Source organism: Falco rusticolus, chromosome 13 (genome assembly GCF_015220075.1).
Source record: "Falco rusticolus isolate bFalRus1 chromosome 13, bFalRus1.pri, whole genome shotgun sequence".
Lineage (NCBI taxonomy): Eukaryota > Metazoa > Chordata > Aves > Falconiformes > Falconidae > Falco > Falco rusticolus.
This window is the reverse complement of record NC_051199.1, coordinates 28,217,416-28,275,792: the sequence shown is the minus strand read 5'-3', so window position 1 is coordinate 28,275,792 and position 58,377 is coordinate 28,217,416. Positions and strand designations below refer to the sequence as shown.

Below are 58,377 nucleotides of genomic sequence, written 5' to 3'. Positions count from 1 at the left end.
TCTAGGGCAGGTGAAAATGTGATCCCACAATTTCATGACACAATTCCCTTTTGACAGATCTGTTAAAGACACATATCAATTGAAAAGTAAGCATTTTATGCCCAAGAGTAGTTTACAGCAGATGCACTACACGGATGCAATACCAGTGTGTTTTGAAAACTTGTTTTGGCTTTCTTGAATGGTTACTGATCAAAGTAATGACAGAGTAGCTGGAAAGTGGGCATCTTGGTTCACAGCACATCAGGTAAAATGCAATGCTTTTCTTTTTGTCATCCTGAAAAGGTAAATAAATCCTTTGGCTTAAACAACAAGTATTTCTGCCCTCATTAAGAGCATATTTTGATCAAAAAGCACCATATGTCACTTGATGATGTGCACAAAGGATTCAGGTTACGTATTTTGGTGTAAAAAGATGAAATTTGACAGAAGGCTGGACCTTTTCCCTGTGAATAAGTAGTTTTTTGAAGGGTTTGTCTAATATTGGAAGACCTTTTTGGACCAAATAACTCAAGTAAAATGAGTTTAATATCCAAAAGGAGGATAATGGAGACATTTTACAAGCTTTTGCATTTCCCCATATGTTTATTACAGGCTTATTGCAGTCTACCCCTTAAGCTTTCCTTTTTTTTTTTTTTTTCTTTTTCCAGTTTGCTACTTGTTATGAGAGATTTATTCCTCTTGAATGTGTCAAGCAAAATAGTAATATAAAACCCCAAAGCTTAGCTGGGTGAGGAGGAAGTCTGGCAAAGCTGTGGAGGAGGCCACCAGGGCCGAAGTGCTGGCTGCGGTTGCTCCTTGTTCCTTTATCAGAACAGGCTGCCCAGGGAGGTGGTGGAATCACCATCCCTGGTGGTGTTTAAAAAACACATAAATGTGGTGCTTAGGAACATGTTTTAGTGATGGGCTTGGCAGTGCTGGATTAATAGTTGGACTTACAATCTCAAAGATCTTTTCCAACCTAAACAATTCTATGACTATGATTCTTGACAGACAGGGAGCATGTGGCCAGGGCAAACCTGCCTGCAGGAAAACCAAAAGTACCTCCTGAGCTTTATGTTTCCAATCAACTGGAGGCCAGAGAGTCACCCTTCCTCCAAGGACCTCACTTGCTTTTTGACCACGACAGGCCTGCCTTTAAGACCCTTTTAATAGAAAAGGAGGCTATAGGTGCTAAAAGCTGAAGTGAGGTCCTGCCAGCCACGTGCCTACACACAGTTCTGTCACTGCAGGGCATGCTTGGTGTAGCTAATGCCCTCCCCATCCCGTTGTCTGAACTCCTGAACTACCAAGCTCTGATTTAGTCTTTAGCTGTATGTTAAACAAATCTGTGTACAAAGTTTAGTTCAAGCTGACTCACTAAAATTGTTTAAAGTGATGAATTAAAGGATTTCTAACCACGGGAGTCAGCCTTGGGAAGGATTGGAAACAAAGAACAGATGATGAAAAGAATGCAGGTATCGAAGTTATGCAGAAAGAGGCCTCCAGGTGAGGAAGCTCTGGCCGCAGGAGGAGGCAAGCTGATAAGGTGTTGCTGTCTACGGAAAATTAGTTGAAAGTAGGACAAGAGTAATTGTGGCAGTGGGAGATTGTGACCTCTGACTCAAATAGCCCCCTCACCCACCCTGAGAGAGAGCAAACCCCGCGGGGGAGCACGTGGAGTTAGTAAAGACCTTCAGTGGTGCTATCTGAGGATGACGTGCAAGTGCTTGGCTCGTGTAACGTGTACCATGGAGCAACCCGGTGTGCACGTCAGGCGGAGCGATCCCCCACGTATCCAGCACTGTAGATAGCCTGGCAGGAGGTCAGTTTGTCACTGAAATCGGGAATAAGAAAACTCCTGAACACCAGTGTGGCCTGAAGGAGCAGGCATTCCGTTATGGCAGCGCTGGATGCGTGGGGGTTGCTCTGCCTAACGTGCCTGCCGTTATGACATCCGTGCAGGGTTATACAGATCATACCTACGTTTGTGCAATACATTCCTCACAAAAAAGCATACATATTCATTTAATAGGTGGTACTGTATTAATTAAGCATCGTGTATGCTCCTTACAGGTGTTTTAGAAAACTTCTGGGAGTCCCAAACAAGTCGACCCTGTCTGTAGTCACAGCTGGTGTAGAACCGAGCCTGTTACTGCCCCAGCGCGGGCCTGTCTCGGCCACGGTTGTTTGGCAGGTTTGGGTTCAGATCCGGCCTGGCAGGGAGATCCTTTGGTTTAGTTCCTTCTTGGAATTACTGGTTACCCTCCCCTTACAATGCCGTGTTGCACAACCACCGTTCGATGGCAATCACCCACAGCGATTACACTGTCGCGAACAGCCCGTAGGAATGATACTGAAATGCCGCGGTACACAAGGTCTGGGGTATTTGAGGGCGCTTTTGCCGCTGCTACATCGCTGGTTTCGCTGGGCTGGCGGCTAGCGGCAGCGCGCTCCGCTGCGCCCCGCACGGGCCCTGCCCGGGAGCCCCTGGGCCCGGCCCGGCCCGACCCGCCGCCACGGCGCCCAGCCGCGCGCTGCCATGGCAACCGGGCGCGGCCGCGCGCGGCGCGATGACGTCCTGCCCTGCGCTGCCGCGGCCGCCATGGCGGAGGAGGAGCGGGCGCTGCTGGGCCCCGCCGGCCGCCAGGAAGATGGCGGTGGCTCGGCGGCAGCCCCCAGCGTCCTGCCCGCCGCCTGCGACCCGCGGCGCTTGGCGCACCGCCTGCTCGTCCTCTCGCTCATGTGCTTCCTGGGCTTCGGTGGGTGGCGGCGGGCGGGCGCGCTGGGCTGCCGGGGCGGCGGGCAGCGCGCTGAGGCGGCCCCTTCTCCTTGCAGGCAGCTACTTCTGCTACGACAACCCGGCGGCGCTGCAGACGCAGGTGCAGCGGGTGAGTGGCGGCCGGGCCGGGCTGGGTGGGCCGGGGGCGCTGCCTGCCGCCCCCCTGGCCCTGCCGCCCCGCGCGGTGCCAGGCCCTGGCAATGCCGCCGGCCTCCGGCGCGGCGAGGCGCCCGGTGCGCTGACCGGTGCTGTGCGTGGTTTTGAAGCCCAGCGCTTCGTCAAGCACCGGTAAGTTCTGTGCTCAGGCGAGGGCAGCCCGCCACAGGATGGACGAGCTGACTGGAAGGTCACCACAGGTAGCACCAGCTAGTGGGGAGGTAATTCCGACGGGGAGACGGGGAGAAGGCAGCTACCCACTCAGGAACCCCCCTGGCCCAAAGAGAAGTAGAGGCTGAGTGTGTGGACGGACTAACATAAGCGAGAGAATTGCTTAACACATAGGAAAGCACCAAATATTAAGGGGAGCACGTATCTCGTCACTGGCAAAGGCCGATGTCTTGCTGCACCATACAACTGGCGTAGTTCCGGTGGGGGAGGTGGCGAGGTGGTGGTGGTGGTGGTGACCACCTCGCTCCCTGCCTTGTGCAAACTCAAATAAAGGAACAGAAATGCCTCCATTCTGTGTGCGAATCGGCCCCACACACAGGACAATGTGAGGAGTAATTACATTTTTTAATTCCCCCCTTCTTTGTGTAGGACATGAAGGTGAACACAGCTCAGTTCATGGCACTCTATGCTTGGTATTCCTGGCCCAACGTGGTGCTTTGCTTCTTCGGAGGTTTTCTGATAGACAGAGTTTTTGGAATACGGTAAGTGTGGCCTTAGTGTCACTCACATTCAGCAGATGGCAGATGTAAAGTACGTGTGAATTATAGGCTTTATAATATAAAGTTTTTTCAAATTCTGATAGTCTTTTTCACTTTTTTCATTTCTCCACGTGATCTAGAAATTTCCACTGGTATAAGTGACCTTCCTTCCCTTATAACTTAAATAAAGTGGCTTCAAAAGTGCCGGTCTGTACTACTTTTTTTTTTTTAAGGAAGCTGTCAAGTTGTAGCATTTATTACAGTGACCTTTTATTGCAATCAGCCTCCCCTTCTTTCCTTGCTGTAGGCCTAATATAGTACTTTATAGGAAAAAAGATTCTAGCTATGCATTAAGTGATTTTATTTTTCTTACAGGTTGGGCACTATAATATTTAGTATCTTTGTTTGTGTTGGGCAGGTAAGTGCAAATGAGAGGATGAAGGATGATATCTGTCCAAAGCTGCTCTGCTGGGGCTGGGGAAAAAACCCAAGTGGCTTCTTGTGTAGTAGTGTGTATTTCAGGTGTTGAAGAGAACTGAAATGGGAGAACCCTGAATTTTACTGGGAACAGGTGAAGTAGCTGGGAGTAGAGGACCTTGAAAGATGAGTGAAATAAGAATGTGAAGGAACCAAATGTTATAGCAATTTGATGTGAAACTGTTATGTAGGTGCATTTGCGTAGAGTGTGGTGGTAAAAGTGAAGTGTGACTTGAGCCTCAAGAGGTGTTTTCTGAGTGTGTTTTCAGGGTGGGCCAGGTTGGATATTGTGTAGCCAGCAGGATGATGAATAAGGCAGAGGGAGGCAAAAAGCTACGAGTAGGAAGTGGGTGGGAAGTATTTCTGCCCATCTGGGAAGGGAAAAGCTTTTTTGTTTCTGCTCCCAAATGGCTCTGGTTTGTTCCATATTTCAAATATAAAATCATCGTTTTTCCTTAAATGTTTATTTGGCAGGTAATTTTTGCTTTGGGAGCAATACTTAATACTTTCTGGCTGATGGATGTGGGCAGATTCATATTTGGGTAAGTCTAGAAGAGTATAGTATGTGCTCCCTGAGGTAAGGACCGTTTTCCTGTGTCCTAGAAAACCGCTACCATGTTTACACACACAACAAATTGTTGGATGTTGAGGCATGTTAAGATCTTCAGTCGCATTCCCAGTCTAACTTAAAGTTAGAAAAGAGCAATAGGACTTTGAAGGTCTTACTGAATTCAGAAGTTACGAAGCTACCCAAATAAAGATGTTCAGTAAGCTGATTAAGAACTGTGCTAGTCCTCCTTTTCTATTAATCCTTACTTTCCTGAGTAAAAAGAATGCTTAGCAACAACAAATACAACAGGGCTCCTACAGGGGCAAAAAAAGGAGTAAATGTCAGAGGAAATACCTGCAGGCTGTGAATGTGCCATAGCATAATAAAAATGTTAGAAGATCTGACCAGTGGTGTTGTGGGGTGGGCAGATGACTCCATTAAATTCTGATTCCAGGTAAGATGCTTGCTTTTGGTTTCATTTGGGCCAGGATCTATACCACATGGTTCTTCAATGCAGAAGAGAAGTGAGAAGCTGCTGCCCAGTGATTTAATTTCTGTAAATGACCAAAGGCAAATATAATCGCTCCTAGACTACTTAATTTTTCACACTCTTAATTAAGACTCTGCAATTCTGCTTTTGAACTGTCTTTAAGACTTCTGTTGCCTTGTATGTTATCTTGCCATATGGCTTAGATCTACACAGGTAAATTTCTGCAGAAATACTGTCATCCTGGTATTGCCAGCAACTGGTGGACTACTTCCTTGTTGCTGTGCCTTTGCTATTAACATGTTTTCTTTTTTTACTTACCTTCTTTTTTTAGAATAGGTGGAGAGTCCTTAGCAGTGGCACAGAACACCTATGCGGTCAGTTGGTTTAAAGGCAAGGAGTTAAATCTTGTGTTTGGATTACAGCTAAGCATGGCCAGAATTGTAAGTGTAAAACTGTATAGCTTTAATTTGTAGGCGCTGAGGTGTGGGGCTTGTCTTGGCAGCAGAAAACAGCATTTCTGATGCTCCCTAGGGAGTTCTAGTTAAAAATGGATGTAAAATTTTTAACACTTTTAATTTAAATTTGTAGTAAATAGACAAAGGGTAGAAGTGGGTTAATATGATTTCTTAGAACCTGTCAGGCTTCTAAAGAAACCTGGTGGTGTTACTAGGGTAGGTTACTGTGTGGGACAGTCACAGTGCTGCAGTTCATCAGACTAATTGATTCTTGGCTTAACTGAGTGTAGCTTGTGGCTCAGGGACTAAGTGCAGGCTCTGATAAATGAGTTGGGATGACTGCTTTCAGAAGCTCCTATCCTTACCTGTTGTTGTAAGAGTTTTGGGTTTTTTTTGTTTGTTTTGCTGGTTCTGATGGGAACTGTGTGACTGCACCTCAGCTGTGTCCTTTTGGTTTGGTGCAATCACTTCAACTGCTGCTAGAGGTGGTTTTATGCTAATATACCAGTCTGTGAATGAAGAATAGAGACAGGCCTCTTCTGTTAGAGGTCCTTTTCAGCAGCTGTAGGTATTTACCTCTGTAAAAGAAAGTTAGCTGCTCACAGCTGGGTTGGGGTTGACGGTTCAGGCTGTTGCTGGTTAGCAATTGCCTCATGTCATCTGAACTGTATTTAACTGTCTGTTGTTAGCCTTGGGATTGCAGCCATGGATCCCTTTTTAAGGGGCAGAAGTGGGTGAGGGAAAAAAAAGTGCTTCTTCCTGGTGCCTGTCAGGTGGGAATCCTCTTAGCTTTAACACGTGGCATTAAATTCAGCTCTGTTTATGGGGCAATGCAGCGTATGATGTGGATTTCATGGCACTTATAATGTCTCTGTTGAAACACTGTCAAGAGTTGTAGAAAATTTCAGTTTGTGATGGTATGTTATTGTTACGAACACTGGCCAAACCAACAGGGAATAATTTTATCATGTTTGCTGCTGGTGGTTTATGTTTCCTCTGTAGCGTTTTACCCGTTTGCTTTAAACACTGTTCAATAAGCAGTCTGCCTAATGTTCCTTTTGAATTCGTATCATTGTGAAATACATTATTCTTCACATGAGTCTGTTCTACCTAGGGGAGCACAGTGAACATGAATATCATGGGATGGATATACTCAAGAGTTCAAGATCTTCTGGGGTATACTGGTCCCAGTACTCTTGGGTTAACTCTCATGATAGGTCAGTAACATTTTGAATTGATGTCACCTGCTATTTTAGGCTTCTGAATTTGAACAGTATGTGTACATGTTAATGATTTCTTGCTAACTTGAAAGTAGGGCAAGGGATTTGAGACTAGGAAGGGCAATTCAAATAGTATTTGTATCAATGGCTAATAGTCTTATGTGGAGCGTATGATTACTGTGTCTGATAAAATGCTGTGTGGTTTTTATGGTTGCCAGATTCAGATTTGTATCTCGTGGAGATGAAACATTAAACCTGCTTGGAGTAACGGAGAGAGTGCAAAAATTTTTTGAAGGGTATCATGTCAAAGCTTGTGTGGAGTTGTCTGATGTGTAAAAGTGTAATTGCAGCTACCTTTGGATCTGTGTTCCTTTCCTTCAAGGCCATGGGTATTAAGGCCCTGATATTGGTAACGAGGCCCAGGCCTTGTTCCTGTTGTTATGAGGTACAGATAAGGCGGTGCTGTGTGGGAGTGGAGGTAATCTTTTAAATAAAATAAACATAGCTACATGTTTGTACTCCAGTTCAAGGCAGATGTGTCTCATGTGGCAGGCTTCAAGAAGCTAGGTTTAGATTAGATACAAGGAAGAAATTCTGTGCTGTGGGGGTGGGAGGCGCTGGCCCAGGCTGCCCAGAGCAGCTGTGGGTGCCCCGTCCCTGGCAGGGCTCAAGGCCAGGCTGGACGGGGCTCTGGGCAACCTGGGCTGGGGGGAGGTGGCCCTGCCCGGGGCAGGGGGCTGGAGCTAGGTGGGCTTTAAGGGCCCTGCCAACCCAAACCGTTCTGTGATTCACACCTTATTCTTTCACTTGTACAGCTATTGAGCCTTATACATAAGACAAGCTGGTGTTAAACTTAGCTTTTATTAGACATGTAAAGGTACACTATGTTAGTTGTGCTTAAAAGCCAAATTGCTACTTGAGTCAACAACTAAACATGTTACATTGCCTTCTTGCAGGTGGTGTAACATGTCTCTTCTCACTGACCTGTGCGCTAATCCTTGCTTACCTGGACAAGAGAGCAGAGAAGCTCCGTTGTAAAGAGCAAGGGAAAACGGGTGAGTGTGTGGGTGCTGTGTCTGAACCCACCTTGGGCTTCATTCTTTTAGTCTGGAACAGACCTTTCCAGTTACTGTGTGCAGGTTTGAATTGTAGGTAGTTCAGTGGTTGCTGCTTAACATCATCTTCACAGTTACAGCTTTAATCATAATTTCTAGTTCATATTTGTATCAGTCGGAAGTTTTACAGTTTTAAACACCAGTTTGCAGGCAGATGCACTGTCATCTGCTTTGTAAGTGCCCCGTGGTGGGAGCGTTGGAACTGGATGATCTTTAAGGTCCTTTCCAACCCAAAGCATTCTGCGTTTCATGTGGAGAGCCTTCCAGTTCACACCACTGTGACCTGTGCCATTGCCACTGGTACTTTGTTTTGTTGGAGTTGGTCTTACTTCCTTTAATAGGTCTGGCGAAATGTGCATCTCGTCTCCTTCAGTGTATGTGGTTTGAGTTTTCCTTGTGGGAGAATTTAGGCCAATTAAAAATTAACTAAATTTGACATCCAAGTAAGAGCATGTAACAGGAGGCTTCAGACATGAATTTTGCTAGTTGATTAAACATTTCCTTGAAAAAGTGGTTTGTATTTAATTCTGCTGCAGAAGACTTTCAGAAGCTTTAGAGAACTTGTTCATCCTGCTTAATGTGGGAGAGACAATTTGTTCTTGACTTTGGCACTGTTGATTTAGCGCTTGTATGTTCTTAACTGACTCTCACCGTGTAAACTTTCAACAAGAGAGCAGAAAGTGGTGGGAATATATGCTTTAGTAGTGACTTGTGATCACCTTAATGTTTATTCAGTGGGGATGAATATCAGATATGCTTATGCTGACTGAAACAATATTGTCTCTTGCCCCACTCCAGGTGAAGTGATTAAACTAACAGACGTGAAGGACTTCTCTTTGTCCTTGTGGCTTATATTTGTAATCTGTGTCTGTTACTATGCAGCAGTTTTTCCTTTCATTGGACTTGGAAAGTAAGTGTCTCTTGCTTCTGTAGCTATTCCCCCTGAGTCTGGCTAGTGTTTTAACTGGTAACTTGAGAGGCACGGCTGGTGCTTAAGAATCCCAGATGGCTACAGAACCACTGGTCTTCCAGCAAGTCTGTGCTGTGGTTTGTCAGTTCTTCTGTGGCATTGTTTGCTATTCTTGCGATACAAATAAACACAACTCTTATGGTTTCCTTATCTGCTGAGCTTTGTAGGGAATACTGCTGCTTTATGGCTGAGTTGTCAGAACTCAAAAGCATAATGCATGTTCCGTTTCCTGATTAAAACTTGATACAGTTTTAAAGCATGGCATGAGTTTTGGTGTGGAAAGCTGTGGGCAGCTGTCATGTAAAATTCCTTCCACACTCATGAGCTATTGACTTGAGTACGAGGTGGGGTTTAAATGTAGTTACAACTTTGGACTGAAGTTCTCTTTGCTGTGCTGGCTTCGGTATATATATGTCAAGTTGAAACTTGAAGCATTCATATGTAGGTTTCCCTTTTGCACTGTATGACTTGATCTAATAGCTCAAATGGGTTTTGAATATGCTTATGATTAGAAACGTGTCCTTTTAGCTCAGTGAATGCTTTATGCTGAGTGAGGTGGAAAAATCGGAGATGATCTGGAGACGCCTTACAGTCAGCAGTGTAGATGGCTATTCTTTGCTTGTGGATTCTCACTTTGGTCTCTTACAGTATGCTCATTGCTAGTGTCCCGTTATTGGGTTACATATTGGTTATGCACTTTGGACAGTCCTTAGACAAAAATTTGTGGGGTCTGCTAATAAGCTCCTAAAAGGCATTATAAATGAGGATCTGTGATGGATGTTTATGTCAAAGCTATATAGCTATATTTAAAGCTTTCCTGTCAACTAGACTCTTGTGTCTTTACTTTGTCTAGCTTAATTTTTCCTTCATGTCTTACAAGTGCGCATTTTTCTAAATCTAGTTTTTCTTTTTATTTAGGGTTTTCTTTATTGAGAAATTCAAATTCTCGTCCCAAGAAGCAAGTGCAATTAACAGGTATATTGTGGTTGATTTAACAAGTAAATGTGCTGCTGCCATGTTCCAGGGGTGTATGTATCTTTGGGCTCTGACCATGTGGGAGGAGGTTTGGGATCTACTGTTGCAGCTGGTGACTTGCATTTAAGTAGGTAGATAGATTTTTGCATGGCACAAGGAATAATTGGAAGGTATGGGTATTTTTTTTTTTTAGAATAAAAATGTCTTAGATGCTCACATTGAGGAATCTGAAAGAAAAGACTCTATCTGAAGGGTATTATTTTGGTATTCAGTGATTCTCTTCGGAGTGATAGAAGCAGGTTAATAGCAACACTAAACAGACTCAATTTTCCTAGTCTGAAGATGAATTTGTGATGTGGCAAAAACCCAAACAATTAAAACCCCAACAAGAAAATGCTTGCTAGTATATGATTTCTGAGCTCTGACTATGTCACTGTTCCCTGGGATGTTGAGTATTTTCATGTCCTCAGACCTTTTGGGAACTTTGAGTTCTGGAGTCTGTTATTCAGGGTGGGGGAATGGTGTGTGTTTGTGTGTGTTTTTTCTTACAGCCTCACAGGTAACAAGGGAATATGGTTTTGTTTGGTGTGTTTCTTGTTGTTTTTTTTTTTTTTAATCTGCAGACACTTGTATTGTGTAATACCTAAAATTATCCATGGCTAGATAGTGTTCAGTTCTCTTTATTTTTATTGTTTTGTAGTATTGTGTATATCATATCAGCACCCATGTCCCCAGTCTTTGGACTCCTGGTGGATAAACTTGGAAAGAATATCATCTGGGTTCTATGTGCTGTAGTGACTACACTTGCCTCTCATATTATGTTGGCTTTTACCTTCTGGAACCCCTGGATAGCAATGGTAACTAGTTCTCTGAGACTTATAGCTAAATATGATAAAATAAGAAATGGAGTTGATGCTGAACTATTCTGCGTAAGTTGCCACTGTTTTCTGACTATTCAGGTAGTCCTCAAAACCTACTTTGATATCCCTGACTTTAAGAAGGATATACTATGTGAAACTGAGTTTAAAACTAAAGTGGTGAAAAAGCAAAGAATGCTTAAGACAGGCAAAACTAACATGAACTAACTCAGGAAGAGTTACGAAGTCATAAAAACTAACATGAAGGCAACATTTCAGGTTTTGGTATTTTGTGGAGGAAGGCAGTAGTTCTTCTTATGTGTTTTGAGGTGGAAAAGTCTGGCTGCTGCTGTCTGTAGCAGTAATTCGATAGTTTAGTGCAAAAGGGTGTTCAGCTTCTTGGGAAGGCTGGGGTTAGACCGAAGGGCTGTATGGAGTGGCAATTACTAGTCCCTTCAGAAAATGCTCAGTTTGTCACAGCGTCCGTGGTTCAGTGGTGCTGTGTTGCAGAGGTCTGCTGTTGTGCTTCATGGACACCCCTTACACTAGCTGTTACTAGATTACTGTGCTAAGTGCTTGCTTCTTTCCTAAAACTTGTTCTTTTGGTGTAGTGCTGAAGCTTATTACTTAAACTGTCTCTAACGTGCTGTATTGGATAGTGGTAAACCTCAGTAAGAGTCTTCATTACTGATTTCCTGGGGCAGATTCCCTGAGAAATTGCTTTTGAGTTAAGGTTTGTAAACCTTAAATTTTTTTTCATAGAATTTTTCCTAAATTGTTTGGTTTGGAAGGGCCCTTAAAGCCCACCTAGCTCCAGCCCCCTGCCCCGGGCAGGGCCACCTCCCCCCAGCCCAGGTTGCCCAGAGCCCCGTCCAGCCTGGCCTTGAGCCCTGCCAGGGACGGGGCACCCACAGCTGCTCTGGGCAGCCTGGGCCAGTACCTTCACCCTCACAGGAAATAATTTCTTCCTTGTATCTACTCTAAATTAAATACGATTTTCTCCAGTGTATTGTGGTTTAAAAATAGGGTTCTTTTTTTCAGATATTTTTCTAGTGAGTTGCAGCATTGATCTTTTCCTCTGAGTTATCCTAGTGAGGCTCTTAATTAGGTAGGGTTTAGTTTGTGGGTCGCTCCTGGAAAAAAGTTTGCTCTCCTAAACGTGAATATTTATTTTGGACGCTATTGCAAAAAGTGCTGCTTTAGCTCTTTTTTCCTCTTTTGGGAGAAGGGGAAAAGCAGTATCTAAATTTACTAGAACTTCACAGCAAAAGAGCATCTCATCTAACATCTGTTTGCTTGTTCTTATTTTACTAGTGTTTGCTAGGATTGGCCTACTCATTGCTTGCCTGTGCCCTGTGGCCCATGGTGGCCTTTGTGGTTCCAGAACACCAGCTGGGAACTGCTTATGGCTTGTAAGTACTTAAATCTGTCTGTGCTGCTGTACAGTGCCCGTGTCCTGATGCTACTGAGCCACTGAATATCAAGTGGTTCTGCCATGTTAATGGTTACTGGTTCCTCCAAGTTCAGCCGAGCAGGAAGTCTCGTCTAGTTTTGGGATGTCTGTGTGTGGTAGATGCACGGAAACTTCTGCAAAAATGTGGAGTCATGACTCTGTCGTATGCTGTAACAAATGGGGAGAAGTTAATAATCTCATTGTTTGTTCAGTGGCAGTAATGATATTTTCTTTAAAAATAAATTTCTGCACAGTGGTAATCCTTTGTTAATGTGTTAGTATGCAGTCTATCCAGAATCTCGGTCTGGCAATTATTGCTATAGCTGCTGGGATGATTTTGGACACAAGAGGTTACTTGTTTCTTGAAGTCTTCTTCAGTGCTTGTGTTTGCTGTAAGTATTAAAAACATGGAAAATGGATTCTGTACATTCAGGAAGCTTTCTTAGGCTTTTTTCTTACTCTTCCCTGTAAAACAGTGGTAACTCCTTTCTTACAGTTAGAGGTTTCAACTGGGCAATGTTGAAAGTAGCTCAGACCTAGTGAAGAGTTTTGTGGTTTTCTTGAAGTGATTTTGTGTAAGTAGTTTCAGTGTTTTGAACAAAATGAAGAGTGAGTACAAGGGTAGGTGAATGATACTCTTAAAGGCTATGTTTATGAGGGCTGTTAATAGAGCTAAAACTAAAATAACCTTTTCTGAGTTACTGTGCTACTTATCAGCATAGTGGAATTTTCAAAAGCAATTACAATTATCATGAATTGGTTACAATTATCATGAAAAATCTCGGTTGTTCCTTGGTTGTATGTTAAAGCTGTTCCTCTGTCCTTGTAAATTTATTGTCAGCTAAAATGGCTTTTTTTTTTTTTTTTTAGTGTCACTAATAGCTGTAGTCATGCTGTATTTTGTGAATCACCTCACAGGTAAGTGTTTTCAGCTTCTCTTGATACTTGTTTTTATCATAATTCTTGGAAGTTATCAAGCTGAACTGCTTACAGGTGGTATTGTATGGTCCTGTGTCAGGTGCTATAGCTCATGGCTTTGGTACCAGGAGCATCTCTTGATGAGGCCAGTCCTTGTAGCATCGTCTTCCTAGGTGCTGTAGTGTGTAATTCCCTGAACCTTGCTGTGATGTTAAGTCTCATCAGCAGGGCAGCGGTACCTATCCCCCTGACTTGAACAAATATGTAGGATATTCTGCAGCTCTTTCTAAACTGTGTATCAAACTTGGCTGTATATGTATCTGCAAATACAAAAAAGTTAATTCTGTAGACTTTCCCTCAGATAGCAGTGTTCCTTCTCAGCTGTTCTTTTTGAAGCAGTGAACTAGTGAAAGATCTGGAAGGGATATTAATTTGTTTCTTTCAAAGTTGCTTCTGTTTTCTTTAGTTTTATGGGGTATTGCGAGTTGTAGAGAAACTTCATTGCTACTCAACAGAAAACGGGGTCAAGCGTGAGAGCTTAGTTTGTGTCCTGACTTTGCTTGTTCAGATGATTATGAACATGCTGCTCTTTACCTTAGTTTTTACTTTTGTAAAATTACTCTGCTGACTACTTTTGTCAAGTGCTCTGAGAACTTCTGTAGTGAGGTATGGTATCAAAGATATGATACAAAAAGACCAGTTTTAAAAGCTTGAAAATATATTATTATTTCTGTTGCAGGTGGTGATCTCAACTGGTCTGCAAAGAAACGTGAAAAACTGCAGAAAGCAGCTGAAACTGAGTAAGTATAAAGCAGGGGTCCTTCAAACTGCGGCCCCCCAGGGTCCTCAATCCAGCCCCCAGTATTTACAGACACCCCCACCCCCCACCGGGGGTTGGGGGGGGAAACCAAGCAGCCACAGATGACTGCCTGCCACTTCATCCGCATGCTGGCCCCCTGGTTAAAACGTTTGAGGACCCCTGGCATAAAGAATAATAAAGAACAATGTTGCTATGAAATGTTTAACCTGAAGATTACTGTCTGAAGTCGATTTCTTTTGTAGGTGTATATATATATAAAATAGCATTTGTATTAAATGCTGTTTTCCTTCTTACCAGTTAGTAGTAGGATTTCATATTCCTGTCTCCTGTGAATGAATAATTAGAGGAAGTGGCAGTTAACAAGGTGCCCTTCCCTGGCACTCTTCCTTTTTATTTTTCTTTCAGTGGCCTTCCAACTAAGTGGAGCTGATGTGTGTTTAAAAAAAATGTTGTATTGCTTTTTTAATAATGTGCTTCATTTATATGGTGCATCCCTGACCCAGTCAGCAGCAAACACTACCTGGGTTTAAATGTCGGGTAATGCATGGACCATTTTTTTTTTTAAGTGTCCTTAAAAGCTTAATCTCTCTTCAGAAGAAACTACACTCCAGTCACTTCCCCTTCAGTTTCAGCTTGCTGTGCTTGCTATTTTATTTAGAAATCTTAATTCTGCTTATCTCAAAAAACTGTGGCTTGAGTCTAAATTGCAGCACTAATGTGAAACTCAGTTTGTGGTCTGATCTGTCTCATAAATGTTACTGAGTACAGTGAAAAGTTTCCATTTTTAGAAAGAAAATGAGGCAGGGGTATTTTATTAAAGTGGAATCCACTTCCTTTAAAAGGAAATGGAGCGCTTGAGGTAGGCTTAGGGCAGAAATTGTCACAAGCAAATTTTGAGAGCTTATCCAATTAAGCAAGTTTTATTCTGGGGGGACTTGTATGTCCTCCTTTCCTTTCTACAGAAAATAAGGACAGTGATGCTTTTCAGAATAGTGACTTAAAAAATTCGCTTCCTTGGTCTTGACAAGAAAATTGGTGACATGTTAAGGGTCCATTGCTGTGCTGGAATCGGGTACTATTGTTTAAGATCGTTGCTTGATCAAACATGAAGGTACTAGTCATCTGCTGTTGGGATATCCTGTGAGTTCTAGGGCACTGGATTTATTCCCTCTGCACAGTAGAAAGTTTACTGCTTTTTTGTTTGCTGCCTGAGAACACTAAATGAGGGGTAAGGCTCGCAGTGGATGCGCAGTGCTGTACAAGGGGTTCAAACACTGGGTTAGTCTTAAACTTCCAAAATAATTGCCTTGTATTGGGGGAGGAGGAGAGAAAAAACATTGTATGGCAAAGTCCATTAAGAGATGTCACCTTAAAGGCAAGACAAAAGACCATTCCACTCCAGCTTCTCTGTTACCTACTTAACTGTCTAGAAAATTTGCTTTTTTTAGTGGTAATGTAAGGTCTGCCCATCAGACTGAGCCTGTGCAGCTTAGTTTATGCTGATGATCTTGCTGAAGATGCTTCATCTAGTAGTGTCTCAGTACCCAAAAATTGTGTTATCTTTTCCTAGTTCTGACTAGTGCTGGGAGGATTAAAAATGTGTGCATTGGAGAATGTAATGTCAATGGCATGAAACCTTGGTTAATTTCTGGATTTTTTTTTTTTTAAATATATTTAAAGGAAATGTTTAATTTGGCTTATGGGTAGAACAAGCCTAAGAAATCTGAGGTTCTGCTCCTCCAATCTGAACTTGTTTTGCTGAGATTGTGATTGAGAACTGTAGAATTCAAGCTGCTTATATATGAACAACACAGAACTTATCTTTTGAAATGTTCTCTGTTCTGACTGAATTCAGCTCAGTGAGTCTCTTAAGATCTTGAAGTTCGTTTGCCTGTAATGTTGTTGGAATTCTTTACTTTTTAATAGGTAACTGCATTTCACCTGCAGATATTATGTCTCACAGCTTATATAGAAGTTTGTTCCAGATAAATACTTTGCTAACAAGGCATCTCTTATAAATGGACTTCATTGACTTATCTGAAACTGGACTGTGTAACTGTCCATATGATAGTATTTAAATTAGTCTCAAACCCCCAAAACACCTGTCAACAAGGTCTAGCCAGGTGACTTGTGGGATTTAACATCCCATGTTTAACATGGTCTTGTTTCTTGTCCTAATTTGTGGGCTTTTTACACATCAATCTTGAGGAAAGCCCAAGGAAATGAAAACCTCACCAGACCTGCTAGCTAGCTTAGTTGTGATGGGTATCATCCTCAAGCCGAAAGGTCACAGCCAGTTTTTTACACAAATGCAACAAAACCCCCCCAAAACCTTGTATCCAGAAGCAAAGGAATTCTCTGTCCAAATAGAGCTGCTTTTCAGTCCTCCTGGCCCACGTGGGATGTGTGTAACGCTTCCAGTATTTACTGTGAAAGATGGCTTTGTATTAGTGTATGCTGGGGGATATAGTGCCTTAGAACAATATTTTCAGTAATTTTTATTACAATGTTTTTTTCAGAAAAGAAATTTGAATAGCAAATATCATCCAGAAGTGGGGAGCATTTGATCAGCATCATGACAACTCCAAGAATTATAATGTTGTTTAGTTTGGTCACTCTGCACAGTAGCTCTTTGGAAAAGAAACTAACATGCTGGAGTTTTAACAGTAAATGGCTGAATTTCCTGTTTTGTAACCACTTTTAACTAATGCCAAATCATCTCCGAATTTGAATGGAATGGGTTTATAGCATTTTGCACCGTGTTTAAGCTATGCTGTGTGAGAGGGTACTCTGCAACCCAAGATAAATGTGTTCATCTTAGGAGACACTTTATACTAGTCTTTATCTCATGTGCAGCACTACCATCTTGGTGAGGGTGGAGATTTCTTAACATAATGGCACTTTGCCTTACGGAGCTTAGGAACGGGTCACTGTTAATGCCTTTGGTACTGTCTTAATCCAAACCACTGTCTTAAAAACAGCTTTGTTTGCTTCTGTTTCTCTGTAAGCCTCCCATGGAAAAGGAGCGACCGTGCTCTGGTCAATTACTGACTCTTTTGTAGGAGATTGCTATTAATTCTGAAGACTGCTGAGCAGTCTTTTATTTGCATTTTTGGGAGTTGATTCTCTTTGTATTGTGATCTTTATTTTAAGGAGCAAAAGCTTGTTTAATAAAGAGATAGTAAATATTGTTACAAAAGCTCACTGAGCCTGTTGTAATCTGTGAAAACCAAAAAGTTTATCTTTCTACTGAAGTCTTGCAATCTAAATAAAAGGAAACTGCAGAAAACTGCCTCTCTCTTTCTTTACACTGAACTAGAGTATTCCATACACCTCTAAGTCTTTCTGAATCTGATACCAAGTGTTCATCTATAAAGATTAAAAACATTTTCTAGTTATTAAAATCAAAACTGCATACACGAGAAAGAAGGTTGCTTGGGTTTGCATGCCTCAGTGCAAATATCTTAAACCAATTTTCTTTTCCAGAGCAGAAGAACAAGAGAGGCTCAGACGTCAAAATGAAGATGACTTGGCTAAATTACGGCCAAAAGCTGATGACTTTAGTTTAAGGAATAAATACCTCTCCAAACTAGGCGCTCAGGTATTAGTAACTAAGAGGGGGTTTAATAACTAAGAATAGAACAATGAGCTGTTTATTTTAAGAACTTGGCTTATTGTCTTGAATAGCCAGCAAATCAACCTCTGATTGAAATGCTGAATGTATGCTTGTTCTCAGAAATGAAGTCTTACCAATAGTAATTAGAAATCAAATGAAGAGAAAGAATCAATGGCTGGCGAACCAAGTAAGTTGAGGAGCAGGCTTATTGTGATGCATGATTTTTTAAATTTTATTTTTTTGCAGCTACCAGATAATTACTCTTCCTGTTTATCGACAATGACACACAGAAGCATGTTGAAATAGCATCTTGCCCCACTTGCAAAAGCAGAAATACGCTGAAGTTCGTGGTACACAAAGCTCTGTTTCCAGTACTGACAACTACCACAGCAAAACAAAAGCAGAATGATGCACCATACTTTTCTGTACGTGTAGATCCTATTTTTAAAATACTTGCCTTAAGCTCCTCCTCTGCACTCTGGGTAAATAGCACAGATACTGATGAAGAATCATCTGGCCGTTTATTTGAACCCATGAGCTATGTACTACACCCTCCTAAAATGCTCAACGAGTAGCTCCAGTCTTGATCTCTTCTCACTGCACAATGTTGGCTGAAATGGGAGAACTTTGTTTCACTAATCAAATTGCTGTGAAAGGAACCTGGATGTAGGAGTGGGTTATTTAGCCTCCCAGGCCGGACAACTTTGTTACCGTATTGGACGTGCTCTGTTTCATTTTTCTTAAGAGAAAAATGTGAGGAAGGACTGTCAAGTATTTCAGAGAAAACTCTACAATTTCAGTATTACAGTTCAAAAAGTGCTAGCTCTGGAATTTAATAGTAAATACTAGATCACAAGCTTAGCGATAACCTCATGTAAGTCCTGATTAATGTGAAAATTCATGTATTCTTAAGAGGTTGTGACTAAAAAATACAAAGATGGTTAAATGCGAGAACTGAGTTTTGGCTTTCAGTGGGGAAAGTGTTCAGTGTCATAATGAAACCTGATGTAATTTCAGTGGAAGGATTGTTGCTGAATAGCTGGTTCCTAATAACTCCTGCAAAGTGCATTTTTTCTTTATTTTTGTTACTCATAAAGGCTTATTTATGTAATTGGACAAACTATTCCTAAACTAAGCTAACCTTACTTTAAGAGGTAAGAGCAGCTGGCTTTCTTGAGCGCAAGGTACGCTAAGTGAAGAGCTGCCATGGAGGCAGGGGGTGACGTGCAGAGGGGCAGTGAGCTTTCCTTGGCTGGCTTCAGGGAGCCCCTGTGTGCTGCAGAGTGCTGAAGAGCCTTGGACTAGTTGCTTGACTGCAGACAAGGTAGTTTGTTGTAATAAAAATGTTACATACCTGTAATACTTTTTTTGCCTACAGTAATTTAAGCAGACCTTCTGGAACTTGTGGTCTTAAGGTTTTTTTTTTTTTAAATGATACTCTTCAGTGGAGATTGCTTTCACATTCCTGAAGGACTAGGCCAGGACTGTTTTGGTTAATAGTTCTGTATTCTGAAGAACTATCCAGGGAAGTGAAGTAGCAGGTTGTGAACCGTGCCGAGCTTACTGCCCAAGGGGAGCACGCTGACCCGTGATGATTTTATGGGTGCTTTCTGTGCTCCCTTTGAGAAGCACGCTGTTAGCTCTGAGGCTGGGTGATGCAAGCTGGTTTGCGTTTCCATGTAGACTTGTGAATTCTGAGTCTTTTTTAATAAAAGCTTTAAATGGATATTGGCACCTGTATTTTTCTTTCCTGACTGTTTAGTGATGCATTGTTGCCCTTGGTGGTTATTGAGACTTACACACACTTTTTTTTTTTTTTTAAACAGGCATGACTTCTCCTTTCCCCTGAGAAATATGTAGAGTTTTGGAGAAGTTTATCTTTGAGGGTCTGAAGGCGAAGTTCCCCTTAGTTCCCCCCCACTGATGAGTTGATGCATTTTTCTTTCTTGGGGAGGAAAGGAGTTGGATTCTTGTTCTTCTCTTGCTCTTCATTCCCTCAGCTACCTGCTTCTCCAGTTCTGACATGCTGTGGTTGTAGGTAACTCATCTGCCATTGCCTGTTGGTTGGCATTTCGTGTGTGATGTGACAGACCGTAACTGTGAACTTAATGCCTTGTTGAAATTTTATTTTCAGTTCTTAAATTCTCTGTACCCTTGAGCATCTTGCTAAAGTCCTGTGGTGGACTTCTGCAAATGGTGTAACTTGCCGTGTCAGCTCAACTCCAAATGCCCTTGCCTTTGCTTTTTGAGGGATTTCAGCCCGCTGATTTCCTTTTACCTTGCTTTTTCAGTGGTGGCTGTGGAGGATGAGAGCCATCTGGCTTTTATTCCCTTATCCCCTATTCCTCTAATAAATTTCTGGTAGGGTGGAGCCTTCCCCTCTCTATTGCCAGCCCTTCTGCTTCCAGCCCAGCATCAGAGTTGTGATGCTGTGTGTGTGCTTCAGCCTTTCAATGCATACTTCATAGTTTCAGGTTGATTCTCAAGAGGAAAAGGGATTTTTGAATTCTGGAATAGTTTCTTCTTGGTAGAGAAAATCTGGTTGTGATCATTGTGGGAGGGATAAGGCAGCAGCTACAGCCGGGAGCAGGCTGCCTGCCTTGGCTAGGGGGGGGCTGGTCGGGCACGTGCTGCGGGAGTCCTGTTTGCAATGAATTTTGAATGGCTTGAGCTGAAAGCTGCTTACCTTTTTAAGATGGCCTTTGTTCCCTGCAAAGTTTCCCTTAATGGCTTCTATCCCCACCAGCCTGAGAAATTGTTGGTATGGTATGGCTTTCCTGACTCTTTTTTTTTTTTTTTTTTTCCCCCCTCAGTACAGAGTTTACGGGTTGGGCTCTGCTATTGGATTGTGATGGTCTGAGTAAATTCTGCTGGTGGATGTGTACACTTGTTTGGAGATGTTTATAGAGGAGTTAATAAATTTAACAAAATACTGTGCTGAACTACTGTTTACTACTATATTTATCTGGGCAAGTTTCTGAGGGGTGTGTAACTTATGAAGAATATGAATGATGTTATCATCTCTGCTGTTGCCTCTGCTCGCATGGGGTACACCCAGGCACGGGGCACTTCCAGAGGTGCTGTGCCTTTTGGGTGGTTCTGTTCCTTTCCATTGGATGTGGTGGGTTTTTTTTGGTGTTTTTTATGGTGGTTGTTTTTTTTTTTTCCCCTCTTTAGGGATTATTGCTGGATGTTTCGATAGCCTTTCTTATTTAAAAAATTGGTTAATATTCTGTTGCATACCTTACCGCTGTCGGTGCTCTCTCACTGCTTCTGTTCTGCAGATAGCCAAACAAGGAGGCAAAGCAGAGCTGTTCAGGTGAGCTGCATTTCTGAATAATATGAAAATCTCTCTTCCTAATACATTCACACTGTGTTCTGTTGAATGGGGCAGATGTACCTTGGCGTGAATGGGAAGCCGGACAGCCCTAGTCACACAGTGTGCTGTTTCATGCAGACCTCTTCAAAAGGAAGTGGTTAAAGCACAGAAATGCTCTGTAAATATTTAAACTTCAGTGCGTATGAATCATGAAATAATCTCTTTCAAACATTCAGTAACGGAGTAGCTGCCCGCGTGACACTGCAGTGCTTCAGATCTTGTGGTGTTCTCAGAGCATGCAAATGTTTTCCCATATTTGAGGTTTTTTCATAAATACTGGTTACTAAGAACAACAAAAGCATTTGTGCCATAGAGATGGTGCTTATGAACAAGCTGCTTATCCTCCGGGACCTTGGAAGTTTTCTGGCAGCAATGGTAGGGAGCTCTTCTTCATCCTGACCCTCCCAAGGAGCCTGTGTTTGAGGTGGCCCCAGAGCAAGGCAGCAGGAGCGGTTTTGTTTGTTCCTAGCCACGAGGAACGGTGCTGAGACCAGCTTGCGTGGCCGCCTAAACAGTTGTCAGAAGTGGTGGATTTCAGTTGTTACCTACCTCAGTTGAATTTGAATCAACAGATTGGAAATTCAGGCTGCTGTGTCTCCGTGCCAAGCCTCCGTCTGCTGAATGTTAGAGGAAGAAATAGAAGCAGCCTTGGCTGACTGGGTGGCGGAATCTGGATCCCCTGGTTGAGTTTGCCCGTGTTACTGTGGTTACACCAACCATGCTTCGGTTGGGAAGAAAGCGAATGCACTTCTGCCTAGAGTTCCCATGGAGGTGATCTAGAACATCTGAAGGAAAGGTTTTGGCTTTTTTTTTTTATTTAAATAAGGAGAAAATGTTGGTAAAATAAATCAAAGTCGTTCTGTCTGTTTAGTCTGGGCTCTGGCTTGTGTCAGCATATGTAAAATTGGATAGCTGAAGCAGTTACCATGTCCTGGCCATCTGGTCTGCCCTTCCCCTTTGGAGAGAAGCAGTTACTGTTGTTGCAGAGATGTCTTGGAAAACATTTTTTATTTTTTTTTTTAATTTTGGGGCTTTTTTTGCCAACTTCCTTAATGTTGAGTATTATGCAGAGGTTATTAGCAAATGGGACCCAGTTTCTTGGCTTTTCTGAAGTTTGCTTTCTGCTGCTGTGTCTCTGCACTTCTTGGGTGTGCAGCGTGGCTGGTTTTCTGCCTTTTTGGTGTTTTGATTCTGATGCTTGTGTGGTTGTGGCCACGCAGCGTCCCAGCTAGATCATTTGTTGTCAGCCTCTAAGACAATTCCTCTTACTCTTGTAGTGTTTTCTAGTTCCCGTATGGCTGGCAGCCCCTGTTACCTTACCTTGCATCCTCTCTGAATAACCCCTGCTCCCAGCTGGCTTGAACACAGGCGTGTGCTCAGCTGTTGTGGGCACTGGTGGCTCTACAGTTGCCTGTAGCTCAAACATGGGGTTGAAAGTCATTAGCGCTTTCTGGGAACAACAATTCAAACTATATTTTTGTTACGGTACCTGCCAAGGTTTTTATCGTGTTCTTGCACGTGAAGTTTTGCACAGGTAGTTGGAGCTTGTTCCTGTCCCGTGGTGCCCACAGCGTTTAAGCAAAATGTGACAGGGTTTGACACTGTGGGAGGGGAGAGGCTGAAGCTCCCGATTCCCCTGAGCACTGGGTGAGCTGTTCCACTGAGCTGCCTGTGCAGAGGGAACAGAAGGTTTCGGGGCCGGACTGTAACTGCATGCGAACGGTGTGTTAACATTTCTAATTGCCTTGGGTTAGGCAAACGGTCGCTTCTTGGCCAGTGAGCTCCCTGAAACCTTTGGCTCCCGCTGCTACGATCTGCAGGGCAGCTAAGCTGCGTGTGAAGATTCTCTGGAGAATAATTCTGTTACCTTTCTGAAATGTGTAAGCTAAAAGCCTCTCTTCATCATGCATTTAATGTGAACAGAAGGAGTTGCTACCCTTTAGCGAAGGTGCTGGTGTGGCGGACCCTGCCAAGGAAATAGTAGATAGGTGGTAATCGTCCTTGAGGGTAGCTTTTTGAAATACGCTAACAGCGTTTTAAAAATTCGTTACCTAACTAATGGCAGGAGATGATTGCTTTCTTCTGCTCTGGTGCCTTCCTCAGTTATTCACTACAATTTTTCTATGCAGCCCTCTTTACTACTAGAAGCAGTAGTTGTAAAAATTGTAAAAAAAAAAAAAAAGTTGTAAAAAACCCCAAACGCCAGAAGCCTTTTGGAAAGGGTGCTTTTTGGCTTTATTTGGGCATGGGTGGCTCAGGAAAGGAGGACAACTTGCCTCTCAGTCTTTCATAAAAATGCCTCCTGTGTTCTTCACCCAAATTTGTCCTCACTACAGTTTGCCCTCACTCTGGAGGAATCTTATTTAAACTTCTTGCTGTTGTTGTGTGGGTGAGTTTTATGGCTCTTCTCCAAGTCTCCTACTCAGCAAAGTGGAACAAATCTGGAGCGCTGTGAGATGGCAGCAGGGATGTGCTTCCTCAGCAAGGGGTGAGTCTTGCTGGAGCATCCATCCCCTCTGCATTCACGTCACTCCTGGCAAGAGGACCTGCCTTGAGCAGTCCCAGCTCCAAAGCAAGCCTGGCTCTGGTAGTCTGACCAGAAAGAAAGTAGAGAAGGGGATTGATGCAGCTGTTGAGGCTCACCAGTGGCCTCCAGATCTTGTAAAGCAAACTCCAGCGCTGTAGGAGTTGGCAGTCAGCGACGCGGTACACGCGAATGAAGAGGTAAATGCTGCGGGTAATGTGAAACGGCAGCAAGCAGACAGAGAAAAGCCCACAGACTAGGAAAATGGTTCGGATCGACTTGGCTCGGGCGGCACTGCTGGTGGGGCTGGCATCTCTGGAGTGCCGGGTGAGGCTTCGGATCATCAGGCAATAGCAGGCTAAAATGATGAGGAAAGGAAAGAGGAAACCAGATGCGGTGAGAGCCATGCCATAGGGGAAATAGCTGCTGAGGTTCTCGGGGCTTGTCATATCGTAGCAGACGGTGTGGTTATTGATAACGCCGGTGCGAGCGTAGATTGAGGTGGGCAGGAGCTGCAGGAACACCAGCGCCCAGGACGTGGCTGTGCCGGCGGCAGCCAGGTGCCGGGTCCGGTAGGGTATGGAGCGGATGGGATAGCAAACACCCAGGAAGCGGTGGACGCTGATGCAGGTCAGCAGCAGGATGCTGCCGTACAGGTTGGCGTAAAACAAGAAACGTACCAGTTTGCAGAGCAGCTCTCCGAAAGGCCACGTGTCCTGCAGGATGTAGTTGACAATGAGCAAGGGCAAAGAGAAGAGGTAGAGCAGGTCCGCCACGGCCAGGTTCACCAGGTAGATGGTGGTGCAGGTCCAGCCCTTGGCACGGCAGCAGCTGAGCCACAGCATGGCTCCGTTGAGGAGCAGCCCCAGCACGAAGACGGAGCTGTAAGTGAGGGGTAACAAGATGTATTTATAGCTTTCTTCTAGAGGGCACAGAGCCTTCCCAGAGGTGCTGTTCTCCGTTTCCTTCAGCCCCTCCATTCCTGGGCGCAGCTTGAGGCACTGTGCACTGTTGTTCTGTTGCTTTAAAGCTCTCCCTGCCAGAAATAGAAACAGCAACACCCGACAGTCATTTGTCACCCCTGGCCCTTGCCTCTCGCCACCTCAAAGAAATCTGGACAATCCTAATTAAAGCACACACAGCCCTCTGGAGAGATGAAACTGCAATGGAAATGGCGCGTCACTGTTACCACTTGAATTCAGCCAAAGCAGCGGCCGCTGCAGATGCTTGGTGGTATGCCCCTGGGCAGCGGCACTGTGTCGCAAGGGCAGTTAAATGAAGCTTATTGCAGTTGCAGGCTTTCAGATTCCTCTGAGCTTTGGTTACTTCAGGGGGGCAGTTGAGGGAAGGGCTCAAGCGAGCACGCTTTTTGTGAGAGGCAGTGCCTGGGACTGCTGCTGGTTTGGCATCACAGGCAGGTTGGGAAGAGGTGAATTTACAGCTTGCCCATAGCAGCAACAGGGAAACAAACTTGACGGATAGCAGCAAGTGGAGCTGGGGCAGAGCTGGCCTGGGCAGGGGTTTGCTCAAAATGTGTGTTTGTTGCAGTCAGAGGGAATAGGACGTCATTTCCCTCTTCTCAAAGGAGTAGGGAAGAGATGCTTTCCTGCTTTCTGGTGTCCTTTAGTCCCGTTCAGAAAACACTAATGCAGTTTGTATAGACTAAATTTTCTTTTGAAGTTTGTACCCAGTATACCTCCTGAATTTCCCAGTAAAGCGAGGGAGCCAGGAGAGGTTCACTAGCAGGCATCCCATTCTAAAGAAGGCAAGGATCAAAACCATCCGAGAAATGACTGAATGTCTTTTTGTTTTTAATTTAGGGGAAAGCCAGGTAAATTCTGTGTGTGGCCACCTGAGCCAGAACTGCTGAAGAGTTTTCTCCTGGCAGAACCATGACGTCCATGTTCTGGTGAGCATCTCTGATTTTATCTACCTGCCATGCTTGTTTTACACTCTATGTCGGGCCCTATTTGGGTTTATCTTCTGTTGTATTTCAGCAACACGCCCCCTCGGAGCATCTTGGTCTGAGCTGCGGGCTCCTGTGTCCCTTACTGCAAACCCCCTCCAGGCACCCACTGGCCCCTGAGTGTGGAAAAGGGGTTTAGCCCTCACTAGGTAACGACGTAAATAACTTAAATATCTCACAATCAGTTAGTTACTGCTTGGCTTTTAAAGTACTGTACCGATTTCTTCATAATCTGCAATAAGGATACACTTCCGTGGTATTAACTGGGAGCAGTGCCCAGGGTTACTGGGGGCTGCTCACCCTCCGAAGGCAGGGGACATGAGTCGGGGCTGGTGGGTGAGATCAGGAGGGTGAGGTGAGGGTTGTCCCCACGAATGCTCCCGTTTTCTGGGTTAGCTGTCACTAGAGGTCAGCACTGCAACGCTGATAGACAAGAAATGTTTTCTGTGTTAGGGCAAAAAGCCTTATTTCAAGGCTGCAAGTGCTGTCACTCATTTCTGTCACTTATTTACATGACTTTGGAGGCTGCTTTCCAAAGGCAGATATTAATGCTGGCAGACTTCAGCAGGAAGAGGTCGCTTTTGTTTCCTCTCATGCAAATAAAACAGGGTAAGGTAATGAAATGACCAAACTTGCCTTTTTTTAAAGCTGAATGGTTGAGGTTGGAAGGAGATCAATCACCTAGTGCTGCTCGAGAAGCGGTAAATGTTTCGGACACTGAAATCCTGGCCCGTCTGTGTTCCCTGCCGGCTGCCTGAGGTGCCGTGGCTTGCTGCTCAGGCTCTCCTAGAGTTGCCTTCGGTCTAGTTTTTGGAAAAAGCACCTATTCCCCACAACTCTGTTGGATAGTCTGGTGGAGATACTGGCTAACTCCGATCCAGCCCCGGGCAGGACCAACTGAAGCTGCTGCTACCCCACCTAAGGCTGTTGTGCCATCTCTTCGCTGGGCACGCAGCAAACCGTGGCCCCTGATTCCCACGGGGTGGGTGGCACGGCAGCCCCCTCCCCAGGCTGGAGCTGTCAACTGGTAGCGTTGGCATCCTCAGCAAAAATACTTTTGACCCCAATTGGATGTGTTTTGTGAAGCATGAAGTTGCAGAAAATGGTGTGGGTTTAAATTCGGGCTGGAGTGATCCCTGCTGTGATCCGTTATATAGGCAAAGTTATTTAAAACAACTCTTAAAAAAAATTCCAACCCTCTGGACTGGATGCAAAAGGAAGGAGTGGTCAACAAAGTCCTCACATTTTACAGCCTAAGAGCTAACTCGTGACCTCCGCAGAGAAACGTTGTGTCTGCTCAGTGGTTCCTTATATAGCTCTGTTTGTGTTCAGGCATAAGGCGTGCTGCTGACCCCTTTTGTGATCAGACTTTGGGGGTCCCACCACAAAACCCTCTTGTTTTCTGTAATGTCACTTCTGTCAAGAGCTCATTCTGCTGGTACAGTCTTGGTGGGTTGCAGCAGGATAGAGAATTTTCTGCTGCATGAAGTCTTGGTCTATCCAGGTCCTTGAAACCCTCAGTTCTCTTAAATTTGACCTTGTTTCCAGATTCCTGGTCTTCTCCATTTCCTTGGGAGTGATTTGGGCCACGTCGTTTGGGCTGCTGGCGGGGGAATAGTTGGCGTTGGAGACAGGCGTGTTGTTCGGTGTTACTGAGCGGTTTTGGGGTGCGGTGCGTGTGTGGGGCAGCTTTGCCCGATCTGGCTGGAAAGGTGCCGCTGGAGAGGTTTCAGTTGGGTTCTGTAGCTGGACCTGACCTTTGGAGGAAAACCTGCGTGTCCACCTTAGGGTATCCATGGATTTAGGGCTGGAATCTCTTTGTTCTGCAAGCAAAAGGTGGGACATACCAGCAAGCAGAAGGAAGGAAGTAGTTTCCCTTCTGTTTCCTCTGAACAAGCAAATTCTACTGTTTCTGGTATTTTTTTATAGCATCTGTGGATCTGTAAACATCAGGCTGTTCCTCAGATTATTAAAATCTATGTTACTGTGGTATCTTAATTAATTGACTTGTTTACATGTTTACAGAGCTCTGTCTGTGAATATAAAACAGCTGTTAATGTCAGTAATTCTGAAATAGTGGAGCTGGCATCCTTGTCAGCTGAAATGATGATGGAGTGTAACTGGCCCCTTCAAATTAAGGTAAGTGAAGGAACGGCCTTATAGCAGCTGGGGTGGAATGGCTCACTTGTGGCTGCTGCAAATGGATGGAGAAATCTCAGACGTCTCTTAAATACGTACGGGAAATCGGTTAACCTACTTAATGCTAAAGACTTACGGACTTTTAAAAAAATTCTACTGTATTCACAGAGCTAGTGAATGTCTGCGTTATTTTTAGATACGCATGTTCCAGGGTTTATTTTATAGCATAGCGGTGGGCACAGATCAGCTGAGGTCTGTTGGCGAAGGTGAGGTCTGTCGGGGACTTGTCTCTTAGAATGCCTTGGTGGTGTTCCCCGTTGGCCTCTTCCCTGCTGGGTGGTTTTGCATGGCTGTTGGGTGTTCTTGTACAGTCAGTATTTCTGGGTAAATCCACCTATTAACCTGAGCTTAAAACCATCTTGTGGCCTTGCCATTGCTGTAATGTGAGCAGGGGTGACCCTCATTTACTGCCCTGCATTTCAGACTTACCTCAAATAGGAGGTTAAGAGTGAAACTTCACTTGCGACGCTTAGGCTATCTGAAACCATAATGCTTATAAGAGGAGCTCCCCAAGGCAGGTTTTCCTAGTCTTTGTATATGAAATTCACTTAAAATAGTTTTTAGTGAGCCTAGAGGTGATATCCCAGTGTATGAAATCTGTCAGAAATGATTGATACGCATATGAGAAGCTGAGCGAAAACTGAAGGAAAGAGATGGCATTGCCAGGCTTCATTTAAATACAAGAGCTATGCATTTAGATTGATTTAGTTTTATGCCAATAGATTCTGACATAAATATAGTGATATATCATGTATTGACTATAATGTCAACATTATTTTAAAGCTGACTCGAGGAAAAATATCGGGTTGTTAGTCCTGAAATACAGTGCTTTGTTCTGCTGAGAGGGAAAGCCTATGATCAAATAATCTCTTTCTTAAGACCTTTTGTAATAGCTCTTAAAACGAGTGGGTAACAGTAGAGGTGACCTGTCTCAGGGCACTCTGAAATTGTTTTGGGACTTGCCTGGCAGTAGCAGCCTGAATAGGAGCACGTTCTGCGGTGCTGTGGCTGTGCTTGGGACAGCCCAGCGCTGCGGCTCCTGCCTCTGCCCTCTGACTTACACATCCTGAACTTGCATATGCACCGCACAGGGCCGGCGGCTGGCTTAACGGAAAGCTTTGCTTCTATTGAATATATTGTTTCTTAGCTTGCACTTAGTCTGCTTCAATTATGGCAAAGTGTACCAGTTTAGCTTGTCTACCTTTGCAATTTTTATGAGCTTTCATCCCTTTTTATCCTTTGCATCTTTCTAGTAACTTATTCTGAGTGTGTAAAGTGTGGAAGTGGCTGTGGCTCGTTGCTCGGTGTTGTAGCTAAGGGGCAAGGCTCTGCCTGCAGCTTTGCTCGGAGCCCGCTGTTGGTGTACCGCTTGGGAAAAGCCCTTAGGCTGGCGGTGCTGAGTATCCCGACGCGGGTGGCCTCCAGGTGCAGGCGTGCTGAGCACCTGCAGCTCCAGCGGTGGTCAGTCGAAGCTCCAGCTGGTTATCACATCTGCAGATCGCTGCTAGGTGGCTTCATCCCAGCACACACAACTCATGTCTTCGTTGGGTTTGGGCTGGCTTCAGCCTGCTGGCAGTCCCAGTGGCTCCCTGGCGGCGTGGGAAGCCCTCGCAGCAGGGCCGGGCACCGCGGGCTGCCTGGGGATGCTGGGGAGCCGTGCTTCCACCTGCCGATGGATCTGCCTCAGCCGCTGAACGGCATGTTAGTGATCGCACATACGCGTTACAGCACATACCATAATGGCATTTTGGAAGTGACCATACTGCCATACCTATACATTTTGGTACATCAGGTACCGTGACACTTCTATTCACGTATGAATTGTTTTAAAAGTGTCAGGTGGAGAGTGCTATACATGGATGTAAGTTTGTCCCTTTGCATGAAATTCCTTTTTTCTTTCTCATTTTCTCCTGCATTTTTTTACTTTCGCTTTGTGCTGCTGCTGATATAAAGGGTTTATTCATGAGGTTAACCTAATTACTGTCTTCAGAAACAAAGCCTGTTTCTACAGTGAATATCCTTTTGATATCCATCATCTGAATATTGCCTAATAAAGTTAGCAAATGGCCTCCAAATGAACCAAAGTGATTCAGTATCTCATCTAGCAAAGAATGTATTATAGTTTTACCGATACTGACAGAAATGTTTAAAATTCTCAAAGCATTGCTTTGCTGGTGGATTAATATGCATTTTTCTGTCTTGAGATGAAAAACACCGTCTGGATTTAATGCAACACTTACAAAACTGCTGATGTGAGTCTCTGTTAAAGCTATTTTATATACATACTGGAGGGTTTACTGGAGACAACTGGAAAGTTCACTTTGAGTAGCTCCAATACTTGTAATCAGTAACTAAAATATATTCATGGAGTGGCAAGACTAAAAGGAACACATTTAAGTGCCTTCATATATTTTCCTTGCCTGGAACAAAGGTGATACATTTTTCATGTACGCAAAGCTCCTTGGAGTTGAGTATGCTCCGGGGAGATAATTAAGAAAGGTCGATATGCACCGATGGATGGAGCTGTGACCTGAGCACCCGCGCTGGCCGGGCCGTGGGGCATGCGGCCGGTGGCGTGCTCCCTGGGCTGGCATCGCCGCCGCCGTCCTCGTGTAAGATCCTAGCGCTGGGCTGGCGTGGGGAATGGTTTACGTTTGGTCACACTTCTCTGGCTTTCGGGTCAATGTTGGTTTAAAAACCTCTCTTAGAAGCCTGGTACTTGTCTCAAGACAAATATTCCTTGCTCTACTCTTCCATTTGTGTTTGGGGAGAAACAGAAGTGGTAAGTGAAGACAAAAAAGACCATTTTCCCCCATGAAGGTCATCATACTATTAAGTGAATTCTTGGACAAAAAATTTGGATTTAGCTTGCCTTTGCTGAAGCAGAAACCCAGCTAATCCTGGTAAAAAGAGCGTAACCAGCAGACTTCAGTGTTCTCCCTGCTGCCTACCTGCCTGATTCTGCCAGGTATTCGTGAGGAAGATGGAGGCAGTCTTTGTGTTCTTAATCTTCCGTCTTTACTTGGGCTGGAACTTTTATAAATATTTTAACTTAATTATCATATATCTTTAGCGGAAAATATCAGTTTAGAGGAGAACATATCAGAAAGCATACTGATGAACTGCCTCGTTCTACTGAGTACAAAAAGCCAGCATGAAGCGACGCTGGTGTCCAATGTGTCCAAAGGAAAATCATTATTTCAGTTACTTCTTAAATAGCTCCCTGGATTGCAAAGACTATCTGAATTAATGGTAGTTTGGCATCATTATATATTAACAGGCTCCATCTGATTTATTTTTCCTGGCAGTTATCCACTTGCACGATGTATTATGCCTGACTGTTCCATTTCCCCTGCTATTGAGTGGTAGATGGTGGATTAGAACCTTCAGCCAACAAGAGAGGCTGCGTGGGAACGTAATGGGATCTCGCATCATTTTTAATGGTGAGTTATGGACTGTCACTCAGGATATCTGGACACACTTAACTTTCTGGTGACAACTGTTACCAGATGTAAAGGTACGTGTTGTCACTGAGCTGCAAGAGAGGCAGGCTCCTGCTCGCCAGAGCTGTTACACTGCACAGAGTTGCCTTTGTAGATATTTCTGTAATTACAAACTTTTTCCTGGCTCCAGCAGTGCTTAAATAAAAAATCGATCCCATGGAATTATATTGCTGAATATTAAAGTCGGTATTTATTTGCAAGAGTCACTTTGGGGTGCCTAATTTGTCCGCGAGAGCAAGGTTTTCTGCTCGGGCTGCAAAATGGTGCAATAAAAATCAGTGATTGATGTTTATTATCAGATTAAATGGTTTAGCTGTGGGGATCAAAGTTATAAATTACAGCCCTCCCCAAGCTGTGATTGGCCACCAGAGATCTTTCTGAGTGCCAGCGTTTTTTAATGAGGTCGTATATTTTCGAGCCTCTAACAGTATCAACTTTTGTAGTTTATTGAAACTGTGTTTAAAATAACAGCTTACTGGGCGTCAGAAATATTGGATATGTTTTGTATGTGCTTGGTGAAATGTCCCAGAGGGAAAAAAAGCATGAGTTAAACGTGGAGGTTTTGATGCCCAAGCAAAGTCTGAGGACTTAAGGAGCACGAGGGATGCCATCCTCTGGCTCTACACCGGTGTAATTTTTTTGCTGCTTCTGGTTTTTGGTCGTTTTGCAGCCAATGCAGATGCTCTTGGGCTCTCCCTTGGTCTGCCTCCCCAGCATGCTGCAAGGGGGAACCATCACCTGGTTGGTCATGGAAATCAAATGTTTTCATTCCCGAGTGTTGTGGAAGAAACTACGGCGTTTAGTGTAGTATCAGTCAGATCAAAGTTTCATGGTCAGCTTCTTCCCTGCTGGGAGACTGGCTCTGGTTACACCAGCATTTCCCCCCCCTGCTCATCAAAGTGGAGGAAATGGAGATTTCCCCAAATGGGAGAAAAATGAAAACACCGTAATGCTATTTGTGTATAGCTGACAGGGCATGCCCTGAATATCAAAACCTCAATATCCAAACAATAGACATTTGATGAAAGGAATACTGAAATAATTTTGTTAGATTGCTCTTAAGCTCTGTATCTGAAAGCTGGCAGTTGAAGAACAGCTAAAATTTAGTCTGCCATTAGAGAAGACTAAATCATATTTTGTTACTTGTTATGGGAGACTTATAATTGGGGTAAAATCTTAACCGTGAAAGCATTAATCTCCAGTACAGTATTGTAGCATCAAAAGCATGACATTATCTTCCTGTCCCCAGGACTTCCTTTGTTAAAAAATCATTTGTTTTACTCAAAGGAGGTCCTTTTTCCTTTTGTATTAAAAAAGTTGGTCTTTTTTGCCTTGTGGCTGCATTTACTCTCAGGAGATTCTGATTAAGCAGCTCGGTTCAAAAGAGTTTGCACTGTACAGTCATTTTTTGGGGGGAAGAAATCATTAGGCGTTCCGTGGGTATTGCAGCCGCTCAGCTGGGGGGAGTTTCAAAGCCGACTCTCTGCTTCCATTTCTCCTGCATCAGCACATCGACGCTCATCCCTGGGTGTCGGGATAAACGAGGGGCTTTTTCAAAGGTGAGAAAATATTATTTAAAGTGATGTACAAGTATCAACAGATTGATTTTGCAGCCAGCCGTGCAGGTGTTATTTCCTTCATTTTACTGGTGTGCGAAGGACTTGCCCAAAGCCCACCTGGGGCGCGGGGGAGCCCCGCTTGGGCGAGCTGAACGAGCTGGTGCTTGCTGTAGTTGTGACTGGTTCATACATGGAGCGATCTGGTCTGTTCTTGAGTCAAATTGTGGTTGCTTGGTTTGGGGGGTTTTTTTGGGGTGTTTTTTTGTTGTTTTCTTTTTTTTTAATTATTACTTTTAAAGGCTAAAATAAGCAAAGGCAACCTGCGAGCGCTGCGGTGGAAGCAAAGCCCGGTGGGTAGCAGAATCTGCACGGCCGAGGGGCTGCTGGCCCTCCCTTGCTGCGAGTAGCAGCCCTTGCTGCTGTAATTGCACCTTTACCTTGCAAGCCCTGGTGGAAAATAATTAAATTTCATAAAAGCCTCTCTCATTTTGAGCCCCTGAGGGTATCAATTAAATGTAATAATGGTAACTGCAGCTTTTAAGCAAATATATAGGGTTTTTGAAAGAAATGAGGTGAAGTCTTTTGCACAGCATGAAGCTGAAGACTTTATTTCCAGGTTCCCCTGGCTGTAAGTACAACTCAGAGGTCTCAGAGGGAGCCGTTTCCACCCAAGGAACAGAGGCAGGAGGATGTTCAGGGGTTTCTTTGGTGGCCAAAGGCAGGTCCCAGCAGTGCCCACGATTTTGTGGTGTTTAACTGGGGTATTAACCGTTCAGCCACCTGAGCCGGCTATTGCCATTCGCCATCTGGCACGTTTAGGAACAAGTCACCAGTAGATTTTTTTTTTCCAGTGTCTCGCCGCAAATGAGCGCACCTCCCGCCCCACGCTCAGCTGAGATGAAAGGGTTTCTGTACCTCGGGGTAGCTGCTTAAAAAATAAATTAGGGTGGGCTACATGCCTAGCGTGGAGGTTGGCCCCTTCAGAGGCGGGGATGCTTGTCTCTGGGCTGCAGCTCCGTTAGCAGCAGCACAAGCTGCGTTGTGGGAGCATTCGAGAAGCAGCGTACACCTTCTGCAAGGTTGCATCAGAGGGAAATAAACCAGCGAAATTATCCTAATAAATTATAATAATTGTGCCTGGTGGCATGTGGTAATTTAAAAGAGATTAATCTAACAAGCCTTAAATATGAATAAATAATAAACATCTTCATGCATTGGGAATCTTATTCTGCTTATTTCTGAATGAATATTAATTAATCCTCATAAACCCAATGCAAAAATCGATCCATGTGGAGAAGGCACAAGATATTAAGTATACGAAATTGGACAGAGCCTAGATGAATATTCTCATCATCAATTAAAGTCGGATTACACTGCCGCTCGACTCCGTCACTGGCTGCCTGGCGATGAGAAGCCGGCTTTAAAACGGGGGCTGTGCTGTTGTGGTTCGTATTCGATTTTGTATCCCTTGTTTCCTGGCAGCCTTGGCTGGCTGGCTTACTGCTGGGTGGGATGGGCCAGGAATTATCTAGTGTCCCTGTGAGAAAGAAGGAAACCACAGGTGATGCTTGGCCATCAGAGAGCTGTCTGGTGCTGGAAGCCGGTGTCCCCCCGTGCCACGGTGTGTCCTCCGTCCTGCCTGCGTGCAGATCCATGGAGCTGGGAATTGGGAGCCTCGCCTCCTGATTTCTGCAGAGATAAATACTGCAGAAAAACTTTCTTGCGTGGCAAAATGACCCCTTGGGCCGTGCTGTCGAACTGGGTAGGGTACGATGCTGTCCCAGGCGATGGTGCTGGTTAGGTGATGCATGGTGTGTGCAGAGAGAGGGGATTTTAACCGGAGCAGAGCTGAAGACCTGCTCCGTTTTGAGTGGGAACATATGGAAGATGGATGAGAGGGAACATCTGCACCATCTGCTGTAGGAGAGCTCTATCCTTCATCCTTCCACCTCACTGCATTGCTGTTGTGTTTGGATGACATCCTTCGTTCCCTCCCATTATCGCCGTTCTCCTAAGGCCACGTCTGTCTTCAGCAAAATGCTTTGCTTAGCAGTAGGCTGCACCGGGAGCTCCTACGTGGAAATTTCTTCTGCTGCCTTTTCCTGAGCCTGGCTTGGGCAAATATATTTTGCCTGTACGCATTGCCTGTACAAGTGGGCACCAGGATCTTGTTTTCAGTGAGCGTACGCTGCGTGCCAGAGTGTAAAATGAGCTGGGAGGGATAACTGGGGTGTTTGGAGATGCACTGGGGCCGAGGCGGGGGATGCTGGGGATGGCAGGAGTGATGCTGCTGCGGGCAGTCGCTGGGTGATGCTGGGCTGGTGTGCTCCCGGCGAGGCAGGGATGGTGTTTTGCATCTTGGTTTAAATCCTAAAGCCTGGCAGAGTTAAATGAAGGTCGCCGGCTGTAAAACATGACAAGGACGTTTTAAAACGTATCATAAAATAAAATGTAGCCTAGAAAAAAGCTTACGATGGCATCTGCGGCAGGCTTTGGCCTCCGTTTTAAAAGCTGCCTTGATCTTTTAACATGGAAGCGATTCGCTGCCATTGTACCGTGGCTGAGATCTGCAGATACGGTGCTCAAAAGTGTCTGGAGGCTGCTGGTGTCTTTGGGGTTTAAAGATAGGGGGGAAGGGGAGGAGGAAAGGAGATACGCATCCTTGTGTCTCCCTGAGCCGGGCTGGGGCTTGCTTCAGGTGTACGTCGGGCTCATGGTCTAGAGTGTGAAGGTAAAGGGCGTCTGGGAGGGCGCGTGGGAAGGGGACTGTTGAAGAGCCCGGGGGGATGTCTCCCTGGGGTTTGTTCCGCTGCAGAATTTTCTGTGACCTGGGAGTCCAGAACCATAGAATCCCAGAATTCTTTAGGTTGGAAAAAGACCTTTAAGATCATCAAGTCCAATCATTAATGCAGCACTGCCCAGCCCACCACTGAACCGTGTCCTAGGCATGGCAGCTGTGCGTTTTTTAAACATGTCCAGGAGCGATGACTCCACCGCATCCCTGGGCAGCCTGTTCCGATGCTTGGCCACCCTTCCAGCGAAGGAATTTTTCCTGATATCCAACCTAAACCTCCCGCTGGTTCCGTCTGATACCCGTAATTACGTGACTGTCCAGCCCCGCAGGGAGATGGGGTGACACTATGTGTGCGAGGGGTGGGTGAGTTTTCTTGTACAGGGTAACAACACGCTGGCTGTGAATTGCACAGAAATATTTATGTTTTTCCTCTGCCTCTGTTTTCACTCTTGGGTAAGTAGAAAGGTCTTCACGATCTACTGCATGTAAGAAGTGTTACGAGCTAATTAAAAAAACCCATCAGCCCCCAAATCTAGATAGTTCCCATTTCCCCAGAAAGCAGCAATTAGCAGATGTCTGTCTTGCTTTCACCTACAGCTTAAATACCAAAGAAGTATCTTCCCTACTTGCAGCAATATTTGAGAAGCATTAGTAATCAGCTTTCCATGCTGCCTTGAATGTTAGGGATGATGGGCAAATACAGCAATGTTTGCTCTGGTTTGTGAACTGGACCTGTGTGTGCATCTTTTTGGAATATACTTAAAAAAAGTTTTCAGAAACCCTTTACATGAGAAAAGAATTTTCAAATGGAAATGTGAGACCCACAATTTTGGCATAAAGTGAGAACTCCCTGGTATCATCAGCAGGCCGGGGATTAGACTTAGTATGAGAATAACAGATATTTTGAAGAATTTGAAAATATGGAGGTTGCTTTAATATTTGTATGCATCTGGTGAGTTTGTGTATTTCTACTTATGGTTATTTTCTGAATTTCCTGACAGGTCTTACTGAGATTGCAGATTCTTTGGGTTAGTTCCTTTTGCAGGGGTTGTGAAGAGCCTGGGAATATGCCCTTTTGGTACACAAACGGGCTTGCTGAGTGAAAGCACCACATAAAAAGATGACAAAAGGAGCAGATGATCTATGGCCCGGTTTCCCTTCTGCGTAGAGCGTGCAGTGGTGTCGTTTACCATTCATCACCCTAAGGACAAACTCTAGCATTGACAGGTACGCATTTTTGCCAATCCTGACTTTTTTTCCATTTCATTTAATATGTTTCTCCAACCGGCAGATACTGTATTTGTTGGGAAAGGAGGGGAGAAAAGCCCACGTCAGTATGAACATCTGTGGAGTCCAGGCAGAGACAAAGGTTCGCTGAGCTTTGGAGCAAGCCCGGCGCGTGCTGTCTCTGCACACCCCTCCCCAGGGGAAGGTTTCCCAGCCCCTGCACTGGGAATCGGAGGGACAGGTTCCGGGGGGAGAGCAGGCGGTGGCTTACAGGGTGGGCGCTCCCCCTGGGTACTTAACTGATAGCTGATACCACCGCAGTCTTGCCTTGGTGAACCCAGATGTGCTTTCATATCCAGAATGCCCGTGGCAGTGGAATTGCCAGCTGGCTGCTGGTTCCCAGCAGGTTCGTTCCCGTTGCTCTGGCTGCAATGTTTTGTGCATATTTTGAAGACCCTGTGGCACAGGAGGCTGCGGTAACGCTGAACCTTGCACCCTTGCAGCAGCTCCACAGCAACTGTGTGCTCCCAAAAGCAAAGCGCGATCGATCGCATTGGTGATAGCCAGCGATATAAAAACAAGGAAGAAGCAGGGAGAGTGCACAAAAAGGGGATTTGTCAGACTGAAAGCTTATAGCTTTACAAGTGTCTTTAGTGGATGCTTTGTTGCAGCTGAAAGCATTAGTTAAATGTATGGCATCGGGGTTTTTCTTAAGGTGGGGAGTGCTGGAGCGAGGACTGAGTTGCAGCAGCTCATGTGGATGTCACAGCATCTGCACTGCTTGAGGACAGGAGGCAAACCAGCCGAAGCATGTACAAAATACAGTGAATTTTAAGCATAATTATAATGTAGCTTGGTGTTGTCCAGGGTTTTCTGGAAATGCCTTAAATCTGACAATTCCCATTAGAAATATGTATATATCTGTTGTTGTCCTCCATGCTGATGTGGAGACCACCAGCCACTTTTTACAGCAGAGGGACATGGCTTGATGTCACGGGGACAGAAGTCTCTCCTGGGCAGGTTTTTTCACCCTGGTGCGTAGTGGTGCGAGCGATCGCTGCCTGCTGGTTTCGGCCCCCGCTGGAGCGGGCGGCTGTGGCCGAGCCATGCCTGCTGCCCTGCGCCGGGCTGGGCGCCGGGGCTGTTCCCCAGGGGAGGCTGCTGAGCACAGCCTGCAGCGAGTGAACCCGGCATTTACAGGGCATCACCCTGAAAGCTGCGTGTAACCTGTGGTATGGCACCGGCAAGGAGTTAGCAGCAGCAGTATGGTCTAACTGGGGAATTTTAAAAGTGTTTTTATGTAGATCCATTGCCAAGGATTTCAAAGAGATTGTGCTTTGGTCTTTGCTGCAAAGGGAACAAAGTGTACGAGTTTGACCTGTCTGGAGAAGCTGTTCCTTTGCCTTGCTGCTAGGCAGGATTTAAATCCTGCTGTCGTATTGCATTGATCCCGAATAATTGCTTTAATAGCAGTCCCGGTGTAAACAGTAACTAGGCTTCTGTCGCTTAAGTAATGAAATTACATATATTTTTGCCCTGGAAGAATTTATCCTGCAGCTAGTGTTGCCTCCCTGGGATGAGGAAGCTCCTTGCTCTGAGCCTGGGCAGCATGAGCCTGCATGCCCCAGGAGAAACACATGAGGAGGAAAGATGAGGGGAGGGCAGAAGTGTGGGGAAATAAATTCCTTTAGGTATCAGAGCAGTTGCTTCTGTTAGACAAGAAAATAATGGGTTGCATTGTAGGCTGTAATTCCCACAGAATGTCTCGCGGTTTCTCTTTGTCTGGGCTCCTCTATTAACACCCAGTGTGATTTCCCCTTCTACCGAGTAGCTGCTCTCCACCTCAGGGTACTTCTCAGATGATCGTATGCAAATTGGATGGGTTTCCATCAGAAAAAGTCAGCAGCACCTTTCTCTTCCCTGCCTTCGCAGTCCCTTTTGTGAGCGAGCACAGACCGCTTCGTGCTCCTCCCATGATGATCTGTTGTTCACAGAGGTTTTCATGCCTCAATTTCAAGCAGCCACCAGAATTTGTAAGGTGGGAAAAGAGCAGTTTATGAACCAAAGGTCCGAGTTCAAGCATAAGAAGCAGATCATCCCAGCTCAGCAAAGTAAACCCTTGCTTTGCCAGAGCTTTGGGAGCTTAGTTTCTTTTTTCTTTCTTTGCATTTTCAAATACACATGAAGTGCTTTGGGCTGGTGCGCAGCCTGGGCTCCAGCCCTGTCTGTGTGCGAGTGCACTGCTCCTAGGGAGAAACGAATTAGTGACACCCGCGAGTGTGTCCGAGAGTATTGTAGTGATATTTATGCTTCGGCAGAAAGCAAGCAAAGAAGATTCTAGCACAAAAATAAGACTCATATACAGCCCAAAAGGGAAACCATTGCAAAAGCTCAGCAGTCACAACGTCTTCGCATGCAATGAATGCCTTTTACTTGGAAGAGCGATTTGCAATATAGCAATAACTGGCAAAATGTGTATGCCTGGATCATAAACTCTCAGTAATGTGGAGCTAAACAGTTAGCAAAATTCACCACATCTTTATAAAGTGTGGAAAGTATACTTGATGTATATATATCTGTATCTATCTCTGTATTTTCTACAGCGCAGTAGTTTCATATGGTTCGATCTACTGCATACAGGCAATTTGCATGTGATTTAGTGCAATATTTATGCCAGGCATGTCATGTTGGTCTAAGTAAATGAAGTAGTGCTGGCAATCCTTTTCATTATTAATACTGCTAGAAGTAATGATTTTGTATACCAAGTTGCAGGTTTCAGCGAGCAGATCCCTAGTTAATGTAATGCGTTTGACCTTCACACTTAGCGGGGTGAGTTCTGATAGTCTATCTGTTGTGTAATTGCCTTCTGATTATTATTCACCAACCCTGGTATTGTTTAATGTGCAGATTAGTATCTTGCTTGTGAGCTTTGGTTCATAACCACAGCTCTACTAAACATCGTGCTATTTTGTCCTTAGTAAAATCACCATAGTAACATTGCGGGGAAAATAGTGTGCCTTGTATTTTTATCCTGCGCTGAAATACCAGGGCTGGCTAATATTTTTCTTACTTTTGTCCACCTCTCATCTATTACCGCTTGCAGAGGCCGGAGGAGGTTGTACTTTCGGCTTCCAGATGATTGCAGTTTCTCCTGTGGATGTGTGCAAGACCCAGTGATGCTCATGGAGAGGGGGAGCGCGTTCTGCAGCCGCTCTGTACACCACGCTGCTCTTGATCCCTTGTGCTGACCGCTGCAAGCAAGACGAAAGATAGTCCTTGCTTCAAACAGCTGGTAATTAAATGGCTCAAACCCAAGCCCTGTTTTATGCACAGGCAATTGAGAAATGGAAGAGTAAAGTTATTTCAGGGTGTTGTGTAGAGAGTATTGGGCTTGGGTTGTGCCGCCCTGGGGGTTTGCTCCCTGCAGAAGGTCTCTGCTCTTCGGCTCCCTTGTCATTCTCATTAATTAATCTTCTGTTCAATAAGCATTTGTCTGTTTAGATGGGTGGCTTTGCAGGTAAACTGATTTTCCCCCTTTCTTTCAAGAAGGCTAAGGAAATTAGTTCCCCAAGCAGATCTGTGCATTTTGAGGGGGATATGACTGTGATTTTGATGGCAGCGATTGCTGAGCTCTGTTACCTTCAGGTGCAAAAGCATAAGGAGCACAAACTATGGTCTTGCACCCAGTGTGGCACAGGGTGACCAGGAGCATCCTTGTCCCGGGGAGGAGCGGGATCCGGGATCAGGCGACTGGTCCCAGTGCTGCAGCTGCATGCCTGTTGCCCCTCACCCAGCGGGGGGCTTGCCTGGGGGTTTCCCTGCTCGTTAAAGTGGGCTCCACTGCCTTACATGAAATGAGAGAAAGCTCTTGTGCAATAGTACATTGGTGAGTTAAACTTTGTGATTCTGAAAATAATAATTGGGTTGCCAGTATGTGTTTAAACAAGGGATAAATTATACGTGGGTTTTGGCATGCAATTTCACCCCTACTGGTCCAGAAACTCATTACAAAGGTAGGAGTGATCGCGAGCCAAGATTTCCAGCCTCCATTCTCTTTCCAATAAGACTTTATACTATTGCGTTATAATCTTCGGCTGATATCAGCATGTATCATGCCCTAACTGCCACGGGTGATAAAACATTTGACAGGTTTCCACATCCCCGTTAAATAAAACCCTGTAATGGTAAATCACCTGGAGCAGCGTCCCTTGGCTGGGTACCAAGCACGTTGTTTTTCAGCCTGAACCTCTCTGAGATGTGAGAGGTGATAGGGCGTGCTTGCCCGCCCCGTGCAGCGCTGCCGCCTCCCTCAGAAATGCTGGGGACGGTTTCGGAAGCCCTTACAGTTGCTGTTGCAGCTCCTAAGAGCAGGGGATCCACCTGCAGTGATTTTTCCAGGGAAGTCCTGCTGTGTGGGCAGCCAGCCCAGCATGTCTGAGCTGCAGCGGGAAGCTCCTCTGCAAACCTTAATTCCTTCCCTACCCCCCTGGCAAATAGAAATCAGCTGTTCTACTTGAGTTATTTTGCTTTGATATGGAGAGGAATAAGCTAAATATGTTCCTTGAACTATGGCAGAATAGTGGGTCAAAAATGTTGATGGTATTTTTCTTCTGATCCAGAAAAAAAATAAATAATTTCCGTCAGGGGTATATGCTGAGAGGTGTCATACGTACAGCTTCCACAAACAGAGCAGAGCTTTGGCAGGGGTTAGAAATCCCTCTTTGGCATGATGATTTGTGGCTGTGTTGCTGTGTTATTGGGTTGTCAACTTGGAAGAAAAAAAATACCCCTGTGCTTTCATTTATTATGCCTGGGAAAAGGGCCCCCGTTGCTCTTCTCGCTCTTGTCTTGATCCATCATGATGTGCAAGCCCGAAGCGCGCGGGGAGGGTGGCTGCGCGCTGGGATCTCTGCTCCCCTCCTACACACTTCTGCAAGTGGTGGTTTCACTTATGGTGACGTGGAAGGTGAAAGCTGGACTCTTCCAGCGGCTTGCCTGCCATTTTTGAGGTATTTATGGGAGAAAGCGGAACCCAAATGTTTGAGGAAGAAGGCCAGAATGTCAGCTGGGATATTCCTTGTAGAAATTTAGAGAGGCGAAAAAAATGGGCCACTCTGGACTACTTTTGGCTTGAATTTTTCCTGTCCTGTACAAAAAAAAAATGCTACTGGAGGACACGGGCCCCAAATCATTATCAAACCCATCTGCAGACCGTGCGCTGGCACAGATGGGCGTTTTGCTTCAGTTCTTGATTAATCAAAGACAGAAGTGTGTGTTTGCCTGCTCCTTATGAAGAGAAACTGTTCCATAGAGAGCAGTAAAGCTTGTTTTGGCACTTGAAGCAAAACCTCTTCTCCTGGAGCAGGTTGCTTGGTGGTGTGACCAAGGTCAGGAGTATAAGCATGGGACGGGGCTGGGTGCTGAAGGCAGGGCAGAAGCAGCTCCCGTCAAAGCAAATATCTGTGTGAGGAGTACGCAGTTTGGGTTGCAATAGTTAGATATATAGGTAAATAATAGGAAAGCACTCAACTCATAACTGCTTACCGTCAGAATATTCATGCATCTTTGCTGTTACAAAACGCTGTTTCATATTACTCCTCTTTATTGCCTGCCTTCACGTGTTTTGTTTTTTGGGAAATAGATTTTTAATAGGCTGCTTCAGCAAACAGGTGTCAATTTACAAATGCTCCACTATTTACCTATACATACAAAATAATGAAGTATATATATGTAGTAAAGTATACCTACTTGTCATTGGTTCCCTTTTGGGTACTTTTTGGGTTGCTTGCACAACTCAGCATTAGTGAAATCTACCCAGGCAGCACGCTGGAAGAGATCCCCTTACCATAATGTGTTCAAAATGGGGTTTAAACATCCTGCAGACAAAATGTACCACATGCAGTTTCACTCCCAGGTCACGTTAAGTGCAATTACGTTTATGTGACTCTGAATCAGTTTCCTTAAGTATCTGGGCTATATATTTAACTTCCCAATGAAATGGCTTATGCTGTAAATATTGAGGCCATCCAGGGTGATTAAATATTAAAAATGGCATTTAAAGAAAGCCCCAGTTACCGTGTGCATTGAGCTTTCACAGCTTTTGGCAAAGTGCAGGCTGATAGCCAAGCTTTGCATCTGGCCACTGATGCTTGTTGCTGCGAAAAAAGCAAGACTCCCCCTAAGGAAATTCCGCCTGGGGGTTACAGGTGGGTGTCGGGGCTCTCTGTGTCCCCAGGACAAGAGCAGCAGGGCCTGAGCTTCAATATCTTCTTACCTCTCCCTTGCTCAGCCAGCACCTGGCCAAAAATTTCCAGCATCACAGAGAAGAAATAAAAAACTCTCAGGTCCCGAGGGCAGCCCTGGTGATGGGAACGGCTTTGGTGACTCCAAGAGGGGGCAGGATTGACCCTATGTTACTATCAGTTTGCAGGGGGGTTCTCCTGCCTGTGAGCCCTGACGCGAGCATGCTGTTGGGCAGCAGATTTACTAGTGAGTTTCCGAAGAGCAAACCAGAGCCAAAGCACCCCAAACCCGCAGCAGACATGCTTTCCCCTGCGGCGTGTGCTGGCTGTCGGGCAGGGAGGTGCCGGGCTGGCCGAGCGTCCTCTCTCAGAAGGTTCTACCTCACTGAGGGCAGGGATGGAGGCACTGCTCCCGTGGGGGGGTGGTTGTACCGGGCTGGGCAGTGGGATCAGTATGTTATAAAGTGCTTGGTAAATTCAATCTTTATTCCACATAGCATCTCTCCAACAACTGGCATGAAATTCCTGAAGAAAATATATATGGAACAATTACGACGGTCCATTTAAACGGTACAGAAAATGAAGCAGATTTAAGGAGAAACCTTAAAACAGCCTACTTGCTTCAGGTATCACAAGGTAATTCATTCCCCTACAAGGAGCACAGTAATAAAGACTAAAGCTCTTCTGCCCAGGGTTTGACTTCTAGAGGTCAGGACTTTCACGAGGAGAGAAGTTGCGGAGTAATAACTCAGGGAGAAGGCACCTTACCCGAATACAAAGTCTTTCTATATGTAATAAAAATCCAGTGCACATGCAGCCCTTGGCTCCCTTGTAATCAGAATTAAATAGCCGGACAGATACTGTTGATTTTTCAAAATTACCTTTGTACTGTACTATTAAATTCTACAACAGACCTAAATGCGAAGAGGAGGATGGGGAGGGAGGGTGGGTCTGGGCACAGGGTGGTACCCAGCCGGGGGTCTTGTGCAGGGGCAGCAGCAGGGGGTGGGGGGGGGCTGTGGGGGCTGTGGTCCGGCTCAGCGTCATCTCTGACATGGCTTTAGGGGGGTCCCAGATCCCGCCTGGCCTGCCGTGGAGACCCGTGCCTGGCGTGGAGGTGGGCAGGGGCACCAGGAAAGCACTTTTCTGCACCATCCAGTGACACCGAGCATAATTTTTTTTTTTAATTACCCTCCCTGACAAGGCTTACTGTTTGTCAGTCCTGAAATACAGAAGTATTAAAAGTCAGAAATTTACAGGATCTGCGCGCCTGTGGGTAGGGCGTAATTTCAGGCTATTGATTTAAAGGGATATAAATCAGAAGGGAATAATAAATGTAGTAGCTGTCAACTTTAGGATTGCAGGTGACGTGTGTTTTATTTGGTAGGGATCTTTTTTTGGAAGAGCGTATAGCCATCATTTGTTTGAAGTGGGAACAGTACAAATGGGCTGCACACTGATCTTTGTCCGAGTGGGAATGAGCTCCTGACCACATCTCATTCGTCATCCCAAAACCCCACCGGTGTCTGGGAGGCTCATCAGTCTGAAGATAAGTTGCTGCCTCTGCGTTTCTCATGGCTCCGACACACTTGCAGTTCACTCTGTTCAGCAAGATAAACCTGTTGTAAGCGAAATGAAGGAGGCGGTGCATGAAAGGACCTGGGGCGCCTTTGCACGTTGGTCTTGTAACGGTTGTGTTCCCCGAAGCAGAGTGTGTGGAGAGGGCAGAGGAATCTGTGGCTTCCAATAAAACCCCACTCCAGCTAAAAGAACCCCAAACATACAAATGACAGCTGTCACGCTATCGCAGAAACCATGTACTGAATCTGAAAATACCCAACGCAGCTAAAATGCTGGAAGAAATTTTACAAACCGTTAGAGAGAATGAAATAGTTGGGTTCCTTCCATGCTGGTGGTTGAAATTCATTGCAACTGTGCTCATATTAGTAGCTTCAGTGACATACAGTGAATGCATGCTAATTTTAACCTTCCATCTGGAAACATCGCTGGTTAAGTGGAAGTGTCCTCATCACACTTTATTTCAATAGGAAGGTACTTGAGGCTTTTGGGAACTTCAGATTTGAAATGACATGTGCAGAGCAGCTGAAAACCATTTATTAAAGCAGTATTGATGTGCACGTTTTAGACTTACGGCTTTACCTATGGAGCTGGAGGTCTGCAAAGCCAGGTGCAGAGGAATGTTCCTCTGCACGTCTGCTGATCGCTTTTATTATTTGTGACAACCTGGTATGTCCCCAGAGGTCACGAAATATGAATCCCCTTCAATGGGTTCCCATCGAGGACAGTCATGAAGAAGGATTCTTCTCGACTCAACACATTTTTTTTCCAAAACCCCTGATGCGTTTTGACTCAGCAGGTGAGTTGCCACTTAAGTTTATCCCCCAGTGGTCTTGAGAGACTTTTGCAAGCAAGTCAGTGTCTGAGATGAGCAAGAGATTTTGTTCAGGTTCCTCTTGGGTGCCGGATTGCTTTCCAGCTGAGAGCAGGTACTCAGTTTGGGCCTGGATCTTGCACTAGAATATAGGGCTGCCTACAGCTCCTGGTGGTTTCTTTAATTTATTTCCGCCCCCCCCCCCCCCAGTATTTTAGTCATTTAGCCACTCATGAATACTGTGAACAAAATTTTTCATACGTTTTTATGCCAAATGATCTTCAGATCTGCAAGAGCCGTGGGCTTTTTATGTGCCTGCCGAGGTTGCGCTGAACCCTACTCAATCTGCATCTCCAGTAACACTTCCCAAAGCTGGAGAGAATATTTCAAAAGCCTGCTCTGACGTTAACCCTTTCTTTTCGTTGCTCTAGCAGATCAGCTAGGTCTGCATGCAACCCCAGGCTGGAAACCATGGCAATGTAAGATAAATTAAAGGTGATTAAATGCTTCCCTGCTTCCTAGGGTGAAGGGCAAGTTGGGACACCACAGCTAACTAATTGGTCCTGGGTTATAGAGGAAATTTGTGGTATAGTAGGTACTTGAGTTGCATGTATGAGGCAAGTGTCCTGTAATTGCACCTTCGGCAGGCTGTGGATAATTCTGTTGCTTAGCTGTCAATGGGATAATGGACTTGCTTGTTCCCTGCCCTCCTTGGAGAGCAGAGTCGATGTGCGTGTTACTATGACCACAGGAGCAGTGGAAAATAGTGATTCTTCTTGCCCCACCATTGCAAACGATGGTTTGAAGGTGGACATAGCCTACCCCACATCTGCCAAGCTGGCAATAGTGTGCGGTGAAGCTGATGGGCTGACCGTGGGGGTGGGGAGCCCTGGAGCATAACCTGCTTTTAATGAGAAGGCATCAGTGAAAGTCGTTAATTTCTCTGCCACGCCTGTTGGCAGCAGCAGCGCGGTGTGTGTGGTTCCCCCGGTGCAAAGACTGGAAGTGGATGCAGGCTCGTCATATCGGTGCTTTTAGGGAGACTGTAGTGGAAAAGGGAACAGATGTTGTGACTAATTGTCTTTTTTTTGTTCATTTAAGCTTCTCATCTCAAATGTCAAAGTATTAAAATCTCAGTCCAGGAAGTTACAGTAAAAGAACTGAGCTCGTAAGCAAAATTTTTGCCTTGGCTGCTGCTACGTGTATTTCTCTGCAACTGATTTTTTTTTTTTTTTTTTCTTATGGGACTTGAATTCTACTACTTAACTCTGTTAAAAGACTATCCAGATACAATTTGCCCTTGAATTAACAGGCACCATCATGTCCCCCTAAAGCATGCAAGTAGATTGCAAGCTTGCGGGGGGTCAGGCTCAGGTGAGGGGCTGGTTTTTGAGTTTTCCTGAGCAACAAACGAGCTGAATGTGCTGGTATGCAAATCTCCTCCCCTGCAGATCCACCTGCACCGCATCTACGCAGCTCATCAAACGGAATATCTGAGACAGTTTACTGAGCTGCTGGGTCCTGTCTGCTGCTGGCTGGGGAGATGGTTTTGCAGCTTGTCCCTGTGATGTGGGAGGGGTGGTACCAGCCCACTGCTCCTGCACCCACCGCCCCATTTTCCCCACCCCTGCCGGTGAGGGGCCAGCCGAATGTTGCTTTTCTGGGGATAACATTCTTCTGTTTGTGCATGTTGATTTGAAAACTGGGTAAAAAGTTAGGCTAACAAGTTTTAACTTTCTAGGACTGGATTACAACCCACACCTCTTGGTTATGAGTATGTGGGGCAGGGACATGAAACATGCAAGGTGAATTCTGCAAGAAGCTACCGAAACCCTGGAGCCGGGGATCACAGCGGAGCCCGTGAGGCCTCCCCTCCTGACCAGAATACACCTGCAAGCTAAGTTTGATTTACTTGCCCTTTCTTTCTGAGGGACGTGTGGGTTTCTGCTCTCCCCCCGGCCGGTGTGGCGGCCACACGCAAGCCAGCCCCGTGCTTGGCTTTGCTGGCTGCAGAGGGCACTGACGTCTTTCAGTGCAAGCCACTGGCCTGGCCTAATTAGCCACAACCTAATAAAGAGACGTTTTGACATGCGGGGAAGCAAACATCGGTTTTGTGCAGTGAGAAACGTTTATGATGGAAAAACTGTTCTTTTGCTTGGTGTGCACGCTCGGCAGCAGTAAATCTGACCGTCACTTGTAACAGGGGCTTACTTAATGGCACCTTCTTCTACCACCTGCTCCCCTTCCACTGCTCAGAACCGTTGGAGAAGAGGCTCAATAACATAAACTCTCCCCAAACTGGTGGGTATCGCCTGTGCCACACTGCCTGTCAGCCCGGCACAGCCCCCAGCTCCTGCCTGTCTCCTGCCTGCAGGCAAGAACTATCGATTAGCTCACTGCTGTTAACTAAGCACATGCAAGATGGAAAATGCTAGCTTTATTTTAATGAATGCCTTTAAGTGCTTTTGGTAACGCTGACATACATATATATATATTATTTTTTTTTTTTTCTTATAAGGGTCCATGATACTGCAGAATCTCCTGGGGTTAATACAGTTTAAAAACACAACTGAGCTGGGTAATAGTATTTAAAATAATCCAAACACTGCTGTTTTATATGTGAAGTTGCCTCTGGCTTTGTTCCAGTATAAATCTACCTGGCTATTAACTCTGCCATGACTGATGTGATCCTTATTTTTCAAGGATGCATTAAGGGGAGCTGTGATTGAAAGATGGCATAAAAATTATGTGGTGTTACTGCTGAGATATCTCTGATTATAGCTGCCTTTTACATCTTCTGTAAATTTCTGTGTTTGCTGTGTTATTTCACTGCAAGGGTTTGTAAGTATTAAATTAATTTGGCGGCATGAGGTTCTAAGAAGCAGAAGATATTTGTGTGCCAAGAAAAACGGTAAACACAACCTTATCTGAACTTGATCTCCTCCTGGGGAGCCTTGTTCCTGCAGTAGGTGAGTAGCTCGAGGAAAGGACCTAATTCAGGGTGCAGTTGTGGGACTGTTGACTGATGGCAAGAGGAGACGTTACAGCAGAAATGGATTTGCTTTAGATAAAGTTAATTTTTCCTTCCATGGTTTCCCTGAAAACCTAGACTTCATCCGTAGGGTGTCGCAGAACATACATCTGTGCGTGCGTATCCACCGCCTGGTTTGTTTAGCTGCTTCTGCAGGGTCTGCCTCTCCTCCGATGGCTAGGATGTGGAGCAGCACCAGGAGGGTTTTAGTTTATTTAAGATGCAAATGATGGAGGTCACTCAGGTGTTTGTAAATGGCTTTCTGGCTAACCCCAGGGCTGTCACAGCCTGCTTCAGAAGGGGCACATCAAGTAAGAGGTGAAGGTTGGAACTGTGTAATTGAAAAATAAGGCCAACAGAGCATCTGGTTTGCTTTCTGCTGCAGCACGAGACTTCGCCTCTACCTTGCTAAATAGCTCTTAAGAGAGATTATCATTAAAATCTGGCAGTGACTCAATTGGAGTACATCTGTGCAATGTGAAATCAAATCTTTATTTGAGTATGGAACACTTGGATCAGCTGACTGCCCGGTTTGTAGGTTTAAAAAAAAAAAGGGGGGTGGGGGGTGGGAAGGAAATATATAGAAACAGTATTAAATAAACCCCCTTCTCAGTGCAAAGCTGGAATGATGAAGGTCACTACAGCAATTCCTCCTCTGGTGAGCGACCAGGTCCCCAGCTCTGCCTCCTGTTCACCCTCGCACCCCTGGGAACTGGCTCAGGAATTGCAGAATTGGTGTAAGGCGGTTTTTCCTGCTGCTGGGACATGCAGAAATATAGCCCTGCTACAGAAAGCCATCACCATGGCGCTGCCTCTGCCCAGGGCAGGATGCTCGCAGCCACGAGAGGGGGGCCGGCACTGAAGCAGGGTGGCCGAGCCCCAGGAATTAACAGATGAATACAGCAAACAATACTACTAGTGGGATATAGGACAGAGAAACAGAATGGATTATTAACTAGTCTGTGTTTGAATGAGATGCATTTTATTGCCCTCGCATGTTCTGTTCAGCAGAAATTCTTCTTACAGTCAGGGACATGGCTTAGTGGTTGACTTGGCAGTGTTAGGTTTGTGGTTGGACTCAATCTTAAGGGTCTTTTCCAACCTAAATGATTCTATGATTCTCTGAAATCAACTGAGGTATTGACTGTGACTGTTAGTTCTTACATTGCTGGATCCAGCAACTGTACTTAAAACAATTCAACAAATTATTATTTTGAATGAAGAATTATTGTCTGATGGAGAACATAAATGTTTTTTTTGCTGATCACAATGCCAGAACTTGGGTATTTGGAATCAAAAATGTTTGCTTGGGAAATGTCAAAGCTGCTGCCTTCTGAATTGTGTGCCTAGAGGAGCAGCAATGCCCTTGGCGTGAAAGGCTTTGTGGCACGGTGGTTGGTGTGGTTGTGCCCTGTGGGGTTAGAGACCAGAATCATGCCTTCGCGTCTTCTGGCCCATCAGAGCTCATAGGCAGGTGCCAATGGAAAGCGGTGACCGCTGGCAGAGAGCTAGCCATGATCATCCTGGCAGTGATCTTTTCTTGGGGTTGATCCTGTGTCTTTGCCTTTGCTAGTCTTCATGTTCGGTGAAAATGGAGGGGAAAAAATCAGCCCAGCAGTAAACGGCTGAACAGAAAACAGTGGAATACATTTTTTTCTGTACACACATACACTAAATATTTAAATTAAAAAATCCCCTTTTTAGATATTGCATACTTTTTTCTGTAAGTAATGTTTTTTCCAGTCATCTCAATTCAAGTGTATTAAATACAGTCCCAGTAGTAACTGTTCTTCTGCATAATAGCAATCTGAAGAAGCTAACATGCTTGCAACTATTTTTTCCAGCAGAAATAAACCAGAATTTTGTGGATAGTGAAAGTGATGAACTTGATGTGTGCAATGAGGCAGAATGTTTTGATTTTTTTTTTAGATAGTTACTAATTTAGTAGTTGAAAACAAGAAATGATGGATGAACAGTACTGTTTTTGAATAAATATTATTCTGTTTCCCTCAGTAATTCTTGACCTGTACGCAAAATCTCTTGTTAGAAAGATTAGGTCATTAATTACATTAAAAAGTCCCATTACATGTCCTGCCATTAAAGAAGAAATTTCTGGGAACGGAGAAGCTTGGAAGTAGTGGTTTTAATTTCCACCACAGCTTTAATGCTTCATGAAAGACTTGCTTTTTGTCACCAGAAGACGGAGGGTGCCCTTTGCTATGGAGCGTGCAGCCAGCTGTGGGCTCTGTGTGGAGCTGGGCCCTGCCGCCATTGCACCGCGCTGGCACGGCGGGAGCTGCCGCCATTGCACCGCGCTGGCACGGCGGGAGCTGCCGCCATTGCACCGCGCTGGCACGGCGGGCCCTGCCCCGCACAGCCGTGTTCCCACTTCGTCGCAGCCGGCGGTGAGGAAGGGTGCAGCTGCCTGGCCTGCAGAGAGGCACGGCTGTGGCTCCCGCAGGTTGTGCCGGGCTCCTGGGAAGGCACTGGAAACACCAGTGGTTCCTCCAGGGCATGGGCTTCAGCCAGGCCATGGTGCTGCGCGTGAGGGAGGCTGGTGGGTGTGCGGGGCAGGCGTGGTGGGACGTGCCAGCCGTGCTCTTCACGCCAAGCAGTGCCACGCTTGGCCCCGGCTGCAGTCAGCGCTCGTGGCAGTGTGCTGTAGGCCGCCGTTTGCCTGCCGTTGGCCGTAAAAAAGACGTGTTTGAAGGGGTGTCTCTGTGCAATGGAGCTGCGAATGTCACACGGGCTATCATGCTGGTCGATGTAATGCTTTTAGGAAGAGTTGTGCGCGTATTTTGGCATCAGTTTCAGGAGATCCAACCCTGTGCAAACATTCCCTGGCATTTTCTCCTTCACCAGTAAGGACATGAGTTTCCTTTTGAGGCTCCCCAGGACTCTGAAAGCTTTAATGTCCATTAAAAATGCACGCTTTTAGATTCCTGCTTCATCACCCTGTCAGCTGCTGTTGAGCTGCCGTGGGGAAGGGGAGGGGTGGTTTTGCTGTGTGTCAAGCAGTCGGCTAAAGATGCCTCGGCTCTGCAGGGGGTGCTCAGAATGAAGGCTTTGCAGCGCGGCACTAATCGCTTCGGGAGGCAAGATTGACTACTCTTCAGCTGGGAGGGAAAATTATAAATACAGATATCGGAGCAAACACATTTTTGATGACGGAGGCTTTAAGACCCCTGAGAGGCGAGAGATCCAAGTCATGATAGGTGCACCTCATCTCTAAAATTAATTGAAGGTCAAATGAGAGGGAAGGCTAATGTCTGTGGAGTCCTTGGTGTGACATATTGTTGCTGAATTCCTGGGAAACATGTGGCACCATCTTAATAGTGAGCTTCCAAAAAAGCTAGAAGTGTTAGATTCAGAAAGAAAAAAAAAAAAAGAGGTAAGAAAGATTAGGTGGCTGAGAAGCCTGGTGGAGGGGGTAATTGCTCACTATAATTGAAGAGGAAGATCAAAAGAACTTGACACGAATGCTTGACTTAAAACAGTGGGGGGAATTACAAAGAGACTTAAGAAAAAGTAAATTAATTAAAGGGGAAAAAAATATCCATCTGTTCTGTAGCTGGAAGAAGTCATTTAGACCTTTTGCTGGTCCAAAGACCACCTACTCTTTATCCTAGGGAAAGGTAATCCATCATCTCTGCAGCCATGTGTGCGGATTTGGTGCAGGACGCCCTGGCTGCTTGCGCTGTGGCAGGGGAGCAAACCACGCGTCGTGGTGCATCAGCTTACGGAAGGCCATATCAAAGTACATGTAACCACTAAATTATCATTTGTACCCAAAATTATAGAATTGGGTAGTTTTGAAGGCTGAAAAACAGTGTTACAAAAGGGGGTGGGGGGGGTGGGGGTGGAGGGAAAGTTCAGGAAGAGGCATGCAGGGGGAGAAAACCTCTCATCGATGTTTTCAAGCAGTGGAACTGCCCCGTGAGAGTAGCATGTGCTAAATGAAAGGCTAGAGTGACATGCTTGCTTATGTTGAGTAAGCGCTTTGATCCCGTTGATTTTAGTGTACCGATGCGCGCTCATGCTATTTTACTCCTTGAGGTACTTGAAATGCCTGGTTTCAGTGAATCAATTGAGGAGTAATCCTGCTTAACACGAGGAGCAGCGGTATCAGAAGACAGCAAGGCTGTTTATGTAAATTCAGGTGGTCTCAAAGTATTGGGTTTCTGTCCTTTACCAGTGACTTCAGTGTTACTTATAACTGTAAGGAGGTTTAAGCATTTGTTTTCATGTGGGCAAAATCTATCATTGACTCCCTTGTAAGACAAATGGCTGTTCAGAAGCTTGCAAAGTAACGGTTTCACACTAGCTGTCCAAACATTGTAAAAGCCCTGTGACTGTACGGGGTGTGTGACAGGCAGGAAGACTTAAAGATTTTCCTTATGACTGGAGGGTCGCAAGCCTGATCTGAAATAAAGGCTGTGTGTAAAGGACTTTCAGAACACATACAAAGCAACTGAAAAACAAAGGTGGGTGATGATCTGTGGGACTTCCCTTGTGCAGGTGTGATGTAGTTGCACCCAGAGATGCGCTGGGGTGGCAAGTGATGCTGTCCTTCCCTTCCAAGTCAGGAGCCAAACTAGCAAGAGGCTCCTATGAGCCCCTCCAGCATGTCACAGGGCAAGCGTGCTGCTCCACAGGGAGGAGAGGGTTTTGCCTGAAAGGATAAACACGCCATCACCAAGGCTAGTGAAAATGTCAATTCAGTGTCATACAGGTTAGCCCAGGCACCGTCCATCAGCGTGCCTGCAGCTTTTGAAGTCTTAATTTATGTTCCAAGCCCCAAACAGCTAAGATCAGCTCGTGGGAAAGAATACAGTGGTGTTCCAGTTAGTGGCGTTGTTTAACAACCTCATTTACAAGGGACTTGGAGATGGTCCGGTGGGATAGCCCACGTGCATGTGCCTGAGGACAGGCAGCCCGAGCTGCCCCCTGAGCTCAGCAGGACTGTCCTACAACTCTCCCCTGCCCAAAACATACACACTCCCTCCCAATAATTGTTTTATTCAGATGTTGCCGTGACATCGGCCAAAAAATCCAAGGGCCTTTGAGAGACACTGATATTGTAGGTGGCTAAGTATGTTAAAAGTGCATTTGGCTACTGCCCTGTGTCAGAGCTATTCCTTTTCCTCTACCTAGTGTTGCATTGCTACTCTGGAGGCTCCGATCATATCATGATTTGTGTGTGAAGAGCTGCTAGTCTCAGGGGAACTCTTCAGAAGGGAATAATTTCTTATTAAAGGGGAGATTGAAAGTCGTTTTTGGATATTACACATTGAACAGTCAATATGTAATGCACATTAAACTTGCCAGTCCCAAGTCTATTACTAATTTTCCAAAAAGGAAATTGTGGTTTCTTTGCTGCTTCTCTGCTTGGCAATTTCCTAATTTTATTCATTTCCTAGATCGTCAGTTCAGCGTTTGAGGGTTTTACAACCTCTAGAATCTCTTGTGGAGCAGGAGCACAGCATTTCATCATTGTAACATTTGCCTTCCCCCTTTCCCCAGAGAAGTTCTGATCCTGTCACTGGAGCTTTACCTGGGTGGACAGATGCTTCCCAAGGTGCCATCAGCTTTTCCCCCAGCTGGAGGCAATATAAAGATTTTCCAGTGCTTATCATCTTTTTCTGGGAAGGTCTCATTTGAAGTTAGATCGCTGTAGACATTTTTCCCTCTGCAGTGTAAGAACTTGCTGCCTTTGAAGTCTTTGGCTTTGCCATGTCCTCCCAGCTGATGGCACATCTTCATCTCTGTAGGTCTGGACCACTGTGAGCTGCACTCGTATTTCTGCATGCTGAGGAGTGGAGATGGCACCAGAGCACCCAACCTCCTGCCGTCACCGTCTCACAGCTCTGCACGGAGGGATAACTAAGCAATTTTCTAACAGCAACGAGTGAGAAAGTTGATGAGATATGCCCTGCGTCCTGTATACGTGTGTGTATGTATATACTTACACCTACACACAGAAATAGAGACAAAGCCCTTGTGTGTATATGTATGTGTATGTATATGTCTATATATTACACAAATATATATCATCCTAGAAAATTGTGTTCCCCCCTAGCAGAGATTCTGTTCCCCCTTTTTCCCACAGCACCCACCAAGCTGTAAGTGCTTTCAAAGATGAGCGTTGAGCTTTGGGCTGGGTGGGAGGGTGATAAGCGACTTACGCAGAACTCCTTCTGGAGGTGAAAATCAAAGGAATATGCAGCTTTTTATTTCCCTGGGAAAAAAATTATGCACATTGTTCAGAAGACAAAGGCAGATCAGTAGATTGGGTATGATGGCGGTATTTGAGATCATGACTTTGGGTGCTTATTTTATCTTTTTTTTTAGTGTTATAACAGAAGTGCTGCTTGTCTGCAGTGCTGGTGCAGACAGAAGGTCATGGCTGAATCCACACCCGTTCCCTTCTCCTGAGGATAAGGCACAAGATGACTAATAAAAAGCTGTATCACCCACTTTTCGGAGCTCCAGCTTGCACCTTCTCAAAAAACCTGTACAGCTTAATAATTTATTGCACGTTTTCCCAGACCTCACCAGCATTTCCCCTGCTGTGGCAGAATGGACCAGGTGGTGCTCAGCCCCTGGGTGGTTGGGGCTTTGGGCCCCTCCCAGGTGACCACCCCCAGACCTCCCTGTCCTGGAGGGGAGACAGCGCTCGGGGTGAGGCGCTGCCATAGCTGTGCTGCACACCTCGGTGTTCACAGGGCACGCACACCTGCCCCCGCGCCTTTGGGTTTAATTCCTGCGCGGCAGCAAGACCAGGGCTGCACTACAATCATTTAAAGATGAGGAAAAATATTGTCACATGCATATGTATTTTTAACTGGGCATCAATTCACTTTTTGGGATCAAAATGGGTTTCCGACCCAATGTTTCGGTGCTGGGCTTGGCTCAGGCTGGCCTGGGAGCCCCAGCTGGCGCGTGCGGTTCCAGCATCCTCAGCTGACAGCAGGAGGCCATTTGCATGTTTTGCTCTTGTTCCTTGCGTCTTCGTGCCTGGAAAGCAGATAATTTTCTGGGAGATGGTAAGTGGCACTAAGAACAGAATAAGGAGACTGGAGGCAGGTCGCCTCTGTTCACGGGAAAAAGTTAATAAATGATGTGACAGGATGTTGTAGTATGAACATAACTCTTTTGATCTTCACCGCTGGCTTGCAAATCATGTGAATCTAAACAAATTTGATGATACCTCAATCTATTAGTGATACATGCTGTCGTTACAGGTCTTTTGCGTTTCTGTTTATAAAGTCCTATTTAACACGCAACAGTCAAACTGTCAGCGGTCAGCCAGAGAGTTATTGTTCAAACCACAGTTCATCACGTATCTTATTTCTTCCTAGACTCTTCTGAGTTTGTATCGGAATCTTTATCGTTCGCTAATGAGAGTTGTGGAGATTTGCAAAAGTGAGGTCTAGTTCACCTTGGCATTGATGAAGTGTCAGTAACGATAAATACAGCGCTTGCTTTGTGCTGGAGGAGAACTTGTTTCCTTAATGAATAAAGATATAAAGGTAATACACAAGCTATCACAATTTTCTTTGATACATGAATTAACCTGTTATTTAACATTGCTTCTATACATTATCATCCATGGCAATTCCTGTTTGGAAGCATCCACAAGCATTTTAATGCTACCCAGTCCCCAACGGTCTCTTTCTACAGAATGAAGTGTCTATTTTTAAATATAGTCTGCCATTTAAAGTCTGTTAATATCTCATGCAACTACAGGTTGCCCCTGATTTGGTGTATAATCTTCAGTCTGTTGTCTATGGTAGTAATCACGCAGTAAATTTTGAGAACAATTAAGCATTGCCATAGCTGTCAGAGGGCATTGGTCTTCTGGGCGTCACTTTGGAGAGCCTCTGGGGCATTATCTGTGGCTCTCATCCAGACCCTTACAACAGAAGATTTCATATATAATTTTGTGAGGGATTGTTCGACAACACAGGCACAGCAGCTCGGTCTGATGGTGAAATGATAAAGTAGTTCTCAGAATGAAAATAATAATAAAAAGAAATAAATCCAGGACTCTATAAAGAAGAGGTGGTTGTGCAGAGAAAGGGCAGACTCTCCACTGTAAATACTGGAGCTGGTAGAAAGTCAAGAGTAGAGTAGGTAATGGGCCAATTGTTAATTTTAAACAGGGTTTAACTACTGGGCACTCTGTGCTGGTTGCTGCTCCATGCCAAGGGGGTGGTGGATGCTGAAGGTGATGCTGAGGAGCACAGCAGGGGGCCGGTCCCTGCCAGGCCAGTGCCAGGGGGCCAAGCCAGAGAGCCATGAAGGTTCCCTCCTGCTCAGAAAATAATTTTTGGGATAGTCGCAGGGGAGTGTGAAGTCAAAAGTTAGCATTTTAGAATAAGTGTGCAAGTCAGTGGCTTTAACTTTAGTTAGGCTCTAGGGGTATGTTTTATTCAAACTGCTATTGAGTAGAGAATTTGTTCAATAAAATGGCTAAAGTCCTGGTCAGGATGAGCCTGCCGAAAGCTCAGCTGCGGATCCGCGTCTGTGTTAATAGCATTGGCCTCACTGGTAGCAAGTTGCCATGTGTGTCTCTGCAGTTGGGAAGCTGAGCGGGCTGCATGGCTCGTACCGGCTGCGGTAACGTGCAGTGCCTGCAGTGGAGCCACACTTGCCTTTTGGGCTGCTGCCGTGACTTGCACGTGGAGGTGTGTTACCATTGACAATGGCAACAGGATGAATAAAGAGTGTCCCTGGGAGCTGGTGGCTATACGCTACCATGGATGGAGACGCACCTTGGTGCAGTGCAGCAGCAGGGCTGCGCGATGGCTTTTGTCCCAGGGCGTCCATGGGGTGCCATGAGACACTGCCCAACGCCTGTCCTCCCTGGCGCCCGCCTCGCGGAAATTCGCTGGCAAAGGGAGAGGAGGAGGAATTTCGGTTAAGGTGGGCAGGAAAGACAATTAGAGAGACTAGACCTGAACTCACATTAATTTGTGGGTGTGTGTGAATTTCTGCATGTGGCTTATCCTCCTCTGTTTTCCCCAGCACGCCCAGCTGAGCGCCTGGTGCTGGGAGGCGGAGGCAGCGTGCCTGCTGGGGTTCCTTGTCATGGTCACTGGTCGTACTGTGTGCGGGGCTAGTGTGCGGCTGACGCCCGCAGAGGTGATATATCCTAATGAAACGTGGTGGGTTTCAGCTCAGCGTTGTGCTCAACGTTGGACCATGCAGGAGTGCGTGCATTTTTCAGCCTGCTGCTCTGCTTGGTGGAAGCTGCTTAGTGGCGGGTTACAACTGGGGATCTGGATTGCAGCTCAAGAAATCAAAAGAGGCTCAGGGGGATGTCCTAATGTGAGATTATTACAAGCTGATGAACATCGAGCAAGGCTTGAATTAGAAAAGATTTTACCCCAGCTCAAAAAGTGACTTATCAGTATTTGTCTAAATTAGAGCAGAAATTGCAAATGTTTCCCAGGTGACATTTAATTTGCATAAAACCCAATAAATTCAAAGTTCACTCATCTATTATTTTGTAAAACGAGATGCGGTGTGTTGCTCACGTTTGGCTTTGCTCTGATTTTGCTAACAAACTTGTTGCCAGTGTAGTGCAGAGACGTTCAGAGGGGTCAGAAACCTCCCGCCCCACGTGCAGCCCTGGGGCAGGAGAGTTTGCATGGAATGGGGATTCAAAACGACACGTTCCCGGCTAAAAGAGTGAACCCCTATACAGAGGTGGTATGGTTTTTATAGGTTTATGCACAAATCAAAATACCTTATTTTCACCCAGTTGAAATGATTTTTTTTTTTTCAGCCCATCACATACTATGTAGTAACAGATTGCCTCTAGGAAAAAACATCAGTGTTGAGATGTGAAAGCAGTCTCCCGCATTAATCCAGACTGATCTATATGGATTAATGTATTGATTTTTGCCTTAGATAACAGGAAAGTTTCTTGCAGAGGTGATGGGTATTATGAAGAGATGTACAGAAGCTGGTGATGCAAAGGTCTTTGTTCAGTTTGTTAAAACTCATTATGGTC

General features: G+C 45.3%; 2 protein-coding genes across 10 annotated transcripts; one reads left to right on the top strand and one right to left on the bottom strand.

The window, feature by feature from the left end:
• The first annotated feature begins 2,331 nt into the window (after positions 1-2,331).
• MFSD1 (major facilitator superfamily domain containing 1) lies at positions 2,332-54,833 on the top strand. Of its 9 annotated transcripts, XR_005107187.1 has the most exons (27): positions 2,561-2,738; positions 2,815-2,867; positions 3,515-3,627; positions 4,000-4,042; positions 4,576-4,643; positions 5,473-5,581; positions 6,711-6,813; positions 7,773-7,871; positions 8,730-8,841; positions 9,820-9,876; positions 10,577-10,733; positions 12,048-12,145; positions 12,466-12,578; positions 13,057-13,104; positions 13,844-13,904; positions 17,411-17,531; positions 17,787-17,965; positions 25,264-25,352; positions 25,441-25,558; positions 30,917-31,051; positions 36,466-36,691; positions 39,795-39,983; positions 43,431-43,569; positions 44,321-45,310; positions 47,067-48,294; positions 54,128-54,309; positions 54,708-54,833. XR_005107187.1 is itself a non-coding variant. In XM_037406382.1 (17 exons), exons 3-17 carry the CDS (start codon positions 3,518-3,520, stop codon positions 17,844-17,846), a joined length of 1,359 nt encoding a protein of 452 aa, XP_037262279.1. In that variant the 5' UTR covers positions 2,332-2,354; positions 2,815-2,867; positions 3,515-3,517; the 3' UTR covers positions 17,847-19,266. The 9 variants fall into 9 exon arrangements, 5 of the variants coding, with proteins under 5 accessions (XP_037262279.1, XP_037262277.1, XP_037262276.1 ...); XR_005107188.1 differs by lacking the exons at positions 25,441-25,558; positions 47,067-48,294; positions 54,128-54,309; positions 54,708-54,833 and having other exon boundaries at positions 44,321-45,071; XR_005107186.1 differs by lacking the exons at positions 36,466-36,691; positions 47,067-48,294; positions 54,128-54,309; positions 54,708-54,833 and having other exon boundaries at positions 44,321-45,071.
• On the bottom strand, positions 18,904-24,725 carry LOC119156547 (P2Y purinoceptor 3-like). Its single transcript, XM_037406385.1, has one exon. It carries the CDS (start codon positions 24,421-24,423, stop codon positions 23,398-23,400), a length of 1,026 nt encoding a protein of 341 aa, XP_037262282.1. The 5' UTR covers positions 24,424-24,725; the 3' UTR covers positions 18,904-23,397.
• Positions 54,834-58,377: the final 3,544 nt, after the last annotated feature.

What these genes read in the sequence shown, in the direction of transcription:
- MFSD1 (XM_037406379.1), top strand. Translation starts at nt 2,582, where the DNA reads ATGGCGGAGGAGGAGCGGGCGCTGCTGGGCCCCGCCGGCCGCCAGGAA. An exon ending in TCTTTGTTTGTGTTGGGCAG is followed by an intron (nt 4,043 to 4,575) that starts GTAAGTGCAAAT and finishes TTTATTTGGCAG; the next exon opens with GTAATTTTTGCTTTGGGAGC. An exon ending in TTTTGTGAATCACCTCACAG is followed by an intron (nt 13,105 to 13,843) that starts GTAAGTGTTTTC and finishes TTTCTGTTGCAG; the next exon opens with GTGGTGATCTCAACTGGTCT.
- LOC119156547 (XM_037406385.1), bottom strand. Translation starts at nt 24,423, where the DNA reads ATGGAGGGGCTGAAGGAAACGGAGAACAGCACCTCTGGGAAGGCTCTG.